General features: G+C 51.0%; 2 protein-coding genes across 3 annotated transcripts; one reads left to right on the top strand and one right to left on the bottom strand.

Annotated features, from left to right (window-relative positions):
• Positions 1-25,882: 25,882 nt before the first annotated feature.
• On the top strand, positions 25,883-33,127 carry BNIP3 (BCL2 interacting protein 3). Its single transcript, XM_082286438.1, has 6 exons — positions 25,883-25,999; positions 28,389-28,572; positions 29,536-29,620; positions 31,176-31,282; positions 31,374-31,523; positions 32,204-33,127. The coding sequence occupies exons 1-6, from the start codon at positions 25,963-25,965 to the stop codon at positions 32,253-32,255; spliced, it is 615 nt and encodes a 204-aa protein (XP_082142564.1). The 5' UTR covers positions 25,883-25,962; the 3' UTR covers positions 32,256-33,127.
• Positions 33,128-34,374: 1,247 nt separating this feature from the next.
• Positions 34,375-57,166, bottom strand: PPP2R2D (protein phosphatase 2 regulatory subunit Bdelta). Of its 2 annotated transcripts, XM_082286346.1 has the most exons (10): positions 56,635-56,753; positions 56,312-56,407; positions 46,092-46,189; positions 43,730-43,895; positions 42,564-42,676; positions 40,462-40,639; positions 39,149-39,313; positions 37,559-37,728; positions 37,388-37,479; positions 34,375-36,387 (listed from the first exon to the last, which is right to left on the bottom strand). In XM_082286346.1, exons 1-10 carry the CDS (start codon positions 56,639-56,641, stop codon positions 36,108-36,110), a joined length of 1,365 nt encoding a protein of 454 aa, XP_082142472.1. In that variant the 5' UTR covers positions 56,642-56,753; the 3' UTR covers positions 34,375-36,107. The 2 variants fall into 2 exon arrangements, with proteins under 2 accessions (XP_082142472.1, XP_082142471.1); XM_082286345.1 differs by having other exon boundaries at positions 56,312-57,166.
• Between the last annotated feature and the right edge of the window lie 9,934 nt (positions 57,167-67,100).

Genomic DNA, 67,100 nt, shown 5'->3' with positions numbered 1-67,100 from the left:
TAGTAGTTGCTGAAATGAATGTTTCACCATGCTTAAAATAAGTGAATTAATCCCTACCCAAGGTACCAATATTTGAAAGCAGAACACTGATCTTACAAATACGGAACATTTCCAACATCTGCCACAGCCCTGTGAGCACTGGTGTTCTCTATTTTTGACAAATTGTTCTGATGAATTAGTTTAAACAAACCTTTTTGAGCCTCTGGTGCACCTCAAAATATTATAATAGAAAGAAAACATAATATTGTCCATGGCTGAGTTCCCACTTCCTCATATGTCTATGTTCCATTTAGGATTGCACCAGCCTATAGATCTGAATGCAAGAAAAAGAGTTTTCCTTTGAAAAGGAATTTCATGCTAAGCCAATGCAATCACCTCCCATGCTGGAGTTGTGCTTTGGGCTTTATCCATATAAACATTTGTCACAACAGTGCATCGCTCACTCAGCTGCAACATGAGAAGAAAACCTGTTGGAAATTACATGGGAAAAGGAGTGAGCAGGTAGCTGAGATCAAGAAGCAATGGCCAAGATATGTACTGTCCTGCACACAGGGCTGTGTTGTGCATTTCCTTCACACACAGAACCATAGAATCCAATCCCGGGATCCCTGAGGTTGGAAAAGCCCCCCAGGATCACCGAGTCCAAGCTGTGCCCCATCCCCACCTTGTCCCCAGCCCAGAGCCCTGAGTGCCACCTCCAGGAATTCCTTGGACACCTCCAGGGATGGGCACTCCAAACCTCCCTGGGCAGCCCCTGCCAAGGCCTGAGCTCCCTTTCCATGGGGAAATTCCTGCTGCTGCCCACCCTGAGCCTGCCCTGGCCCAGCCTGAGGCCGTTCCCTCTCCTCCTGTCCCTGTTCCCTGGCAGCAGAGCCCGACCCCCCCGGCTGCCCCCTCCTGTCAGGGACTTGTGCAGAGCCACAAGGTCCCCCCTGAGCCTCCTTTGCTCCAGCCTGAGCCCCTTTCCAGCTCCCTCAGCCGCTCCTGGGGCTCCAGCCCCTTCCCAGCTCTGTTCCCTCCTCTGGACATTCTATGAGGTTTTTTCTCTGTTCTGTTTAGATTGAGACTAATCTGATAAAATTCTTTTTTAAAAATATACAAGCAACATGGGTAACTCAACCCAGATGTCCAGAGAGGCACATCTGACTTGTCCATGCTTTTGCTGAGGAAGTTGCTGGCTCCCCACACTGCAGAGTTAACACACCCCATTACCTACGGTCGGCTGGTGTAGAGCAAGTCACCACTTCCATAAGGGAAATAAATAACCAACCAGCGCTTCCCAGTGTGAAGCAAGCTCTGAAACCTATCTTTGATGAAATAATATCTGCTTTAAATTCAAAATAATTCTGCCCCTCACCCCCCAACCCTGACATCCAGTAGAGCTCCTGCAGATGGAAGTCTAGCCAAAGTTTTGCCATGGATTAGATCAATTCCAGCAGCAGCTGTAACAGACACATGTCAAATCCCGACTGACCTGAATTTTTCCTCAAGAGATTAATCCTTCCACCGTTGTTGGCTTTAACTCATTGATGGGTGGATCATGTCCTTTGTAAGCTCTACATTTGCAGCTTCCAGACTCCTCTACACAGACTCACCTTGTGTGTGAAGTCACCTGTTTGTGCCACACCCACGGATCGAAATTCCATTCTCTTGTTTCTCATTGTAAGTTTTGCACAGGTTTTTTCTGGGTTTTCTTTGAAGTGCAAAACATAGTTGGGTGTCAATTATGAAGCTAATTATGGTTTATAGGGAATGGCTGGAGCTGGGCCAGGGCAGGCTCAGGCTGGAGATCAGGAAAGGTTCTTCCCCCAGAGGGTGCTGGGCACTGCCCAGGCTCCCCAGGGAATGGGCACGGCCCCGAGGCTGCCAGAGCTCCAGGAGCGTTGGGACAGCGCTGCCAGGGATGCCCAGGGTGGGGCTGTTGGGGGGTGTGGGCAGGGCCAGGGGCTGGAATGGATGATCCTGTGGCTCCCTTCCAGCTCAGGACAGCCTCTGAATTGCAGTACTGGCAGACACAATTGCTGCTAAATCCCAACAGGTACCTGTTTAATTGTACAACTCTTATGGCTAATTTGCAGAACAAGCAATAATTAATTAAAAACAGGTGAGTAGGTAGGAAAGTAATTTCTCCTTTTTCTCAGATAACCCCCAGTATTTAAGGTCAAAAAATCCACTGGAGTTTCTGCAATAAACTCCAATAACGCACCTATCCAAATTATCCGTTGAACGGGAGCAACTCAGCAAAATTTGGGGAGGACTATTAGTGAGGAATATATTTTAGACTTAATTCCATGAGTTTAATAGTGTGTTACTGTGTTATCCTGCTCACAAACAAGCTGTTAGAGCAACGCCATCCCTTCTTCCAAGGAATTCATGCCTGTATAATTAACTAAATCAACTGTAACACAGATGGCATCGCACGGTCCAAAAGCACTTGATGGCAACATTTTAAGCATGTTATTAACATCCCTAAATAACTATTTAATGCTACCTCTCCAACCCTCTTCGGCACCAACACACAACACAGCTGGATTTGAGGATGGAAAAGGCAGTATTTAATTGCTACACTCTTATAAAAGATTTACAGTTCTTGGATTTATTCAATTTATAAATGAGCTTGAAAAATAGCAGACTCAACAGTGGCAACAAAACCACTGTGCTTTGGATTTCAGAATTAAGGTTAATTTCCAGACTGACTCATCATCATTAAATTCAGCTGTGAGGAACTGGACAGCAGGCAAAGACACTGATGGGAGCAGGAACCTTTCTTTAGGCTAGACAGATAGAGCAGGACTATCCAGAAATTACACTCCTATTTTACAGTGTGTTTTATTTCTCAGTAGGTGTGTGCCCAGCTCTAAATCAAGATAAAAATTGACATTTCACAGAAACAGACAAGAATTGAAGGCAAGTTGATTAATCTCCCAAATGCAAACAGTTGGGAGATGTCCATCAGGCTCTAGTGGAAAGCTGTTCCTACAGCCTGAAACACTGAGGATCAGATTATTTCAAACCACATTTTTCATTACAAAATATCCTGGTTTAAACAACCTTTTTGTGACACTTGCTGTGAGTCTCCTCCCTGATGCCAGCCCTGTTACTGAATAGCAAACGTGATGCTCCTGGGCTCAGAAACACAATAATAAACATAAATAAACAATACCCACAAATAAGCATAAATTCTGATTTAGAAGGAAAGCAGAAGTATGCCCAGACTCCCGGAGTGTTGGAGATGTGCTGTGAGGGGGTGGTACCCACCGGGGGCGGCAGTGCCAGGGACTAACACCATTCCTGTCCCACCAACATCCGCGGGGCGAGGGCAAGGGCTGGCAGGACAAACTCTCATGGGATCAGGTGCGAGCCCTCCAGCGTGGTCTCAGCTGGGAAGATGGTCCCTGGGGAAGATCAAGAGAGCTTTAGGTACATTCTGGGGGTAGGAAGATCTGCATTAGAGCAACTGAGAGACACTGTGCTGCTTTCACCAGGCCAAGCTTCTGGCATGATGTTGTTGGGGAAGGTGAAGAGAGAGACCTAATCCAGAGATGGCAAATGAGTTCAGAACACATGAACTGTTAAAATGGGATCCAGGAGCAGCCACAGCTTCTCTGGGAAACCTGTGCCAGGGTCTCACCACCCTCCCAGGGAACAAGTCCTTCCCAATTATCACACCAAACCCTGCCCTCTGGCAGTGGGAAGCCATTCCTCCTTCTCCTGTCCCTCCAGGCCCTTTTCAAAGTCCAGCTCTCTTGGAGCCCCTTTAGGCACTGGCTAAATAAATATTTCCAACTATAAAGAAAAGATCCATTATAAAAAGGATTTCATAACAAAAGCAGTCCCTGGAAGATGATTGAATAAAATCTTAAAAGTAGAATGTCCTCCCAGATGATGAACCAGAAACCCTGACCAACGTGGCAAAACAAAGCCCCTGTTTCCCAGAGGAGAGGCAGAGCTACAGGTGGGAAGGAAAAGGCTGCAGGCACATGGAAAAGCACTCAGGGAGGAGCGGGAAGCGCTGCTGTGGCATGAGCCAAACCCTGTGTGCATGGAGGTATCGAGGCATGGCCCCCCCAGGCCCCCCAGCCACGGAGGTGACCCCGTGCTGCTGCCCTCGGCCAGGGGAGCTCTGCCAGGAGGGCTCTGCACGCACCACATGCACATGGCTGAGGACTTTGCAGCTGTAATCTGATTTTTTAAAGCTGATTTGATTTGAAATGCTGCACGAACCTTTGGAGTCAATTTGCCTGGCATGCAGGTACCGCTTCCCTGCCGTTTCACTGAACGGATCAGTAGGAGGGTTTCAGGCCTCCTTGCACCATGGCAGACCCAGAGCCGAGGGGAAGAAAAGGCTGTTTCACCCTCACTTTAACATCTGAAGTCAAAGGATGCCAGGCTGAACAAGCTGCCCAGAGCAGCTGTGGCTGCCCCATCCAAGTGTCCAAGGCCAGGCTGGACAGGGCTTGGAGCAGCCTGGGACAGTGGGAGGTGTCCCTGCTGATGGCAGGGTGTGGAACTGGATGGGCTTTAAGGTCCCTTCCAACCAAACCAGGCTGGGATTCTGTGATCCATTTCTCTGGGAAAATCTTATTTTCAACACAAGAGCTTTATAACCTTTTTTAACCAAGACTAACAATAAATAGGAAAAAAGAAAAAAAGAAAGGGGGAAAAGAGGAACTTCAGCAGCTGCTTCTGCTTGTGCTCTCTACTGGGTCACTAAAATTGACTTCCTCGGAGGCCAAGTGACTCATTCCCAAGTGGCATCTCCTGGCTGATGCCTCCTCTCGGGAAAACCCCTCCCCTGCAGGAATCTCCCTGTCAAGGACTTGTGCAGATGATCAGGAAAAGCACTGGCCCTGCTTTTCTGTGAGAAATGTGCTACATAATGACCGGGGAAATATTCCCACCAACATCTCCATTTACAGGCTGGAGAAGCTCCAGAGGAGCCCTTTCCTAGCTACTGGGTTAGTGTGGCAGCTTGGTAATCTGGGATTTGAGTTCAGGGCTCTCCAGTCTTTTAGCCTTCTGCATTTCCTCCTTCAGGGAAAGCAGCTCCTCGCAGGGCCGCTCTGCGCTGATCCGCAGCCAGGAGCCCGTGTCCATCTGGCTCCCGAGCTCCCGGCTGACCACTGCTCCGGGAGCGCAGGCACCGGGCTCTGCCTGCAGCCGGGCTGCCTCAGGGCACCGGGATCGCTTTTTGCAGGGATCTGTCCCTCCAGCCGCTCTCCAGGGCCCCGAGGGTGGAACTGTGGCTCTGCAGAGCTCTGGGCGCCTGGAGGGGCAGCAGCAGGAACAGCAAGAGCTGTGGCTGCTCTGCTCGGGGCTAACCCGAGCTTGAGAGTTTTAACTGAAACGACGCAAACTCCTATGGCTCATTACATCCACAAGAGAAGCCCATGGCCAGGGAACCCCTGCCCAGCTAGCCAGTGACTGCCAGCAGGCAGAGGGGCTCAGAAACGTGGGCTGTGCTCGGGGCAGCAGAGTGACCTCAGTGCATCCTGGCACTGAAAGGTGATGGGGAGGTGAGAATGGAAGTCGGATCTCAGTTCCACAAGGACACTTCAGGGTCGGACACTCCTGTAATTAAGTGCTCAAGAGTTGTGGAATCACAGAACAGGCTGAGCTGGATGGGACCCACAGGGATCACCGAGTCCAGCTCCCAGTCAGCACAGGGCACCCCAACAATCCCACCCTGTGCCTGAGAGAAGAGTGAGCAGTGTGATGGGTAAGAAACTCCAGCCACAGATGGGAGATCAAAACAAAGGGAGGAGATTCCCAGCTGCCAGCTCCAAGGCCCAGAGCTAGGGCTGGCACTGTCTGGTGTTCTGGTGACCTGGTAAAGAGTAAAGGGCAGGACACAAAAAGCTGCCAATAACAGAGGATTATGTAGGTCAATCACGAGAGAGGACAAGGCAGGCAAAAGGAAGAAAAAATAAAACAATAACCTCAAACTAGAAAAAACAGGTAACTTAGCAACATGAAATTCAATCTGTGAAAGTACAAGATAATCTACATTTAAAAATACAATTTGACATATCCTGCACACAGAGATTTAGGAGGAAAGATCAAGTCATTACTTGATCTTGAGGACATCTGTTGTGCACACAGCAATGTAAATAAGGTATTACAGTGGCAGGAGACGTGAAATCAGAGGAAAAGCATTATGATGCTGCAGAAAGCTAAGTGATAGGCACTTGTAAATCCACTCAAATTCTCCTAAATGAAACATAATAGGTGTGACCAGGTAATAAAAGAGTCAGGATCTGTGATTTTTTGGAAGGGACATTAAACAGGAATTTATTTATTGACTGATACTGTGTATGTGAAAACGATGTTTCAGTTACTTTTTCATACTAATGCAAGAACAAGAAACCACCCTGTGGGCACTGGCAGGAAATGAAATTATTTTTCCGGTGGAAAGATGAATCTTCCACTTGGGATCACACACCACAAACCCTGGGAGCAGTTGCCCATCATTCTGCTGCTCCTGGGGTCAAACCACCACTGGCCAGGTTGAACAGGGGAGGAAAAGGCTGGAGCTGAGTCCGTGGTGCAGCCCCCAGAGCAGCCAGCCCCAAAAGCAGCCCCTCCAGCCCAGCCCAGCCATCAGCCCTGACCTGCAGCAGGCAGGGCAGGCTGGCTGCTGGGACTGACACTCCCAGGGGTCTGCACTCTGCCACTGGGGGAGAGCATGGTCCTTCTCATTTATTTATTTCTGGATTGAAATCACAGACCCTGCTTTGGTCTTGCTTTGTGCAAAGCCAGAGGAATGGGACAGACGTCCCGGTGAGACAGTCTGGGAGAGCCCTGCTGGGCGAGGAGGAGAGGGAAGGAGCCCAGAGGCTCAGGAATGGGGCAAGGGGCTGGGAGGAGAGGTCCCAGCTGTATTCCTCAGGATGAGAGCAGCAGCCTCAAGTTGCACCAGGGGAGGTTTAGGTTGGAGATCAGGGAAAATTTCTACACAGAAAGGGCTGTCCAGTCCTGCCCGGGGCAGTAGTAGAGTCACTGTCCCTGGAAGTGTTCAAATAATGCAACTGTGGCACTTAGGGACGTGGTTTAGAGGTGAACATGGTGGTGGTGTGGGTCAGTAGCTGGATTTGATGATCTTCAAGGGTTTTTTCAACCTTATCAAGCCTGTGATTCTATGATTCCATGATTCTGCTCCATCCCTCAGGGATGTCAGCTCAGGCCACAGTGACCTGCAGTGGTCAGGCAGCTGGAGGTGGGCTGATTACCCACAGATCAGCAACATCACAGCTCCTAAAGATACTGAGTTTTCTTAAACTTTCCAAAAACTTACTTAAAAGTACATGGCAAACGCGTCTAACAATCATAACAACTTCAGATTTGCTTTAAAAAACAAATCTATAATTGAAATGACTACAGATACATTGGAAACAGCAGCCCAAGAGCATTTTTTTCTGTCTAGATAATACGTATCTTGGCAGCATTTCAACAGAACCAGAATTAATTTCAAGTGTCAAATGCTACATTTTACTGGTGCTCAGGAAATGCTGCTGTGTCCCTGTCCTACCTGCAGCCTCTCTGCTGTAAGGGAACCCTCCCGTCTTTCCTTCAGCAATCCCAGCTCCCTCCTCCCTGCATAAATTCCTCTAGATTTGACACCCAGTTCTGTGCACCTGAGAAGATAAAAAAGCTTCAGAAAACAAACAACCTGAGACCGTGCATCTGAAGCACTGAAACACGGTACGGAGGTACAAACGAAGCTGTTAAACTCCAGCAGATAAAGCCCGGCGCAGAGCCCGGAGAAGCCCCAGGCCTCGGCTGCAGAGGGATTTGTAGCGGCGAGGACAGCCTGGGACCGGGGAGAGCGGCTCCGGCAGAGCATCGGCCGCGCTGCTGCGGCTGCGGGGAGCGGGAGGGACCGCGCCGGCCCCGGCGGCAGAGCCGCCCCTGGCACCGGGCAGCGGCTCTCCGACCCCTCCGGCCCCTCCGGCCCCCACTCCGTGTGCTGCCAGCCTGCGGGCAGGGCTCAGCGCCGTGCCCGGGACACGGGAGGGGCAGCGCCGCAGCCCCAGCGGGTGCCACCGCCCGCAGCGCCGCTCCGTGCCCGCGGCCGGGCCGGGGCTCCCCCGGGATGTGCCCGGCATCTGCCTCGGCACAGCCATCAGCCCCCACCCTGCGAGCCACGAACGCGGCGGCACGTTCCCGCAGCCGGAATTAAACTTACGGAGCACTTCGATGAGATTTAAAAAATCATTTCAGGCGAGAAAAGCACCTGGGCAGCATCCTGGACCGCCTCTGCTCACCTCTGCTTCAACTCCAGCGGCGCGGCGTCTCCCGGCTTGTCACGGCTCCAGCTCCGAGGGGCTGTGACTCAGCAAAGGGAGCAGCTTTTTATTTTTCAGATGGAACTTACCAAACCGTGCCAATATTACGGGGAGGATCTGCTTCCTGGATCCACCGCTCTGCCAGCCTCTCCCGAGGTATTTCCACTGAACCCTCCCCATCTGGTTACGTTACGACAACAGGAAACGGTTTCTTGGGGGAAAAAAAAATCAAATGCAAAGCCTGCATGGGAACCGGGCTGGGCGAGGAAGGAAAGAGTCCCAGCCTCTACCTACCCTGGATTGAAAAGCAAAGGTGACGTCTCGTTGCTAGCCTGGGAGTTCGGCTGCTCCGAGCCGGACATGCTGGGATGTGCGAATGCCTGTGCTGAGCTGGAGCTCGGAACGGGAGCCCCTGCCCGAGGAGCCCCTGCCCGGGGAGCCCCTGCCCGAGGAGCCTCAGCTCGGGGAGCCTCATCTCGGGGAGCCCCTGCCCGAGGAGCCCCAGCTCGGGGAGCCCCTGCCCGGGGAGCCCCTGCCCGAGGCTGGCAGGGCTGGCAGGTGCCCCCCGAGTGAGGCCGCTGCCCGGCTGGCTCGGGGAGGATCCCTCCGGCCCTTCCACAGCCAGCAGGATCCCCCTGCACCCCGCGGCTCACGGCAGGGACAGAGCTCCTCACCCCAGCCCTGGGCCACGGGCCAGACCCCACTGCTTCCCTCGGCTCTGCCCTTCCCAAAACACGGAGGAACAGCCCAGGGAATCTGTCAGTGGGGTCTCAGGTGAGTTGTGAAGGGCTGAGATCCCCCTCTGTGAGGCCGAGCCTGCCTGGGCGGGCAGAACCACAGGCTGCCTCTGGTACAGGTGTGAACTCCAACAGCTCAGCAGCCAACGCTGATCCACACTACAGAATCCCCAGCCTGTCCCAGTGTAACCCCCAGGCTCTTACACCACCCTACACGTGTGCAGGTGTCTCCAGAAGCGCTGCACCCACAGCTCCAGGCCCAGCAATCCAGGCTGGACACACGGACACTGCCCTGTCCCTGCTCACCCCTGCCCTGCCCTTGGAATTTATGACCATGAGAAAAGTGCCTGTTCCTACAGAGAGGGAAAGCTGGAAGTTACTTCCAGAATGATTCAACCAGAAGTGCTCCAGAACCCAGCCTGTGACAAATTAGCAAATACGTCCTTTAATTACAGGAAGCTTTTCCCTTCAATTTTTTAATTAGAAGCAAGAATGCAGATGCCATTTACATAAAAGGACTGTCTTGTTTACCCTCCTGTGCTGGCACCACCGAATCCCAAACACATCCTGCAAATTTCCATGGATTTAACAAAGTCCTCAAGGTTACAAAGCTTCTGACCATCATGTTTTGAGATACAGGGTGCTTCAGCAGCAGCCAAAAGTTGGTGCAGCAGATACAGAGGACATATGTATAGAAAAGATACATACAGAATTCTGACACCTCTGCAGACATAGATCTGTTTAAACAATTAAAATATTAAAAACCATCAGGTACAGTTTTCAGGTGTGAGCCAATGAACAGTATGTTCTTTAAAAAGAGAAATACAAGGTGCAGTTGAGTTTTAGAATGGTTCAATGAGTGAATGAGTAAGAAAACAGAAGAATGACATTTTCATGTCACGCAGGAGACATGAGGTGAATACTTGAATAAAAAACCAATAAAAACAGGAAAAAAAAATCAATATTAGCCTCAAGCACTAAAGAATCCTAATTTAAAAGAGCCTCTAAACCCCCAGGAGACCACGGCTGGCTGTCTTCCTGCTGCCAGAGTTACTGCTCACAGCAGCTCCAGCCACTGGCCTGGCTTCAAAGGGAAGGGAGGCACCAGCCCAGACCCCCCCAAGGAGAGAATCCACCAGACTGCCCCTAATTACACACCAGCAATGCCTCTGGCAGGGGGGAGACAGACCTGAGGAAAAGCTGTAACCTCTCCATCTCAAACTCAGCCACTTCTTTCAGCAGTCTGACTCTTGTACTTGTTACATCCTTAAAATCCCAGGTTGATTTGGGTTGCAGAGGAATCTAAAGCTCCTCTCACTCCACCCCTGCCATGGCAGGGACACCTTCCACTATCCCAGGTTGTTCCAAGCCCTGTCCAACCTGGCCTTGGACACTTCCAACCCATACCGTGGGCTGGGAACCTTCCAGTAGAGTAGGAAATAAACCGGAGGGAATGGAAATGAAATATCCTGTTTTGAGCTGAACAGAGCTTTCAGTGCTCAAAGTTTGCCCGGTCCCACCCTGCTCCCCTCCCTGCTCCCCTGCACACCCAGGGTAAGGCCTCTCCCCAGGGGCTCTCCGGCAGCCCCCAGCAGGATCCGAGAGGGCTCGCTGGGTCCCTGCACAGCGACACCATCCCTCTCCTGACTGGATTAAGGAAAAGACGACTTTCTTCACTGGCAAACGGGCTTGTAGCCAAACAGATCTTGAAAACAAATATATCCTCAGGAGCAACTTCCCCAGGCAGCGGCTCCAGAGCAGAGCTCAGCAGCCTGGCAGCCGCTGCCGTTGCCATGGAGGCCGTACCCGCTCTTCTTCTGCCTTTTCTTTTTCTTTTTTTAAAAAAAGGGCAATAACTGCTGCAGATCAGCAACTGAGATTTCCAGTGAGCTCTCACAGGCTGCAGGCACAAGGCAATATCTCACACACAGAATCTCAGAACCATTTAGGTTGGAAAAGACGTCTAAGACCATCAAGTACAACCTGTGCTTGACCCCCACCTGGTCTCCAGCCCAGAGCACTGAGTGCCATGTCCAGGTCTCCCTTGGGCACCTCCAGGGATGGGCACTCCACCACCTCACACAGATGCTGTGGCAAACTTTGCTGCCTGGAACATTTTTTTTATGATGGATTTATTTCTCAGTCATTTTAGTCAAAACATTCAGATGAAAAATTGAGATGCTGTCAGAAATGAAACTGAAATGTTTTAGAATGGCATTTAAATTTTTAGAAGCACTTATGTTTAATTAAAATCAAGAATTTTAAAGCCCTATTTTGAAACTGGAGCCCCTCTGCCATGGAGCCAGGCTGGGAGAGCTGGGGGGGCTCATCTGGAGAGGAGAAGGCTCCAGGGAGAGCTCCGAACCCCTTGCAGGGCCTAAAGGGGCTCCAGGAGAGCTGCAGAGGGACTGGGGACAAGGCATGGAGGGACAGGACACAGGGAATGGCTTCCCAGTGCCAGAGGGCAGGGCTGGATGGGAGATTGGGCAGGAATTGTTCCCTGGGAGGGTGGGCAGGCCCTGGCACAGGGTGCCCAGAGCAGCTGGGGCTGCCCCTGGATCCCTGGCAGTGCCCAAGGCCAGGCTGGACATTGGGGCTGGGAGCAGCCTGGGACAGTGGGAGGTGTCCCTGCCATGGCAGGGCTGGCACTGGATGGGCTTTGAGGTCAACTTGAGGAAAGCTCCTTACTCAGCCAGGAAGGAGGATGGGGTTTTTCTGCTGTTGCCAAAGAGAAGGGAGCTATAAATGTTGTTATTTCTCCTTTATCATCTCTGATGACTTAGCAGCAAGTGCTAAAAATAACTTTTATGCTTCATCTTCAAAGTCGATGTGTTGGAGTTTTTTAAAAAAACCAAAACAAATCCTACATCCCAGCAAGAATATTACAAATATTTCAGGATTCAAATGAAACTTTCTGAAGAGGTGCTGCAAGGCTGCCAAATGTGACATTTCACACAGAGCTTTTCTCTCTGAGCTCCCTCCCAGCCCTCTGCTCACAAGGAGACAATTGAGACAGTGACACATTTCTGAGAGCAGGCTGACTTCGAGTGCTCAGCATTCACTGCACTAAGGCATGTTAGGGAATCAGTGACCCGGACCTGTTAGGGGCTGGAAAGGAAATGACACAACATTCTGATCTCCAGGAGAAAGTTTGGCCCATGCAGGTTTTCACTTCACATTTCTGATGTTCAGTAGAGCTTTACTGTCAGCAGTGGGCAGGACACAACCCAAAAATGGGTTTGAGCCTCCGTGTGAAAACACAACAGCAATGGAATAACGACTGGTGTAATAAATGACTCCTACCAGCCCTGCTTGGCTGATGGCCTAAATTTAGATGTAACAAAACCAAACAACTTCTCAAAAAATTTTACTCCAAATGAGTCAAGCTAGCTTGGAATTCAGAACTCCAGGGAAACTGGAGGGACCTAAGCTTGCACGCATGTTACTTTAAATAGAGGAGTCTCATTAATATGAAATAAGCAGGAATGAAATGATGTTCCTACAGCTGAAAGTACAGCACTCCTCAGTAAACCTGAAACACCCCGGTCACAGCCAGCCCTACACACCCCAGTGCACTATCCAAGCACTAAAGATTATCTTGACAAGACACTCAAGGGCAAAATGCTCCCTGGTATCCCAGGGAACAATGCCTTGAGGCTACTTCTGCATTTGTTTACGCACCCAGGAGCAGGTCCTGACCCACAACATTAAATATCCATAAATATTTGTTCAAAGTTCACTTGTTATTTAATTAGTTCATGCTCAGCCCACACTATGCTGGACCCATGGCACCAATGCTCACCCGAGCCAGGAGCGTGGTCAGAATCAGCTGGGCCACGGGCTCACCTTGCAGGACCTGTGTCACACCTGCACAGCAGGTCCATGCTCACAGGACCCCAACGTGTCACTAACGGCAAGAATCAGGGAATTGGTCAGGTTGGAAAAGCTCTCTGAGACCACTGAGTCCAACTGTTCCCCCAGCACTGCCACAGTCACCACTGACCGTGTCCCCAAGTGCCACATCCACAGGGCTGCTAAATCCCCCCTGGAATGGGACTCCATCCCTGCCCTGGGCAGCTGTGCCAGGCCTGGACAGCCCTTTCCAGCAAGGAAATTTTCCCAGTGTATAACCTAAACCTCCCCTGGCCCAGCCTGAGGCCGTTCCCTCTCCTCCTGTCCCTGTTCCCTGCGAGCAGAGCCCGACCCCCCCGGCTGCCCCCTCCTGTCAGGGACTTGTGCAGAGCCACAAGGTCCCCCCTGAGCCTCCTTTGCTCCAGCCTGAGCCCCTTTCCCAGCTCCCTCAGCCGCTCCTGGGGCTCCAGCCCCTTCCCAGCTCCCTCAGTTAAAGTGATGCTGAACAGACACAAGGGGGTCACAGGGCCCTTACTTCCCACCCTGAATTACTGCGAGCATTCCTAGAAACAGGGAATTTCAAGAAGTGCCAGAGAGCTGAAGGATGCTGAGGAAGTGGAAAGCTGAGGCCCTCGCCTGAGGGCTGGCCAGGGGCAGGAGCAATTTCACCATTCCCAGGGCAGGGTTCATTAGTAACTGAATCACTCGGTGTCATTTAGTGCTGGTATACAGCAATACCTTCAAACTCTGTCCCAAAGATGCAGCTGTTGTTTTAACAACCCCTTGGATCTTCACTGCCTACCTTTCACTCCTGATTTGGGATGTATGAGTACATCCGTGCCTGTGCAGACACTCCTTCCCGGGAGCTACGTCTGCTTCGGAGCTCACTAACACTCTTTGATACCCCTGTGGTGATTGACACGGAAATAGAAGCAAAAAACGAAACATTCGTGCCTGTGTAATACTCTTCAGTCTCAAATTCAGTTGTTGGCTGGCTTATTTTTAAACAACAGCATTGATATTTTTAGCAGAGCACTTACTTCTCTTTAGTTTCACATGTTTATGCAGAACACAGAACCAACAACTTGTGCCCTTCATGTAACTGTTAGTGCTCTTACAGTAAAACATATCCAAACTTCAGCTCAGCTCTTGGAAGGAAAGAGAACCTTCACACCATAATGGCAAGGAATTTACGAGGAAAGGAGAAGAAAAGAAGCTTTACACTAAGACTTTTCCCCCAAACTTATACGAGTCCTTTACTGATTTTCACGTTGCACAACAGAGCTCCCTCCGGGTATTCCAAGGGGTTTATTCACACTGTTGGGATGTGCCACCTCTGTCAACACCAGACTGAGTCTGACCATCTCCTGCCATCCAAGGCCAGTCTGGACAGGGCTTGGAGCAACCTGGGCTAGTGGAAGGTGTCCCTGCCCATGGCAAGGGGTGGAATCAGCTGAGCTTTAAGGTCCCTTCCCTCTCAAACCAGTCTGGGATCCTGCTGGTCACTGGGCACTGCTGAAGAAACTCATTTCACACACTCCCATTTCATGTTTTCCCTTTGAACAAACAAAATAATACAAAAAACACACCCCAAAACTCCTAAAACACCAAAAACCAGCTTTGAGGGAAAAAGACCATGTTTATATTTGTCTGCTCCTGCTCTTGATGGTAACTCTGACACCAGCCTTAGTGACTCTCCCCATGCCTGTGCCCCCTGCTTTTCCTGTCTCAACATCCATACACACTTCTTATTTCCTGCAGGACAACTCCAGGAAGGCATCCCCATCTTTTCCATTCCTCTTCAAATCCATGATACATCCTATTTGCTGCATTGTTTGTTTCTGCACTATGTTTTTTTACGTGATTTGTGGTTGTAAAGCCTTATCAGGCCAAACCCATAAGTCAATCCTAGGACACACACTGATATTTCAGTAAGAGGGGAATTAAATGAAAAATTTCCAGACCAAAGAAAGCAAAAAATTACCTTTGTTTAGGAAGTGTTGCCTGGCAGAGCTCCCTCAGCCTGGAACCAGGTCAGGCTGCTGGGTGACTGACAGGTAACAAGGGGCACATGCCAGCAACAGCTCCATTAACTCCTGCTAAGCCTGAGTGTATCCTAAGGGAATAAAACCTAATGAGATTCCTTCCCAATGCAACTTTGCAAGCCAGCAAAGTCCAGAGCTTTCGCAGTGCTGGTTTTGCCCCTAAAAACTGGGATTGGCAATACGTGGAATTGGAATTTCTGCGTGTGCAAATTCAGGAATCAGCTGTGTATTCAGGAAAGGAGAGAAAACTAAACTCAAAGACAACCCTTTGTTCCAAAGGCTTGTTTTGATTTGCCTCTGACTGTCCTGCTAAATCACAGAATTCTGGAATCATTATGGCTGGAAAAGACCTCTGAGATCCCTGAGTTCAAATGCCAGCCCAGCACAGCCAAGGCTGACATTTGACCACGAACCATGTCCCCAAGTGCCACATCCACACACTTTTTGAACACTTCCTGGCCAGCCTGTGCCAGGGCTGAACAAGCCTTTCCATGAAGAAATGTTCCCCAATCTCCACCCTGAGCCTCCCCTGGCCCAGCCTGAGGCCGTTCCCTCTCCTCCTGTCCCTGTTCCCTGCCAGCAGAGCCCGACCCCCCCGGCTGCCCCCTCCTGTCAGGGACTTGTGCAGAGCCACAAGGTCCCCCCTGAGCTCCCTTTCTCCAGGCTCAGCCCCTTTCCAGCTGCTCTGTCCCCGGCGGTGCCGGCAGGGCAGGGCAGGGGGGCTGGAAGGGCTGTGGGTGACAGGAGCCCTCCCCGGCCCCCGCCCGCTCTGGGCCCCCCGAGCAGCGGCCGGAGGGGCCCCGCATGGAACTCGAGGAAAGAGCAGACACAAGGCCAAGGTGGAAGTGCCGAACTGCGGAAGGAGTCCTTCCAGAGGCAGCACGAACAATGAACAGCTTCTCGGTGTGACAAGGCTGCCTGAACCCCCGGGCCAGCCCTGCAGGGCCAGGGGAACCTCCTGCAGATGCTCCGAGCTCTTCCCACCACGGCTCTGGGAAGTACCGGGGCTGGCTTACAAACCAAAGATCCATCCCGCTTCCTTCAGCGACAGCTGGGAACATGGAGAGCTCAGGCAGGGAAAAGTTGGGATCCACCAGTACAGCAAGTTTTTAATTAGTCATGAGTAGCCGCACTAGAAACCCCCAAAGCATTTTGATTGGAGAGAAAAGGCTTTTTACCACTGCAGGCATTATCTGGGATAGAACGGATAAATCTTGACCATTAAGTCAGTGTGTTTTCCAGTTGCTTATTATACTACACATCAAGCAAATAAATTTTCCTTCAAGACCATTCCATTGTATCATAAACAAGTGTTACAAACCCAAACACAACAATACCCAGCGCTCAGAGGGGACAACCAGCACAACAGGGAACATCGACAGTGACACTGAGAACAAGCACAACAGCCCTGAGAGCAAACAAACCAGCGCTGTGACCAGCGACCACTGCCCTGATCTAATGAATGCTTGTAACAAACTCCGTTCAGCACACCCTGCTCAAATCTCATGGTATCTCAACCCTTTGTGCCTCACGCTCGGTAAAACCTGGATGGTTACAGGAATGGGATGAGCTTTAAGGATCCTCCCATGATTCCATGATCCCATCCCAGGGAGTGTGGGAAAGCTGAGGGGCCCCAGGAAGCCCAGCCCGCAGCCCCTGATGGTGTCTCCAGGCTGGCTGAGCTGGGCTGGAACCACCAACAGGAGAAACGAGAGCCAGAAACGCGAGGGAAGGGGATAGAAATGACATTTTCTGCAGCTTAAAGTGACTCTTCTTAGGAGTCCCCGTTTGCACATGACCTGCTCAAGGTCAAACGACCACAGCACCAGTGCAATAGCTCAGACCCCGGGATCTCTACTGGATTTAAGGAAAGCCAGGACTCCACATCCCGCTGCTGCACTGTGTGTTCGAGGAAACCTATTTATCCTCCAGACATTCTCCCAAGCCTTTCCCAACTCTCTCTCCTCAGGCACTGCCTCTGCTCCACAGATGAAATCCATTGAACCCTCATCTCGATTCCGCACCAGCAGTGAATAACAAATCCCTGATCACCTGTGCCCGGAAATAACTGCGGGTCTGCACAGGACTGGAGAGATTTTCAAAAATCTACCGGGATGTCATTCTCCATTAGAATCATTTCTACAGAACTCTACTCAATTCCTGAGACCTTTGGGGGTTTATTTGGGCACGGCACATTTGGCTGTAATTGGCAAAGGAAAATCAGGAATTACATTTCCAGGTTAAATGATTGGTAGAAATGGATTAGCATTTTGCCACTAATAGCAGCCATCACTCGATGCTCTGGGGATGAGGAGGCTCCCTTCTCCTTTGCATGCAGGTACATGACCCTGGCCCACTGTGGGCAAATAAAGACAGCATCCCAGGGGTGATTTCATTTGGATTTCTGAAGTATTGGCTAATATTTGTCTGCTTTTACCATAAAATATATTCCTACAAATGCTGTTATGTGTCTTAAAATTGTTCAGTCCTGTTAGAGTCTCGCTCCCAGAGTGGTTGCATGGGTTTGAATCTACATCCCAGTCAACCAGGATGTGTAAAATTTTCAGGACTTGCTTTTTAAATTATTTTTCCATTTAAGCTGAGCCTCTGTTCCTGATCATACATGAAGAGCTGCAGTACAGAAGGTGACAAGCTGAGAACACATGCTTTAAGGGAAGATGTTAAAGATCATTATTTAAAGGCCTTCACTTGTTAACATTCATTTGCTGATGCTACTTTGAATTCAAGCCATCTGCAATAAAAAGTAATATTTTAGAGATGCATTTTAGGGGAAAAAAAAAAGCGAAGCAAAGTTTTACTCTTTATGTAAACTGACAGTGCACTGGTGAAACTTCACCACGTGGGAGGTGTTGACAACTGAGCATATACCAAGGGAAGGATTTACGGGCACACAGTTCCACAAATATATCCCAGACTGGTATTTGTCAAGACAAGCCACGAGCCTTCAGCACGTTCTTCAAAGCCTTATTCAAGTGGGGTGTTATTTTCTCCATCAGGGCCCTGGTGACAAATGCACCTTCCTCTGGTCAGACCATTCTTGTGGCCTCGCACTGGTGCCATTGGCCTTTTAATCACCTCTACAAACACTAAAATTCCTACCAGTCTGATACTTGCAGGTGAGGAACAAGGGGTTATGAATCAGATAGCTGCTAAGAGCCAACACAAACCAGACAGAAAATTCACTGCAAAGTAAAGTAATCGCCAGTCCCTGAGAAACTTCCAGTTTCTGAGCGTATGTTAAGCACCCAGCAAGCCCTTAGGCAGAGAGAGGAGCCCAAGTGCAGAGAGGTGGCAGGTTAAGGATGCTGCATGTCAGCTGAGAGCCCAGGCTGACAGCTGTGAGTCTCTCCTGCCAGGAAATTATTATTTTGTACTAGACACATTTCTCTGGATGTATCACATTGTGAGAAATAACAGGCAAAAGTCAACCCAACTCCAGTGTGTTTTCTAATTTCTGTCTGCATTTTTAACAGTGTCATTAGAGGCATCCCATGAACTGAAAGGAAAAGGAATCTGGATGAGATAAATTACATTTAAAATGATTGAGGGAGCAGGCAGCTGGGAAAGAAAAATGACAGAACTTTATTTTTTTAGGTTAAATAGCACAGAATAGAATCAAAAGCCCAGACTGGTTTGGGTTGTGAGGACCTTAAAGCTCATCCCATTCTACCCCCTACCATGGAGAGGGACACCTGCCACTATGCCAGGTTGCTCCAAGCCCTGTCCAGCCTGGCCTTGGACACTTCCAGGAACGGGGAGAGTGATTTCCTGATGAGAACAGGATTGTCCTGGGAAGCAGTTCTGGGACACACAGTGCATGGAGTTCAGCAAACAGGAAATGCTGGAATCAGTTCCTCGGTGAGCACAGAGACAGATTATTTGTCACAGCGATTCATCAGGGCGTGGATTACCCCAAACACCAACATTTACAGCTGCAGAGGAGATTCAGCAGCAATCACTGACCCTGGCATTTCAACTGCATCACACGCGACAGAGACTCCATAAAATCCTGAGGAATAAACGGAGCAGGAAGGTGCAGCTGGGCCCCAGTGCCAGGCAGAGCCATCCCCTTCCTGGCACCCCAGAGCAAAGCTTTGCAAATCAGAGCCATGGTTATAAGCACATCAAGGGGAAAAGGGGGGAAAATAACCTCAAACACAGAATGCCAAACAACACATTTGAAAATGGAGCCTCCAAAGCCTTTAGGCAGCAGATGGGTCATGTGCAACAAATCTGTCTGTCTGTCTATCACACATGATGCCCGTATTTATAGATACATAACACAGGTAGGCACTGATTAATAAGCACAGGTAGGCACTAATTAAGGAGCATAGGTAGGCACTAACTAGGGAGCACACTCATTCAGGAGCACAGGTAGGCAGAAACCTCACTCACTCCCCCATGCCGCACACCGAGGGAGCGCCGGTCCCTGCCTGCAGCGCACTTCAGATAAAACCTGTAGGCTGCTCGAGCAGACAAATTTAAAGCGATTTTTACGATTCACACTGCAAAAGGCTAAAAACAAATAAACCATCCCTGCTATATATGCTTCTGTTTTCCCTCTCTGTCCTCTAACAGTGGGATCAGAGGAGGAGTGATGCATCGATTGGTCCAGGGAAGCACTGAGAGGACAGAGGAGGAAAATAAAATAAAAAATACTAAAAATCCCCCAAGCGTAGAGTAAAATGTGCTCACCACGTACTCCCGAGCGCGGATCCGAGCAGGCGGAGGAGCTAAGGACAGGTTTCCCCGGCAGGCTGCGGGGTCCGGGCGCTGCGGGGCGGCGGGCTGAGCCCAGTGCCGGCAGCCTCAGCCATTGCGGAGCCACTGCAGCTCCGGCAGCACGTCAGCACCGCTCCTGCCTCCAGAGCCCTCCCTTGCCGAGCCGCGGCGAGGATGCTGCTGGAAACCCGCTCCTCCGGCGCTCAGGGCCCGCGCTCCGCCCGGCGCCTGCGAGGATCGGCATTTCCAGCTGAAGGAGGAAGGCAAAGCTCTGCATCCAGCACAGCTGGAGCCCGCTCGGAGCTGCTGCTCGGGCAGGGCTGCATCGCTGAAACGGGCAGGGAGGGATTGAAGGGCATCTGGATTTAAAACAGCTACCAGCCTTTGCACTTGCTCCTAGCAAAGGGGATGGGATCAAGCTGTAGAATCATGGAATCACAGGCTGTTCTGGGTTGGAAGGGAGCTCAAAGCCCATCCAGTGCCAGCCCTGCCATGGCAGGGACACCTCCCACTGTCCCAGGCTGCTCCCAGCCCCAATGTCCAGCCTGGCCTTGGGCACTGCCAGGGATCCAGGGGCAGCCCCAGCTGCTCTGGGCACCCTGTGCCAGGGCCTGCCCACCCTCCCAGGGAACAATTCCCAATCCCCCATCTAACCCTGCCCTCTGGAACTGGGAAGCCATTCCCTGGGTCCTGTCCCTCCATCCCTTCTCCCCAGTCCCTCTCCAGCTCTCCTGGAGCCCCTTTAGGCCCTGCAAGGGGCTCGGAGCTCTCCCTGGATCCTTCTCCTCTCCAGGTGAGCACCCCCAGCTCTCCCAGCCCATTGACTCCAGGGCAGAGGGGCTGCTCTGGACTCACTTCAGCAGGTCCATGTTCTATGGAAATCCACACTGGAAGTGCAGGGCCAGGCAGTGGGGTTTATCTCCTATGGGAATGGCTTTCCTGGGTACCAGCATGCTCTGAAGTCACGTGGGAGTGGTGGGAAGTTGGGAAAAGGCAAGTGTTGTTCCAAAGCCCTGTAAGGTATGAAATGAGGACTAAAACCCACTGATATAAAGCAGGTCTGCAACGCCCAGTGTGCTGTGTCCCACTACTCCTCATACCTGAGGAAATACCATTGCCAATATTCACACTCGCCCACTGAAAATTCCCTTTTCTATTGAAATGAATCACAAATACACATAAAACAAATGCATTTGGGTACTAGATACTTCTAACAGCCCCACACCACAAAGTTCTCTACAAGCAAAGAGGAAATATGGCATATTTGTTTGATTTTGTGTCTTCCTAACATGAGAAACAGTGAAGACTGGGAAGAAGACTGGGAACTGTTCCCAGTGTATATCCATGAACTGCTGACAGGAATGACACAGGGATGTGAGTGCAGGGCTGGGAAGCAGAAACCTCCCCTGGAGCACAGTCTCAGTTTTAGAAAGGAGGGTCTGGGTTTTTTTTCCCCTTAAACAATAGCTAAGTATCTGGAACTTTCCATTGACAATCTTCATTTTCCCTCCATCCAAAGCTCACGACTGTGCAGGACAAGAAACATGTGACTGCCGCCCAGATTCCTTAGAAACCTGTTCCTGTGTTTGTGGATAACCAATGCTGTGTTTCTCCTGCCTCTTCCCTGCTCAGTGCTTCAGTTATCCTTTGCCAAAGGGACATGTAGAGGCACTTGGAGACAGCAGGACTGGCTGTGGCTCTGAGAGCTGTGACAACAACAGCTTTGGGATAAATAAAACTATTTTCTATTTTTAGAACTGAATTGCAACACTTTGTGGGAGTTTGTAAGCAAAACAAGTCACGTTGCAGGCAGTGTTGTAACCGACCTACAGCAAGAGCCCAGCAATGGTTTGCATCACTTGAAGAACTGGGGCTTGTTTTTCAGCTGGCAGGTGCTCAGGACAAGCATTCCTCTGGCAACTTCCATGGGCTGAGCTGTACAAAAATGGGAACGGACTTTAAAAACTTAAAGTTAGTACGTAAAGAAGAGCTGAAAGAATTTTCATGCTCTGCTTTTCTGACTCACACTGGAAGTGGTCAGAGTTTCTTCCACTGTAAGACTGAAAAGCAAACCAGCAGCACCCTAGGTTTGGTTTAAACCTGGTTTGTGCCCCCTTTCAGCTGTGCCAGCAGATGGTTCTGAGCTCACTGTGACACCGAGCAGCAGGGCAGGCAGGGATCCCCCTGTGCAGCCACCACAGAAACAGGGCACAAAGTGTGCGGGGGCTGCTGAGGAATGTGACAGACACGGCCCAGGACACGCAGCACAGCCCTGCCACGGCAGCAGCCACACCATGGACACGGCTTCTTTATTAGCTCTCCAAACAGAACAAAAGCATAGAATCAGAAAATCACAGAAGGGTTTGGGCTGGAAGAGACCTTAAAGCTCATCCCATTCCACCCCTGCTGTGGGCAGGGACACCTTCCACTGCCCCACGTCAACAGCCCGGGTAAGCAGGAGCAGCTCAGAAGGGAGCCAGAGCAGCTGGGTGGTTAATGATGAACCTTATTCCAAGAAATGCACACCATGAAATACACATACGGTTCAATTTCCAGAGGCAGCCAGGAAAGTTAATGACCAGCCTGGGTGCAATGGAGACAGGAAGTGCTCAGATTTCAGCAGGGTTTGAGACCTGTGTCTGCACAGGTGAGCAAAAATCAGGGACTCACCAAATCATTTGGGTTAGAAAAGCCCTCCCAGCCCATCGAGTCCAACCTGTGCCCCATGCCCACCTTGTCCCCAGCCCAGAGCCCTGAGTGCCACCTCCAGCCCTTCCCTGGACACCTCCAGGGATGGGGACTCCAAACCTCCTTCCAATCCCTGAGCACCATGGGGAAATTCCTGCTGCTGCCCACCCTGAGCCTGCCCTGGCCCAGCCTGAGGCCGTTCCCTCTCTCCTGTCCCTGTTCCCTGCGAGCAGAGCCCGACCCCCCCGGCTGCCCCCTCCTGCCAGGGAGTTGTAGGCACATTTTCCCAAATCGGTCCTGAAATTCCCGCTGTCTTACGCTGTGCTGCTAGGAAGAGGGTAGATTACTTTGATTTTTATTAGTAAGAAACCAAAAAAAACTTCAGTGAATACTATGAGTTTTTAAACTAATGCAAGTTTATCACCAGTTTGGGATTGCAAACAATTCTGTGCAATGCCTGAAATACCTGTCCCTCACAACTGGGCTGAGCCCTCATGTCAGGCCAACCCACAGGCTGAAAACCAAACACAAAGTTGAAGCTGTCTGAGCAGCAAGCGTGACTTCGTACCCAAATCATCGCCTTTGTTAGGCTGTGCAGGAGACGGGTCACTGTCTCTGGCTTAAAAGGAATTAATCAATACATGATTGGTCTGTGACATGCAAGTAAATAAGATTAGAGTGAGTCCCAGCTGTGCAGAGGATCGCAGTGTAACAAATCGATAACCTTGCAAAGACTTCATCCAACAACAGGAAAATTTACAATTTTTCCTAATCACAGCATAGAGTGTTTCTGTCAATTACCCCGAACTTTTTGCCATCAAATTTTACATGAAAATAAAATCATTCACCCAATGACTGATGAGAGAGAATGTGTGGCTGGATCCCTGGCAGTGCCCAAGGCCAGGCTGGACATTGGGGCTGGGAGCAGCCTGGGACAGTGGGAGGTGTCCCTGCCATGGCAGAGGTGGCACTGGATGGGCTTTGAGGTCCCTTCCAACCCAAACCCTTCTGGGATTCTGTGATTCCATGATTCTGTGATCCCCACGTCCCTCCTGGGCCAGGCAGCCCTTGTAATGTGACCACAGTGCTGAACCTCCCGTTCCTCCCACACCCAGATTAGTACTGACGGGGGACGGGAGCACATTCCTGGGAGGGAGAACTTGCTGTACCTTCCCGAGGAGCGGCCCCGTATTCCGTGCCCGGAGGAGGGGAGGCTGGTGGGCAGCAGAGAGCAGCAGAGCACTGCGGGATGAGCAGGGAGCGGGGCACAGCGGGAATGAACAATCCGACACGAGGAGCCTGCTCCTCGGACAGTCAGCCAGCTACAGTAGGTGTTTTGTTCTGCCCCGGAACGTTCTTCCCTAAGTTCCTTTGTAGAACAGAATTGGTTTTTAATGATCCAAACAACATACAATTTTCTCTGCAGATTTTCTCTGCTTGGGCACAAGGGAAGATAATTTAGATACTCCATGCTTGGAGGGGCAGATCTCTGAGAGGATCTATGCACATGATCGCTCACTGTGCCTGCCCACCTGCGAGCAGAACGTCTGAGCCCACCTGTGAGGCTGCCAGGGCCTCTGCCCCGGGAGCCTGGAGAGTTGCCCTGAGGTTATACAGGGACAAATCCTTCCCTGCCAGGGTGGGCAGGCCCTGGCACAGGGTGCCCAGAGAAGCCGTGGCTGCCCTTGGATCCCTGGAAGTGTCCAAGGCCAGGCTGGACATTGGGGCTTGGAGCAACTAACATGGTGCTTACAGCCCCTTCCAGCCCAAACAGTCTGGGATTCTATGGAAAGGAAGAATAAGGTCCCACTTACAGCTCTCTGTTACAGAATCCCAGAATAGCTGGGGTTGGAAGGGACCTCTGGAGATCACCCAGTTCAGGGCGCTGCCCAGGCAGGGTCACCTGGAGCAGGGTGACACAGGAACGTGTCCAGGAGGGTTTGGGATGTCTCTGGAGAGGGAGACTCCAGCCCCTCCCTGGGCAGCTGTTCCAGGGCTCTGCCCCTCCATGGAAAGAACTTCTTCCTATTGAAGTGAAATTTCTTGTTTTTTAGTGTCTGGCCATAAACTAAAGTCCCAGGAGGCCTAAGACTGAGGTGTGAAAAATGGTGTGTTAAGGATGACTAAAAGCTGGAGAACTGACTCTGAAAATGTCTTCATGGGCTAAACCATTCCTCGTCTTTATCCAACAATCCGTCAGCTATGCAGAGTGCAATGCCCACATCCACAACATCCTGACCTTGTCCTTCTGGGAAGGTTATAAGGCAATATTCCTCACTATTGCAGTAACTCACGGACAATTTAATGATGTATTTCACTGGGCTTTGTGACTCGGCTGCAGAAAGGCACAAGTGAAAACAATTCCAGCCAAGACAAAAAGCCTGCATACTTTAATTAAGTTGTACTTTGGCTAAAGAAAATCGGGTTTTATGCATTTGTCTTTATAAAGTCCCAGCAGTGAATCAGTATCTGCTTTCAGATGACAACACAAGTTAAGTGGTTCCTGCTGTCGAGAGCCCTGATGGCATCAAATCAATTAAAGACCAAAAGGAGAAATTTATTTATCATTTATTTTTTATTATTTATTAATTTTCTTGGGGCTATTCTGAGCAGGGCTGAGTTGGACTCGATGATACTTGTGGGCCCCTTCCCATTCTGTGAGCCTTATCTATTTTAAGGCCATGTACCATTCGCCGTCAGGGCGGCTCAGCGGCCACAAGTTGTGATTTTGCAACTCCGAAATCCCCCCCGCGTCCGAGTGCCCCGTGGGACTCTGCGGCGCCGTGCGGGGCGGACAGCGGGAGGGCGAGGGATTCCCCGCGGGGGCCGTGAGGGCTGTCCCGGGGGAGCCATCCCCGCTGTCCCGCTGTCCCCATCCCCGCTGTCCCGCTGTCCCCATCCCGTTGTCCCCATCTCCGCTGTCCCCATCCCCGCTGTCCCGCTGTCCCCATCCCCGCTGTCCCCATCCCCGCTGTCCCACTGTCCCCATCCCCGTTGTCCCCATCCCCATCCCCGCTGTCCCCATCCCCGCTGTCCCCATCCCCGCTGTCCCCGTCCCCATCCCCATCCCCGCTGTCCCCATCCCCGCTGTCCCCATCCCCGCTGTCCCCGTCCCCATCCCCATCCCCGCTGTCCCCATCCCCACTGTCCCGCTGTCCCCATCCCCGCTGTCCCCGTCCCCATCCCCGCTGTCCCCATCCCCGCTGTCCCCGTCCCCATCCCCGCTGTCCCCATCCCCGCTGTCCCCATCCCCACTGTCCCGCTGTCCCCATCCCCGCTGTCCCCATCCCCGCTGTCCCCGTCCCCATCCCCGCTGTCCCCATCCCCGCTGTCCCCGTCCCCATCCCCGCTGTCCCGATCCCCGCTGTCCCCATCCCCGCTGTCCCCATCCCCGTTGTCCCCATCCCCATCCCCGCTGTCCCGTCTCTCCCCAGGCCCGCCCCGCCATCATGGCGGCCCCGGGGGCGCTGTGGGAGCGCGCGCCCCCCGCCCCGCCCCGCCCCGCCGCGCGGGCCAATGGGAGGGCGGCGCGGCGCTGACGTCAGGGCGGGCGGCGCGGCGGGCGCGCGCGGGCGGTGTCGCGGTCAGTGCGTGCCCCGCCGCCCGCCCGCCATGTCGCGACAGAGCCCGCAGGAGGAGAACCTGCAGGGTAAGGCCAGCGGGGCTCGGGCTGGGGGCCGGGGGCGCGCCGCTGCCCGGGCGCTGCGGGTTGCGCCAGCGCGGGTCCCTTCTAGGTCGCGATATTCGATATTGTGATAGATGAGTGCGCTGCAGTGCGTGTCCATCCCCCCTTGTCCCAGGGAGGAGGGCAGGTGGATGTGCTTGTGAGGAGGGATCGGGTCCGTCGTAGGGATCAGGTGTTACATAGCACCAAATTCGCCGGGAAAGGGAAAAATCCGAGCGCAGCCGCAAATAGTGGGATTGGCACCGTGATTGTAGCGATTCATGGGGACATTCTCACTCCCTGTGGCATTCCCCGTCTTTATTTCAAGCACTGAAAGCTGTATCTTAAGGAAATGAAGCTTTCCAGTGCTGATCCAGTACTTGGTGATGGTGATCCGTGCTCGCACCTGTGTCCTGGGCTGGGATGCCGTGTAGGATCCTCTGTGCTGAGCCCGTCCCCGTCACTCACCTGTCCGGGCTGCATCGCCTCTCGTGGGCTGTCCTCTGTTTGTATTTCCAGCTGCGTGAAAACACGGGTTCTTCTATCTTTAAATGATGATCACAGCCCGTTCCATGTGCTCCAGCACAGCCTTACTCTGAGGAGTGTCCAAAAGAAGAAGGAAAAAAAGGGAATATTGTAAACTACATCTGTTGTCCTCTTGCTGCTGTAATCCCAATCCTCTCCCTGCTTTATCCTGCATTCCCAGCACTGAACCCAGTAAGATTTCAGCAGATAAAGTCTTAACTTGAGCTCTAGTGGTTGTGATCGTTCTTTGGTAACAGCTTGAGCTTCCATAAATTTCGGGGGAAAGGGTAGGGAAGGATTTGTCTGGCTCTAAACACACTCCCTGCCACATACCAGGCACTGTCATGTGGAGGGGAAAATTCCCAGACAAACCCAAACAACAACAAAGCAGCTGTGAAGGAAAAGGGTTTTTGAAGAAAAGTGTCTGTTCCAAACTCGGTGGCCTGGAATGTTTTTATCCAGCAGGTTGTGTGGTACCTTGGCTGTCCAGATGGTGGTTTCTGTATTTAGAAGGGAGATACTCGTGTTATTCATGGCCGTGAGGCAGTTTGGTTTTGTGCTGTTCCCATTTAATTTTGGAGCCCTCAGTCTCCTCCCAGGCAGGATATCTGGGATATCTTTGCTCGTCTGATGTTCCTGCTTCACACTAAATCCCTGCACTGGCTTCTCCCCACCTGCATTCCTGTGATGCTGCTCCTTCAGCCATGGATGGCTGGGAAGGGACCTTGCAGACCTGCAGCTCCAGCTGTTCCTGCTGTGGCTTCATTCCCCGAGCTGTGCCCAGCGGGCAGGAACAGCCCAAGCCACCACTACCTGCGTCTCTTCCTTTCCCTCCTTATTCCTTAGACATCCTTCCCCAGAATTCGGGGAGTTCCTGCTGTCCTCACTGCTCTGTTCCCTGTGCACTCCTGTGGCTGGGCCACACGTGTTCCACAGCAGGATTCCTCTGGCATTTGTGTAATTCAGGTGTTTTCTGTTCCCTGAGCTCATTTACAGGGGGCTGCAGTGCCAGGACCCAGGGAATGGCTTCCCAGTGCCAGAGGACAGGGCTGGATGGGAGATTGGGCAGGAATTGTTCCCTGGGAGGGTGGGCAGGCCCTGGCACAGGGTGCCCAGAGCAGCTGGGGCTGCCCCTGGATCCCTGGCAGTGCCCAAGGCCAGGCTGGACATTGGGGCTGGGAGCAGCCTGGGACAGTGGGAGGTGTCCCTGCCATGGTAGGGGTGGCACTGGATGGGCTTTGAGGTCCCTCCCTACCCAAACCATTCCATGATTCTATAGGAGAGGGAACAGCTCCAGGCCCTGCAGTGAGCTGTCCCTGCCCAGGAGGGAGTTGTTATTCCCTCCCTTAGGAAAACAAAGCCCATGTGACTGTGTTAAATATACTGCAAGGAGCAAACCCATGACAGCCCTTGTCACACTCCCGCTGTTGCTTAACAGCAACACCTACAAAAGGGACTGAAAAAAGGCTGAACAAGACAGTCCCTGGGCTCTGGAGCACAAAATAATTTCAATAAATGAATAATTGAACTTTGGCAGCAGAAGTCCTTGAGATTATTTTGACTGCCACCTGTGTTGAACAATGAATTCTGAATATATCCCAACATAAAAGATCTCTGTGTGCAGAGAGAAACACAATGTACTGAGCAGCTGCTTCCCAGCCCCGTGAGCCTTCCCAGCTCGCTCCCGGCTCCCTGCACTTTGCATTCCATGCTGTTTATGAGCTGGGAGGCAGGGCTGGCTCTGCGTCCCTGCAGCGTCATTCCAGGCAGGAGCCCCAGGGTCGTCGCTCGCATGCCCGTAGCAAAGCCCTCAGGTTCCTGGGGCTCAGCTCTCCTTTCTGCCGAGCAGGGTCCTGGGTGGAACTGCACTTCAGCAGCAATGGGAGTGGCAGTGGGAGCTCTGTGTCTGCGGGGAGCCAGGAGCAGGTGCCGGCCTCCCTCTCCATCCACAACGGGGACATGGAGAAGATCCTGCTGGACGCCCAGCACGAGTCGGGCAGGAGCAGCTCCAGGGAGAGCTCGCACTGTGACAGGTGAGCAGGAGCTCTGCCGGGCGCAGGGAGGGCCCTGCCAAGGTCACCACGGGGTCCCAAGGACAGCTGGATGCCCAGGGGCAAAGGTGGAAGCTGTGTGTTAGAGATGTACGTGTGTGTTTGCACGTGGACACGTGTGTGCACAGACGCACAGAGGGACGCTGCTCCTGCAAAGGCTGGTGTTTAAATCCACAGCAGCGCTGGGATCAGGCCTGCCCTGCAGGGAGGGAGTTACAGGGAAGCTGACTCCGGAATCCTCCTCCCATGTCACGGAGGGATTGTGCTGTGTCCCTGCCGAGGCTCCCAGCAGCTGCCCTGCCCCTGGGAGTGTGTGCAGGCAGCTCCTCCTGGGGAATGAACGCTCCAGAGCCAGCTGTGGGTCAGGCCTGGCACTGGCAGTGCTGTCCTTCTGGGCACCGCTGCCTGGGACACGAGGGGCAGGGAGAGGGGCAGACAGCTTCTGGCTGAAGAGCTGTCCTGTGCCTTGTTGAGAAACCAGAGCAGGTTTCCAGGAGTGTCACACAACAGCTCAGCCCTGGGGCAGGTGGTGAGGCAGTGCCATTAATGCATTTATTGGATTTTGATGGACTGTGAGGTCTCCAGCCTAAATCGTATTTAGAAAAACCCAACCCCCAGGACTCAAACTCCACAGCGGGACGTGGAGCTGCCTGGCCTGGCAGGATTCAAACCACACCCCACTTCCACTCCAGTTTGCTGCCTGTTGTGTCTGTGGAAGTGCCCGGGCCCCACCAGCAGTGTGGGCAGAGGGTTGGGAATCAGCTGTGGCTGGTGTGACTGTGGTGGCTGGGCTGTGGCAGCACAGCCCCGTGCAGCCCTTGGGTCGTGGCCAGGGCACTCCGGGGCAGAGCGAGCCCAGCAGCTCCCGGGGCTGGCTGCTGCTGTAGGATCTGTGTCCCGGAAAGCTTCACCCCCTTCCTTCCCTGTGCTTCTGTCTCGCTCCAGCCCTCCTCGCTCGCAGACCCCCCAGGACAGTCACAGAGCTCTGGAGGTAGAGAGCCACAGCAGTGGGGAGAAGAACAGCTTCCAGGTAAAATCCTCACCTTGCTGTGGGAGAGGGGAGCTCTGGCTCTCTGTGCTGCTGGGGAGTAGCAGGGGAAGCTGCTAAAGCAGAGACTTCCATAACTCTCAGTAGCCCTGGCAGGGCTGGGCTGGCTGTGTCTGCTCCTGACACGTGGGGATGTTTTGGTTTGGTCTTTCCAATCTGTAACTGAGATTTTTCAGAAGGATTTCCCCTCCCCCTTTGGCTGCTGACTGGGTACATTTCCTGCATCCCCCACCAATGTTTAAATGCACCTCCACCAATTTAGTAGGAATTTTAAGAGTTATTTTGACAGCAGCAAGAATTTCTAGAGTCACTTAAACATGGCAGCCAAAAATACCAAAAATACACAATTTCCAAGCCCTGCCATAGCTTTGATTCCAGGTGTTCTAACAATTAAAACCAAACCTGAATACATGCTGCTTTGGAACACTCCCTGTTCTTTCTGATTTCATTTTGTAGGTGTGTTTACCTTGCAAGGAAAGTGAATAAACACATTTGAAACGAGAGTGGGGGAAAGGACGTACATTGACCATATTTTATCAATACAGGGTTTATTGCAGGATGACAGGCTGAAATTGGAAGTCTTCAGTGTAATAAATTAGCTTTTAATATGAAAAAAATCACTTGCAAAACATTTTGAGGAAGGAAGTATTTCAAGGAAGTGAATTTTTCTGCATCTTCTCTACAACTCCTGCCAGACTCTTGAGGACCCAGCTTTAGGCTAGCTAAATATGGTACTGCAAGTTAATTATTACTGGAAATGATTATTTTTATATTGTCAGAAACACCCTTCAGCTGTTTAAAGATCATTATTTAGACTTTGAGAAGAAATAACCCCAAGTTAGAAAGCCATCAGAATTGCAGCTGCCTGGGCAGTTTTATTTCTGTCCCATGTGTCTGTGCATCAAGAGCTGTTGGAATTCTGGGAGCAGGATCTATTTTTATCCCAAGGCCTTGGCTGCATGGAATGGAGCTGAGCTGAGCCAGGAGCTCTGCCCTTACTCAGCGTTTGTGCTGTAACTGCACCAAAGCCTGGCTTGGGGGGGCTTGTTCTGTGAGCACACACCTGGCCAGGGCCACCTGCCTGCCCAGGATGGCCCAGGGACTGGAATTATTCCCTGCAGGAGCTGGACAAGGAGTCAGTGACACCTGCCAGCTCTGAGCATGGGCAGGAAATCCCTGTGCCCAGTGTCCATCAGAGCTGGGGGCTGGGGATATTTTCGGTCTGTGCATGAGGATTAAACGCTGGGCTCTGGGATTTCACTGCCAGGGCAGTCTTGTTGTAGGCACGTATGGGATATGGGATATGGGATATGGGATATGGTCTTTGCTATTCACATCCCACTCTGAAGATGGATCTCCCTGCTCCCCATCTTGATCTGGGATGTGAACACTTCCACGGAAGGGACATGGGAAAGGGTGGGAAGGTGAGAGTCAGAGCTGGCCTCGGCAGTGGTCCTGGCTGCAGAGCAGGAGCTCTGGCAGCTCTCAGCTGTCCTGGCTCCGGCTGCTGTCTGATGGTGGTGGCTCTTGGTTTCAGTCTGAGGAGGATTTCCTGGAAAGGAGGAGGGAGGTGGAGCGGCTGCTGAGGAAGAACGCGGATTGGATCTGGGATTGGTCCAGCCGGCCCGAGAACATCCCACCCAAGTGAGTGCTGGCACAGCTGCTGGGTGAGCTCCGTGCAGCTTCTCCTTCTCCAGGCCTGAACACACGCTTCCCATTTCTTCCCCAAATCCAGGGAATTCCTCTTCAAACACCCCCGGCGCACAGCCACGCTCAGCATGAGGAACACCAGCGTCATGAAGAAAGGGGGAATATTCTCTGCGGAATTCCTGAAAGTTTTCCTCCCATCCCTGCTGCTCTCTCACCTGCTGGCCATTGGACTGGGGTAAGGTTCAATTGAAAAAAAAAAAGCAGATTTTTTTACCTGCTTTCTTTGAGTCCTGATTCTGATTCCCAATTCCCTCTTTGCCCAAGAGAAGAGTAACTTTTCTCCATGAAGGAGGAGAGATGGTTATTCAGGAAGTGCTTCCTGCCTGTGGTATTGCTGGATGGTGGAAGTTTTCTGATTTTCTCACTGGTTGGGAATTTCTCAGAACAATTAAGGGCCAGGGAAATGTGGAATTCTGTCCACTGGAACTGTAGTCACACAACACTTGGGTCTGCTGGATGAGACCCTTAATCTCAAAATTAGGAGATCAGCAAAGGAAAAAGCTAATATTTAATAGATTTTAAAATTCCACTGACATAGATTTAAAAATACTTAATATTATTTTAAACTATTTAATATATTTCTAAATTCCCTCCTGGGAAGGATGGGGGACATGTGACTGAGACAATTAAACACGATGGAGGTTTCCTTTCCAGCATCAGTGTGGGGGGTATGTGCTGGCCCTGGGGCTGGGGAGCAGTGCCAGAGCAGGGGCAGAATCACTGGGACTGGGCTCCAGGGCAGTTTTGTCCCTGTTTGGTTACAGCTGGCAGTGCTGCTCCTGCTGGGAATTCCAGAGGCAGCGACCTGGTAGAGAGAAAGTGCAGCTCTGGCTGACCGTGTGCTCTGCCCCGCAGGATTTACATCGGGAGGCGCCTGACCACCACAGCTTCCAGCAGCACCTTCTAGAGGCACCCGGGGTGGAGGAGTTGGAGCAAGGCAGACTCAGCTGGAGCGCAGGAGGTGCAGAGGAGGGGGGAGCTGGTCGTGGCGCCGTCGTGTGTGTGTCCTGTCCGTGTCCTGTTTTAGTTTAGTCTAAAAATGGGAAGGGAGACGCTGGAGCTCCTGTGTCACATAGAGCCTTCTGGATCAATCCCTGCTGGATCAACCCCTAGAGCACGTGGCAGATGCTGTAATGTCCCTTAGTGCTTTGTAGTGAAGTACCTGAGAAGTAGAGCAGCTCCATGTTTAAAGCAATCCCAGCTTTCAGCAGCCCTTGTGCTGGGCCGTGTCCATCCTGCCCGCTCCTGTTCCTGTGCCTGGGGTGGGAACGTTGGCACTGCTCCTGCAGTCCCCACAGGGAGGGATTAGCCCAAACTACGAGTGGCCTTACAGATCGATCCGGGAGTTCCCAGGGGCTGTCACCGGCCCTGGGGCAGCTTTTCCTCTGGTAGTTGTTGCTTAGTTCACTTCGGTGGGAGGTGTAAAGTGTTGAGACACAGTGGGAAGAGAGATGAGCACATGGGTAAAACTCCATCCGTTTGTCCTAGTTCAGAGGTAGAATTTGGATTTATTTAGTGCCTACTAAAAGCTGCTTTTGCCAGGACATTTATTTAACCCCTAGAAGTTACTCCAAGTTCTCTGCTGTACCTACCGCAGGCTGTCGCTTCACAGGCTTTACCTGACCCCAGCCCTGGGCAGATGAACCACAGGGTGGCTTCTCCTTGGTTTTTACTGAAGCAATGCCTTTCCCTTCAGTGATTTTACCTTATTTAATGAGAAAATGAATGTTTGCCAAAATACCATGTTTTATATATTTAAATAAAAAGGTTCCTGGTGAACTCAGTTTCCTCATTCCTTTTTCTCCAGTAACAGCGGAAAGGGGTTGATGAGGCTCTTGGCCTCCACCTGCCCCTTTCCCACTGGTCACGTCACTGACACAGAACTGAGAAGTTTCCATAGAAACAGCATCAAACAAACCTCAGCAGGCCCTGGGCAGCCTGCACTCACTGCTCACACACATAGGGCTGCGATGCTTCTGAGGAGCTGAAAACCATGGAATTGTTGAGGCTGGAAAAGCTGAGCCCATCAAGCCCAACCATTCCCAGCACTGCCCAGGCCACCACTGCCCCACGTCCCCAGGTGCCACATCCACGGGGCTTTGGGATCCCTCCAGGGATGGGCACTCCACCGCTGCCCCGGGCAGCTGTGCCACGGCTGGGCAGCCCTTCCACGCAGGAATTTTTCTGGATTTCCAATCCAAACCCTGCCCCTGAGGCTGGAGCCAAAAGCAAAGGTGGGATTAGAACCCGCCAGCGCTCCAGTGCTGCTTCCATTTCCTGTGGGACTGAGAGCAGCAAATCGCTGCTGAGCAAAGTGGGCGTTGGTTGGAGATGGGATTAAACTACGCTGGCCCTTTTTCACTGCCACTGTCCCCCAGCTCCCTCCTCCCCCGCTCACGCCCCTGGGGCTGTGCTGGCTCCTGCTCAGGCACAGTGAGGGCACAGAGGTACTGAAAAGTTCCATGCTCACTCATTCCTCACTGACGTGGGTTTTAATTAGAATTTCATGGCATGATTATCATGGAGGGGCTGAGCCCACGTCCTTGACCTTCTGTGGGTGGGACTGCCCAAAGCCATGGGGCAGAAACACAATCCCAGAAGGATTTAGGTTGGGAGGGACCTTAAAGCCCATCCAGTTCCACCCCTTGCCATGGGAGGTACAGCCTTTCACTAGACCAGGGTGCTCCACTAGGCAGCAGTTTTATCAAACTTGACACTAAAATCCAGTTTTAGATAAAATGCAAAGGATAAAAATTCCATGAGAATAGCCAAAAACTAATTGAAAGTGGTACAAGCAAGCAGGGCTATAGAATAGGAGATTCCATCATATCCTTTTTACTGATATTCCACTTATATGTGCTGAAAGAACAGATCCACACCAGCCAGCCCTGCTGTGTCCTGGAGCAGGGCAGCAGCTCTGGCCACTCCAACCATCCCAACTGGAAACACACCCCCCCCCCCGGCTTGGCCCATCCAGCCACCTCCCTCCCCCACAGAAGGAAATGTCAAAACACAGGGAGCACGGCCAGGTAAACATTTAAAATTTATTAAACTTTTTGGTCAAAAGAACTGAACAATTATGTACAACCCCACGGATCGGCTCGAGCGGGCGTTGGGAATGCGGTCGGATCAACGCTTCAGCGACCCCCCAGTTCCACATCTCCAGCGTTCCAAAGTGTCACAACCAATGTACAGCATAGGACTGGCTGAACGGAACCTTTCCTGGGAGAACCTCAGGGTCTGTCCTTCCCACCTTCCGGGGACCCAGCGGCTCGGGGGGCGGTACCGGGAGGGGTGGGACGGCCACGGTTTGCTCTTGGGACTGGAACACGCCTTTGTTCCAGGGAAACGGAGTGTAACCACACTTGGGACTTGCTGGGGGAAAGCTTGGGGCTCTGGGAAGGAATTCCCAGGCTGCAGGCACATGGCAGAGTGCAGCCTCTGGCTGCTGGGGGCTGCTGGACGTGCCGGCAGCTCCAGGGCCCTTTGGCCCTGGGCTCATCCGGGGGAAGGGGATGTGATTTAGGCCTCTTTGGAGGAAAAAAAAAAAACCCAACAAAAAAAGAAACAGTACCTAAGGCTTAAAACAAGTGAGCAAGAGAGCTCCAGCAGCTGCTGTCCCGCCAGCTCAGGCTCGGCGTGGCCCTCCCTGGGCAGCCCAGCCCGGCTGTGCCACGGCACAGCCCGGAGTGGATCTGGAGCTGCAGTGGGAAATACAAGATACTACGCCAAATATTTAAAATAAAACTGTTCCCTTCGTGACAAATACTAAAAAGGTTAAAAACCATAATGCACGTCAGGTCTGTCTCTGGCTGAGGGTGAGATGCACCAGAGAAGCTGCATTTTTATCCTCAAAGCAGAGAAGGTGTCGATGTTTCGGTTCCCTCCGTGCAAGGCCGACACTTGGTTAAGGCTGTGGATGTTTCTAGGACCCTTTCCATCTCCTACTTGGCACACACAGAGCCTTTGACAACAAATCCAGTGCAACTCCAACTCTATGACAATGCCATGGAAACTCTAAATTTAGAATCTGAAATACTACACAAAAAAGTTTGTATTAGTCTGCCAAAACTCGGTGTTTTGGGGCAAACCCTGTCAGAGGTACCACCAGAACTGTTCTGCACCAGCTCAAGACATGCAATACGAAAAGAAGACTGAATACATCCCTCCAGCTCTAAGAACGCGTTTGAGAGGCTGTTATTTATTAAGTGGTTTCCACCGAAGGTGTGGTTATAGGTACAGTTGGTGAGTAAATAGCCATGGACGCCTGCCTAGACCCCACCTCAAGCCCTGCTGCCGTGCTCCGAGGGCAGACCCTGGCCCCAGGCCCGAGGAGGAATGTACAGGCATCAAGCACGAGAAATGTTCTGAAAGGCCCAAATATTACAGCAGAGAGCGCGCGAGAGAGAAATTACACTTTTATGACAACTTTTCTTCTCAGGTGTTAAATTTTTTGGTCTATAAACTGGAAAGGAAGGCTCAGACATCAATAAATACATTTGTTTTGAGTGTTGGCCTCATTGAGCACTGTCCACCAATTCTGCCTCGGAGGGTCCTCCCCAAAAGCCGCGTGGACGCTCCCACCCCACCGAAGGCAGAACCATGCCAGGAACTCAAAGCCAGGCCAGATGCTCTCCGATAGCTCAAGGGAAGTAAGTGCATCAATGTTCCTCACTGACAGGACAACAAGGCCTTCTGTTACAGATAAACAACTGAGCTGAACTATGCGAGACGAGACTCTGTCCGCAGGCAGCCATCCTTAGTTAATCTTTTCCTGGAATAAATACAAGTTATTGGTGGCAGCTACAGCGATGATGTTCTCCGAGGGGTGCCATGCTGTGTGCAGAATCTTCTTGTTGAAGTCCAGACTGTCAACGGTAATTTCGTCCTTCTTCCTCTTCCCAGTTGTGCACACTTTGCGTGGCTTTAGGATGGCACGAGGTTTGCTGCTCTCCCGGGACGCCTCCAGGGTGACGTCCCGGTGCGTGTTCCGCTCAAACGTCCGGAAGAAGTTGTTGTAAGATCCAGTCATGATTGTACTGGTTCAAGGAAAAAGGCAGATCTTGTTAGAAAGAAAATCCACCCCCTCCTCTCTCTCACACCTGTCAGACCATGCTCATGGCATTCCATGGCATTCCTCTCCTCTCCTCTGGACACCTGCTCAATTCCTCTGGGACTTCAGCACTGCTTCCACTGCACCCCTTCTCTTTCAGCAGGTGTTCCCCAGTCTCCCCTCCTGCCACTGGCACTCAGCTGCAGTTACACTTTGTTCATCTGAACGTGAGCAAAGCAGGTTTTCCTGGTGTTCCTCTACCCCTCTGTCCCATGTCAACAGAAGTCACAGACTGGTGTGGGTGGGAAGGGACCCCAAAGCCCACCCAGTGCCAGCCCTGCCATGGCAGGGACACCTCCCACTGTCCCAGCCCCAATGTCCAGCCTGGCCTTCCAGGGATCTGGGGTAGCCACAGCTAGGGATCTGGCCTTCGACTTCCAGGGATCCAGGGGTAGCCACAGCTTCTCTGTGCCAGGGCCTTCCCACCCTCCCAGGGAACAGTTCCTTCCCAATATCCCATCTATCCCAGCCCTCTGGCAGTGGGAAGCCATTCCCCCTTGTCCTGGCACTCCAGCCCCTTGTGAATAGTCTCTCTTCATGTTTCTTGTTGGCCTCTTCAGGTGCTGTGAGGCCACACTTAGGCCACCCTGGAGCTTCTCCTCTCCAGGCTGAACACTCCCAGCTCTCCCAGCCGTTCCTCCCAGCAGAGCTGCTCCATCCCTCTGACATTTGGAGCCTCCTCTGGCCTGCCTCCAGCAGCTCCAGGTCCTTCCTGTGCTGGGCCCCAGCTCTGAGCACAGGGGCAGGGATAGCCCTGGCAATCTTGTCTGTGTAAACTGCCTGTTCCAGTGGCATTTCTGGGTTTCTGCCCTCTGTGACTTGGAGCTGTTTGCACCCTCCCGTTCAGAGCACCCAGCTGGGGCCCTCTCCAGGCTGGACCCCAAGCTCCTGGTGCCGAGGCACCCCGAGCCCCCTCAGCCCCTCACCTGTCGGGGCTGTTCCAGCAGCACTCGAACTTGTCGAAGATGCAGTCGTTCTCATAGAGGGAGCACAGCTTGCTGCGCAGGTACTCGTGCACCTGGGGACAGGACACGCGTTGGACACGCACACGGGGCACAGGGACACAAGGGACAGCTCGGCACACGCCAGTGCCCTACCTGGTAGGTCTCCACGGGCCTGTTCTCCATGTTGAGGTCCCACACCTTGACAGACAGGTAGTCTCTTGTCATCATGTATCGCCCGTTGTGGCTGAATTTCACATCAGATATCGAGGATATTATTTCTGAAAAAAATGATCTGCTGCTAGGATCTTCAGGTTCCTCAAAAACTGCAGAGAGAACACACAGTTCCACGTGAAACCAACGCCAGCTCTTACAGCTTCCAATGTTTGCAGTATTGGAAAATTTTAAATCAATTCATTAGTTTCCTTTTGAAGAAAGTTGCTGTTAAGACACTTTTCAGAAATAATCTTTTTTAGCAATGTGGTGTTCTAGGTCATCAGATTGCCAGACGTCCATCTCCAACATTTAACTGGAGCACAGCACCAGCAAACCACAACTCACAGGTCTTGGGGATCAACCAGAGCAACAACAGCAGTGGGTACTGTAACCATCACACCTGATCGACACATCACACACAACAGGAGCAGATGCAAACAGCAGGACCCAAACACGAGGACACCACTGCACAATGTACTTTTCTTTAGATCTGAACCACAGCTGTACTAAACAACCTACTGACATGTGAGCAGCCACATTTGCAACACAATTTTTGTGATTTTAGAGAGCAGATCAGCAGATGTGTTGTTTAAATCCACAAGGCAACCTCTGAAATCAGAGATTCCTGACCCAGGCTACCCAGATCTTGTTCATTTTTGACAGACCCCTTATGGCAGGACGTGATTCAGTCACAAGCAGTTAAAAATAAAGTGCTTTTAAGTGATTTAATGCAACACTGAACCAGGTCAGTGGGGTGGCCTCACATTCATCACTTCCCATTGCCCAAATTTCCTTCTAGCACCAAGAAACCCCTCTGTGCACTGCAGGAAGCTGGCCTGGCAGTGTCAGTGTGGCAGGCACCGCCCAGGGCTGGGCACACTGCTAAAGCACAGCTCTGCCAGCAGGGAACATGTGGCTGTGTGCAAGGCCCGGGCAGGATCCTCATGGCTTCCACAGCACAGCTTTCCTTCCTCACCTGCTTGTGCTTTGGTGGCTCAGCAGCCTAAGGAGCAGCCAGCCTGAACCACTGGAATCTTCTAGGGCATATTCCTAAGGATTCATCCTTTCCTAGCAGCTGCACTGGTCACAGGGGACAGAATTCTGGCAGCATCTGCCCAGCTTCCAATGCACAGAGATGACAGAGCTGCCCTGAACTGGCACATGATGAGCAGATACCTTGAGAGGCACCAGGCCTGAGTGTGGCCAGCAGACGGGTCTCACTGGTGCCCAAAGCACTCGTTCCCATCACTTTGTGAGGCAAGAATGGGCCAACAGGAGCGGTCAGGTGGTGCCTCACGCTACCCTCGTGCCCAGTGCTGGTCTAGAAGAAGACAACTGAGATGCCCCCAGCACTCCCAGCACGGCCCTGTCGCTCCTCAGGGAGGGCGGGTCCCACACGCACGGAGCAGCACAGCTGGAGGGCAGGACGGAAGGAGGGACGGAGGGAGGGACGGACGGAGGGACTGAAGGAAGGAAGGACGGACGGAAGGAAGGACTGACGGATGGAGGGACGGACGGAAGGGCACTCACACTTGGAGTGCTGGTCGCACAGCGCTGACGAGCGCATGTCGCACAGGCGGATGGTGCCCTTGCTGCTGCTGTACACGAAGGTGTTGCACTGGTGCGGGTGGAACTCGGCCGCCGTGATCACCTCGGTCAGCTCCTCCATGTTGGCCGGCTTGATGTCCACGATGTCTGCCACAGCTGGTCAAGGCCTGCAACGCTGCGCACTCGAGCCCCTCCGGCAGCTCATCGGGGACACAGCTTAAAAATGCCACGGAGGAAACTGGGGCAAGAGCTTCCTTTCCACCGTGTGCAAGGTACACAAAGGGGGGGAGAGCCTGGGGAAGTCTGGAGTTGACAGGTCATGGAAACCCAGAATGGTCTGGGTTGGAAGGGACCAGATTTCTCCAAGCCCCAATGTCCAGCCTGGCCTTGGGCACTGCCAGGGATCCAGGGGCAGCCCCAGCTGCTCTGGGCACCCTGTGCCAGGGCCTGCCCACCCTGCCAGGGAACAATTCCTTCCCAATATCCCATCCAGCCCTGCCCTCTGACAGAGGGAAGCCATTCCCCCTTGGCCTGTCATTACATGCTCTTTTAAAGAGTCTCTCCAGCTCTCTACATCTCAAATCTACAGATGCTGGGCAATTTCAGACTCCCAGAGTGAAAGAATATCCCACAAGTAAGTCCAGCAAGTCTCCACAAGCCTCCTTCTCAATGCTTCCTACTGCACACCAAATAAACCTCATCTCTTTACCTAAAGCTTTGAAAAACCTGACCTAAAACTTTAGAAAATCACCTATTTTGGAGTCAGTACCACAACTTTTATTTTACTGCAAATTTATCAATGTAAAACACATTGCTAGTTCTGGAGGCACAGGTTTGCAAAAAGATCTGAAAAGTACTTCTGCAGTTAATGATATCACTTGACATGAAAAAATATTGAGATTTGGCTTCAAAAGAAGTGTCACTTGGTTAAGAGACCACAGACTTTGGAAGAAGCACCCACAGTAACAAAGGACCTACTGTTCATATCCAACAACTCTTATTTTTAAGTTGACTGAACTCCACAAATTAGGGACGCTCCCACAATTCCTCAACTTCTCCTTAGAAATCAAACTTTCTCTGATACTTCTACTGACGGTTTTCCACTGGAGGCATGCTTGCCCTCAGGAACGACTGAACATCCCAAAGCCTGCTTTCACTGCATTACACCTCCAGACTTCAAAATCCTCTTTTAATCCCTGGATTCAAACGCCCACTCTAATTAGTAACATTAAAGTGATTCTGTTAAACACAGGCAGCTGAGCTGCACCCGCTGTGCAGAGGGCACAAAAGGATACTGAAGCTCCTGTTGGTGACTTCCAGGTGCCAGAGGTTGATGCGGAGGTCGTCTGCAGACAGGTACGTGGCGTAGTCGCTGTTGACGGAGATGGAGTTGATGTGGTAGGTGTGGGCGTTGGCGAAGGTCCTGCGCGGGCTCGCCTCCACCATCAGGTCCATGGGCTTCAGCGTTGGCACCTGAACGGACACAGAGCTGGGCACAAGCTCCCTGCTGACCCACCACACACCACCCAGGCACAGAGCTGGGTTAGGAAAGACTCTCCACACTGAGTCCCTTCCCTGGGCATTCTTGAGGCCACCGCTATCCCCTCCTCCACCCCACGAATCCAGCCTGTCCAGATCCCCCGGCAGAGCTTCCTGCCCTCCAGCAGATCCACATCCCACTCACCTTCCATCCTCCGTGAACTCAGAGGCTGCCCTCGATCTCCTCATCCAGATCATCAATAAAGACCTTAAACAAAACTGGCGCCAACACTGAGCCCTGAACCCCACAGGTGGTTTAATGGCAATTAATTAATTGCACTGCACAGACTTCTGTATTGATTCGGTGACTAAACACTTCTGAAGTCCACTGAGCATGAAAAATACTGAAAGAGTGCATGGATGCTGACTCTGGACACTGCCAACAGAAAACCTCCCCTGTCAAAGCCAGCCCTTGGTGCCTCACCCAGCAGCACATGGGCTGTTTGTAATGTTTGTAATGACTTCCGAAGATTATAGAAACAAGCCCTTAGAAATGCCCCAGATCTCAGACGGGTGCTCAGGAAACTGGTGAGAACAGTCTCCAAGAAAATTCCCAAATTGTTCATGAACAGTCAGCAGGAATTCAGGCACACCTGGATGTCCTGCTCCCACAACCAGCTGAGCTCAGCAGTGCCCAGGATAACCTGTCTTCCTGGAACAGGGACTGATTCATCCCAGATCTCCCTAACTGCTCTCCCGGTTTCTATCTCCCAGTCTGTTTACATCCAACCAACAACTACAATTAATCCACTACTTTTTATCAGGCACTGTCCTATCTCACCAGAGTGCTCCCAGCCTGGCTGTGGCAGCACAAATGCACTAATGGGAAAGATCAGGAATGGGACTTGGAAATGCCACGGTCTCTGTGTAAAGTGCTGCTTCTCCTCCATGGCCACTTCCCCACGAACATGGGCATTGCGTATCTGTAACAAAACCTGCCAACAAAGCCCCAAAGCCCCAGGTACACTCTGGCTCTCCAAACCCTGAGCACTTTAACACATGGAGGTACCTCCAGGTGAGGCTTTTCCTCTTGCCAGCTCTTGTTCAGACCTGGCTCATCCACCAGCCCTTCTCCCAGGCTCCAGTGCCTGCCAGGGCTGCAGCCCAGCCCACCCTCCCTGTCCCAGAGCAGCAGCAAGTGCAGGGGACTGACTGCTCCCCTCATGCAGGACAGTGCCTTCAGGAGCCCAAGGTGCTCCTGCAGTGCTCCAGCCCATGCCTGCTCTCACCAACTCCCTGGCTGCTCCAGCAGTGGATAGCCTTTCCCAACACATTACATACACCCAAAGCTTCTGTTCAATGCTCAACTTCAGCCAAAGCAAGACAAAGCCCCAAGAAACGCCCCCAGCTGAAATCCCTGCAATGGAGGGGTGGCTCTGAGAGCAGTGAGAGCCTCAGTTCTGTTCCTGCTGATGGTGAACAACATTAAAACCTCAGGAAAAACCCCAAGCCCACGTTTCATCTCTTGGGCTCCTGCTCTGAATGATCCCAAGTTTGGAGCACTACCCCTACCACTACAGGATGATGTCCAAGACTATTCCAGTGCACATTAGGTTATCCAAATGCTTGGATTTGCCTCCAACAAACACACCTTTGCCCAGCCACAGAATACCCTGTTCCAATTTTTGAGTCATCCTCTTAGAAATACAATATTGTAATGACTGAAGTTTCCCTCAAGCTTTCCAAAGGAACTTTAATAGTTTTTATATGTAGGAAAATGAAGTGTCTCCATTATTTCTGAAAGTTTTCAATGACCCTGACCCAAACACCACTTTTGATTAGCACATTTCAGTTTGGTAGCACAAAGGTAGAGAAGAGCATGCAGAAAGATACACGAAGTCAAAGAGCAGAGACGTACCCGTAGTTCTGTTACTCGGAAAGGCTCCCTAAGTCTTCCATCTTCATCTTTTAAATTATAACCTTCGGCTCTTTTATCCCTTTCACTTATTTTCCATAGTTTAATAGTTTTATCTAAAACCAAAAATTCACATGCTTGAGAATGAACTGAATACAAAATCAAATCACTAAATATGGACTCAGCAGAGTGAACGTGAGTGACCTGTCTGGGTTTCCACTGCTTGCAGCAGAAGGACTGTTATGGAGTTCTTTACTGACAATGTGAAGTGCAGTTTGAATAAAATCCCAATTTGTGCCTGAGCAGTAAAGCCCTGTGCCTCCCACTCACCCAAATGCCACTGCCGGGGGGGAGTTTCACACACCAATTACCCAAATTCCCCACTAAACCCTGTACAATTACCTGAATTACATTAACAGACCACTGCTAGGGACCAAACCCAACAAACACATGAACTCCTTGCACTAACTGTCCTAAAGGAAACCAGGTTTGTCCCGGGTACCTGCTCAGAGCCAACCAAAGGCAGAGATCAGCATCTGCCCCACGGTTTAGGGCTCCAAAGGAATGCACTTCCCAGGTGTTACCAGGGAAGCGTTCCAAGTGCAGCCAGGGAGCGCACACTTGGATCACCCAAGAGTGAGATATCCCCGGCTAACTGGCGCCAAACCTCTCCTCCCCAAACTCCTGCAGAGCATTTAAGATGCCACAGTTTAACGGATGCTTTATTAGGACTTCTATCAGAGGAAATTATTTTAATTGCACAGACCAGCAGACAGAAATCACTCCTGCTTTTAAAATTTCATCATGATCTCCCAAAGTGATCCAAACTGTTAGGAATAAGTGTATTCCCCTGATAATAAGAGCCAGTTTTTTCCATAGAATAGTTTAGGTTGGAAAGTACCTTTAAGACACAAGTCCAACTGCTCCCACTAACCCATGTCCCCAGTTCTTCAGTTTCATTTACAGATGCTCCATGATGCACCAAAACTAAACAGACCCAATATTCACACAGCCCTCACACCCAACATTACAATCAAAACATATTCTGCATGTAATTAGAGAAGACATTAAAACAACACCAAAACATGTCAGAAAAAAACCCCAAGTGTATAACAGGTGAGACAATATTCCAATGACAAAGTTCCTTCTGCAAAAGAAAGGGCCCTTACCATTTGTAGACAGCAGGAAGTGAGCAGCATTCTGTTGTGGTAACCACCTAATTTTATTAATTTTTTCCTCAATTTCTAGACTTTTCAAGTAGTCAAACTCAGGCTCGTGACTCTGGAAGGTACTGTAAACATTGTATTCTCCCCGAGAGAGAGGACGGCTTTTAGTCTGCAAGAAAACAGAGCATTTCCTGAGGCTGATGTCACCAGGTCCCTCAGAAACGGCCCATACAAATCAATGACTAGAAATTGTCAATCAGAATGGCAGCTTTCACAACAGGTCTTGGATTTTCCATCTACACTCCGTGATACTGTACCCAGTTTAGCATCAATACAGCGCACACAGCCTTCCTCTTTAAAAATGTAGCTTTATATATAAATATCTGTGCACCCTTCAGGCTTTGCTATCCTCGTGTGGTGGGTGTGGGAGCAAGGAACAGAGAGCAAAGTCCCAAGGTTCCCCAGATCTGCATTATCAGATTTGAGGCAACTTGTTATCAGGCTTTCCAAGTCAGTCAGTGTTAGTGGTTCGTGCTGCAGAACAGCCCCAGGGGTGCCGTTTGCCCTGCAGTGTCTCACGGCTGTGGAGCTTCCATACTCTCAGTTAACTCTGAGACTTTACATGATTTTATTCCCTACATGTCATTGACTTGTAAGAATTTTGGGCAGGATCCTTTCACCTGACCCCATCCAGAAGTTCCCTGCACTTGGAGTGAGCTGCCTTGGCACTGGTGCTTCCCCTCTCTACTCACACATTTGGCTGGAGTAATTGGCTGCTTGCACGTGAAATCAAGTCATATGAGCCCAGGGCATGATTTAGAGCATTCCAGGGTGCCTTCCCAAATCCAAGTGTCTGAGGAACTGTATAACCACCCTATACTGTCACTGACCCAGTTAATCTAGCCTTAAATCCAAACTGGGTAAAAAATGTGGTTATTAGATTTTAAGGCTCCAGTATTACACACTTATTTTAGATTCTTTCCTGCAGTTTTGCACATGAAAAAAGAAATGTCCCTCATTCCCAACTCTTCCCTCAGTTTCCATGTGTTCCCAAGGAGACAGCTGAATATTCCTGTGTGAATAGTCTGACTTGGGGTTTGTTTTTCCCACCCTCCGAGGAAGTGCCGTGACAGGTGGGTTTTGCCTTAGGGAACAACTGAGAGCCAACCCATAATAGTCCGCCTCCACGTCAGGCAAGTCCGAGATCCTGAGAAGCTTGGGATGCTCCTGAGGCACTTCTGACCTTATCTCTGGGCCTTAGTTAAGTCTCTGGTCACCCTGAGTAAAAGATGAATGAGCCCGGAGCTGTCTGGGGGCAGCCGGGTAACATTTCAGCAGTGCTGGCACCTCTCTGCTCCAGAGCCTCCCAGTACCACCAGTGGGGCACCTGTGGGACAGGGGGCTGGGAACAGCAGCACGGTGAGGAGAAATGCAAAATGCTGGCCAGGTGCTCCTGAACAGAGCATCATCTGAGCCCCACAAGGAGAGCAGAGGGTTCTGCTGGAGAAATCCCACAGCACCTGAAGATCTGTAATATTCATGCACAGACAAGCTGAATTAAAATTCCATGATCAATTCTGGTATTTCTGATCCAGGAGAGTGCTCAAACCCTCAAATTCCCCTCAGCTCCTTAAAGGACAGGATAAGCAGACACTTTGGTGAGAACTGCCATGTGGAATACTGACTTTTTAAAGAACACAATCCTGGATTCCTCCCAGACATGACAATTAGTTTTCAGCACTTGGTGCATGTTTCCCATCCCCAATGCTGCTTGGGGTATCCCAGCTCAGAGATGTGGCTCAGGATGAACACATATGAACATTACAGCACTGTCACACAGCTGATGTCCATGAAGAGGAGCTGTGGAAGTGCAGGAGGGACAGTGCTCCCACACTCCTGATGGGAAATGCTCAAGTGCTTCCAGAGAAGTGGCTGTTCCCACTGGTTTTGAGTCCTCAAATAATTTTTAACTACCTTATCCTATTGTCCTTGCAACTTATTTTCTGAACTTCTTTTACATTCTCTCCCAAAGCATTGTGGTTTATCTCAGATCAGCCTGACCCAGTGGAAAAATTCAGAAGAATGTCCAAATTCTGCAAAGCGACACTGAGCACACCAGGTACATATAAAGAGCTCACCTGGATTTTGGGGACCTTTTTTTTTTTGGAAGGAGGGAGGGAAACCCTCACCAGACCAACTTACCAAGTGCAGCACAAGGCAGATGTTTAGAAATTTGGCTAACTTGGGGTTTTCTGAGAAAAATCTCCATTTAAACCATTTAAACTCAGGGCATGAACAGATGAAGTGAGACTGTGCAACACAAGAACAGTGTAGTAACAACGCTTTTGTTTTTCGAGTCACTGACCTCTTGTTCCCTTTGAAATATAACCACTCTGCCACCTTTGTCTCCTGTTGCAAGAAGATCACCAGTGTAATTAAATTCAACTGTTGAAATTATATCAGCTGTAAAGAGAACAGAAATAAACCAGCACTGTAATGTGGAAAGCAAATCAAGGAGTTCCAAGACTTGAGCACAAAAAAAGCATTACAACTTGCATTAATGCAATGACACAATTCTTCATTTACATCCCCAAATGCAGCCATGTTTCAAAGCCTAACACAATTTTACTGACAAGATAAAACACTTATTCATTCCTCAGTGCAGGCTTTGGGGGCCTTCAGTCACCAGCTTAGGAACCCAAGGTGTCTGTGCTGCCTGTGGGCAGGAAAGCTGCAGTGCCCACGGGAATAGCCCCACTCTGAGCCTCCCCCCTGGGATCCCACCCCACTGTGTGCATCCTGCCAGGCGTGGTGTTCCCGTGGAGCAGCGTGCCCTGATCCAGGTGAGGCTGAGGCACACCTGCCTTTCCCAAGCTGAGCACTCAGGGAGTTACTTCAGGAGCCCAGAACAGGCAGCTCCCCTCGGCCAAAGGGGAAAAATGGAAATAAAATTCTTCCAGCTGAGCTTCTTGAATCAGCTCCATGCAGAAGCACCAGCAAGGACAGAGGAAAGCAGAAGAGCAAAGGAAAAGCCCTCAGGACCCACAGATCAGAGCCTCAGTGCCCTTGGGGGTGTTCATCCCCCAGTGCAGCCTCAGTCCCGCTGGGCAATAAAGAACTAATTGCCACTGAACAAGCCCCAGCCAAGGGGTGCTGAGATAAGGAGCTGCAGATGTCTGTCCAGGGGCTGGGGCAGATGGTAACAAACACAACAAAGCACTCAGCAAACACTGCTCCTGCTGGGCCTGCTCACATCAAATATTGCATTTATGATGCAGATAGCAAAATTCTGAGGTTTGAAGTGTATGATATCAATTAGTTCCAGAGTGTGCAGTTGGAGACTCCCTGGAAGCTCCTTTCCTGTATTGATTTTCATGTGCTATCTTTGAAATTCCTTTCAATAACACCCCACTCTCACAAGGAAGATTATTAGAAACCCTAACCAGTTTTCTCAATAGAAATTCCTTTTTCATCTTTTACCAATGATGCCCTTAAAAGTTTTTTCCTAGTATGTAGAGATAATGATTTACCTTCTTGGATTAAAAAAATAATTATTTAGAACAACTAAATAAATGAGTAAATACCATCTTTCTACAGATTTATGCCAGCCTTCAGTATCACATTACTAACCAGCTTTTGGACACATCCAGTTTTATAGTCACCTTTCTTTAAAGGGAATTACCAGTCAATTACCAGTTATTATCAATTATACACAGGGATTTTAGAAGACATCCTGGAAAAGTAGCAAACCACGAGAAAGAAACAAACCGAGAAGGTAAGCAATCAGTGAAGTGACTTCACAGAGCAATTTTATGACATTTTCAATGCTCAGATATGAAGAAGCCCTTGAGTTATGAAAGTTTATTAGTAGCAAAACTAATATTCCACTACCACCACCATCTGCAAGCCCTTCTAGCAAGGACCCCTTTTACCCTTGGAGACTCAGTAACCATCCTAGCAGGAATAAATGCCTCTTAACATATGCAATTCTTTCCAAGTCACAAAAACTACTTTTCCATTTTGTTTCAGGAAGCAAAAAAGTTATTATTAGCGTCTCCCATCTTCTACTGGAGTATTCACACAATTATTTGCTCAAAATAATCTGTGTATCATTTCTGTTTCCAAAAAAATGCCCAAACCAGCGGCTGAGACAGCCATTATTCCCCAGCAGTGCTATCCAGACAAACACTCTTGGGTGGAATCACATCAAAACACAGACACTACCCAAATTCCATGGCTTGAAACAAAAAGTGCAGGGATAGGAGGGTAAAAAACATGCACTGAAATAGTCTGCCACCAACATTGCTTAGGGAAGAGGGAACTGGAGGGGCACAGCAGGACAAAAACAGAGAAGCTTCCTTCAAATATTTTCTAAGTAACAAACTTTGGAATATGAGCAATCACCTGTTTCAAGAGCACTGTACCTGTTTTATACATAAATGTATGAATTATAAAGTTTTCCCTATAAGCATGTTTAATTGAAGCAGATCAATCCCCCAAATCATTCCACCCACTATCCTCAGCACTCTACCATCTTCAAGCAGGTGAAATAAAAAAAAAATTACAAGACTCCAAGTAAAGCACAGAATGAATTCCAAACCATCCCTGTTCTGCTCAACACTTCACCCACCTACATTTGCTCTTCACTTCAAGTCAGCTTAAAACTTGTAGGAAAGAACAAAGCAAACCTCTGCAGATTCTTCATCACCACATTAACCCTGGGATTTCTAAGCTTTTTTTATTAGATGGAGTAACTCCTCCCTAGGTATACAAGCACCAGTCTTACTCCCCTGCCTTACTTTCAGCCTTTTCTCCATGCCAGCAGAGTAACTCCCAATGGAATGTGGGAAAGGGTGAGCAAAACCAAACCAGTGTGATATTTGCTCATGGACAGCATCCCACAGCTCTCTTCTCAGGTACTGCTTTTCTAGAATCAGGGGTTTGTCCAACTGTCCCTCCAGTTCCGTTCCTGTGGGGCTGGGACCTGCTCTGCAAGCATCCACGTAAATCCTTCTCCTGTAACCAGGGAGGGCAGCAATCCCTGGGACTTCACAGTAAGATATGAGGCTGGCATATTTCTTTCCAGACATGAAAAATTCATGTTTAGCCTCACTTCTGGAAATGAGTTCCAACTTGGTTACACTCTGCATCCAGAGGAGAAACTCCGAGTTGTTTTCACAGCTGGTAAATTAAAAGGATTAAAAGGATTGCTGGCAACTACACTGTGATTCTGTAGCATCCCCAAATTTAAGAGCATTGAGCACTCCCATGGGTAGGAAACACCACCCCAACACATCAGAGGCCACAAATATCCAGCTCTACAGTAATGTGGTGGAGCCCATTCCCTGACTCGGGACAGCCCTGTAAGCCCTGACAGATGTCAAAGTTCAGTTTGAGTGCTCTGAGCCTTTCACCATCACTGCCAAGTGTGAACCTCCCTACAAACAACTCCTGCCAGAATTCTGGGAAGCCTCCAGAGCCTTCTGGGCAAGTTCTGCTGGGAGTGAAGGGGGCTGGGGTGGCAGAGACCAGCTTTTGTTAGGATTTGGAGACGACAGCAAGCTTATACCTGCAAACTAACTTAATCCCCCCAGGATTCATCCTGGGTATTTCTGACACCGGTATCAACGCCCGGGCTCTCCACTGAGGTAATGGAGAATGCAAAGAGATCCACAACGTCTACATCAGATGCCTAAAATTAGCTCCTGTGAACTTTTCCTCTCTAAGCTGGCTGTGTACTGCTGCTCTGGTTAAAACCCAAACCTGAAAACATGGAATTATTTGATGCCTCATACAGGAGAGAAGGAATTTGCAGCTGCAGCTCATGCTCAGGACCAACACGAACAAGACATGGTCAGCACCAGCACATCTCTCATCCTCCTGAGCTGCTCAGAACCTTCTGCCACAAACCCACTCCTCAAACTTGTGGTGAACAAGGAACCAAACACTCACATCTCTCCAACAGCACCTAAAAACAAGGCTGCTCCAGCTTCCAGGGGATTTTAACTTAGAATTTTCCAAGTATGTAATGGATAGTGTACCACTTCAGCACCCAGCCTGACAATGCCTGACTTCAAACCTGGCTCCTGTCGTGCTCCCCAGAGAGGAGTCTGAATGCACAGCCCCATTTTCCATGAGCCATCCTGGGACCAAAGCAGGAACTGCAGTGAGGCCCAGGGAACTCTCTGCAGAGGCTCTGCTTTGAGAGGAAATGGCTGGATTGGCCTGCAGGCAGAAGGCTGGCACAGACTGTCAGTGGGAACTGCGCACAGAGGGAGTATTCCTGGGCCTACGATCAAGCTCAAAGGTGACACACCTTTCCCTCCAACACTGTTATCCTACAAAGCTGGAATTATCCTGTGGCTGGACAAAGCTGTGGGAGAGGTCTCCCACAGTGGATGGGAAGCAAGCAGTGTATGCAGAAGGGATCAGTGCAGGTTATGTGCTCCTCAGTCAACTCAGAAAGCAGACACTGGGATCTCCCTGGAATGCTGTGCTGAATGGTGTGACATGACATCAGAAGGAACACAACTCTCTTTGCAGCAGGCAGGGACAACAGACCATTCTGAGGGACCACAGGTGACAAACGTGGGCAGTGGACAACAGCAAGGAACCGTGGCTTCAGAGCGACTCAGGAAAGACTCCTCAAATGAAAAATATAATAGGAGCAACTAAGATCAGTGAAAAAAACAGAGAGCCCCTTTAGAGGGAAGAGATTACCAAAGAAAATGAAGCAACTTACAGACCAACACCTGCTAAAGAGCAAATCATAGAAAAAATGTTTAAAACCCAAAATCCTATTGGAGCATAACAAGTTCCAGACCCACAGGGCCTCAGAACTGCTTTGTCACTGATTGGCAGTAATTGCACTTCCCAAACATTCTCACGGATATGCAGCTGCATGGGAAGGTTCTGGGGTGGGCAGAGGGAAGCAGGGGTGTGAAGTCCGACAGTTCTCAGTTAGGATGGCTGCAGGTACCAGACCAGGCAAGCGCAGGGAGCTGCTGGCAGCACCCTGCTCCCAGCAGACCCTTCCCCACCCTCCCCGTGCTGGCAGGCAGGCAGGCAGTGCTGCAACTGCAGCCACTGCAGGATTCTGAGTCGAGCACTCACTTCCACCCCTCAGCCTTCCCCCATCCCTGTACATTCACTGACTTGTTCCTAGGTGAAGGAAGGCTGTCCTCTTCAGCTGCCAGAACAGCCAGTGGAACAGAGGGTCACTCTGCAGCAGGGAGGGACTGACTACTGATGCTGTCAGTGCTCCTAAAATGCTGTTTCTTAACAGCTGATAGAAATCACAGTCGTACTGAAACACGAGCCAAACTTTACAGCTGCCAATAACCACCTGACAGTATACATCTACATACAAGTTACTCAAAATCACCCATCTTTAAGAATATGCCTCCTTATATACTCAGTTTTTACATTTCCACTTTTAGGGTTTCTTTGAAGACTTAACGCAGGAGTGATGTGTACCAGAAATCAGGAGAATAAACCCAAGGGGTATAGTTTTGCCCAGACCAAACCCCTCCCAGCTTACACTGCTAAACACTCTGCCAATCTAACATATCCATAAAGTCTAACAATTTTTTTATGCCCTAATACTCAAATCACTTGTAAAATGGCTTGAACTGCCTTTAGGCACCTGGCAGGGTTTAACTTAGTCCAAAATAACTCTGCTTTTGGGACTAATTTAAATCCTTGAGGAGATTTAAGGGAAAGCACGCGCAGGGCACCGGCCAGCCGGGAAGCAGAAGCTGTTTGAGGTCAGTGCTGCTGCTGACAGGCCATGGCAAACTCCAAACATCTTGTTTGGAGCTCTGTGGGAAAGCCTGCCAGCTCCTGTGTGTCCTGGATGCCTGGAGCTGAGCCACTTGGCTGCTGGAGGCGCGCTCAGGCCGCTCTGCTGGGAGCGCTGAACCAGGGTGCACAGGCAGCAGCACCCGGTGCCACCCTGCTCCGGCCTGCCCAGCACCCCCAGCCAACCCCCAGGGGTGGCACAGCACCTCAGAGTTCCAGCTCATGACACACAATGAGTGCCATTCCCTCACTTAGCTGAATTTGTGTTTTCTTGTCAATGGAACCAGACTGTGACTTGATACTGAAGTCCTCTGAACTGTATCCTAAAAAAGCTGTCTTCTCTGAGTTTGGAGTGCGCGGAGCTGTCTGCACGTGTCAGTGCAAAGAAAGCAAGACCAGCATAAAGGGAGCATGGCACGAAAAGGGAGCAGCAAAGCCAGAGCTCAGTTACACAGATGTGTTCCCCTCCTGCCTGCAGAGCTTGCCCTGCCTTCCCTACAAGCCATGAGAATCACGGAGGCTGTTTCTAAGATTCGTGACATAATCCAGGATTCTTTGTGCAAATCTACTGCCTCAGTATTTTTTAACCTTTGGAAGACTAATTCCAATAAGCTTTCTCCTACTAGAAGTGTATTTAATTAATTCATGCTATTGTTAGTTTTTTCTAAGTAGCTCATTGTGATGGTTTTGGGTGTACTTCTATTAGGAGTTCATAAAAGTCTTAACATGATAAGAAAATAAAATTTTCCTTACACTTGAAGCTTTCACACCTCCCTCTCCTTTAAAAAAATATTGGGTTTTGTCATTTTTCATTAAGCTTTTCCCTCTGCACCCAGCCTGCCCTTCTGCAGGGACAAATCCAGTGGGTCCCACTGCTCACACTTGCACTAATTCCTGTATTCCCACTACTCCAATTGCTTTGTTTTGTAAATTCCCACATACAACTCTGCAACTGATACTCACTGCTTACTCAAACTCTTCACCATTCATAAACCACATCTTACCAAAGCTTCATATTTCATCAAAATATAATGATGGAATCCCAGCCTGGTTTGGATTGGAAGGGACCTTAAAGCCCATCCAGCGCCACCCCTGCCATGGGCAGGGACACCTTCCACTGTCCCAGGCTGCTCCAACCTGGCCTTGGACACTTCCAGAGATGGGGCAGCCACAGCTTCTCTGGGCAACCCTAAGGTTTCAGGGAGGGCAAAGAGGCATCTGCAGTCCTGCTCACGGCAAAGCACTGGCTTTCAAGGAAAAAACCCAGCCCAAAACTCAGCTTACAGCCCACCTTCTGCCCCACTGCAGCAGCAAGTGTCACCTCCAGGCACAACCAGTGATTTACAGTGACAGCTAACAGCACACATGGCTCTGTAGTCATCAGTTCCCTATTTTCCAGTTCTTCCAGAAAAAAGACAATATTAAAGCTTAAAGCTACCAACCAGCTCTGCAACTCCTTTCATGCAACTGAACCAGATGTCACAGAGCTGCACCTCTACTGCTGGAGTTTTTTTAAAAGCACAGAATCATGCCAAAATTTCCTTTAAGAACAGTGAGAATAGGCCAAGTGAGTTCCTGAACCACACAAGAATGTTTTAAACCACTGATCTGTAAAGGCAACTTAATACTAAGAACATTTCTAAATCACTTGTAGCTGCACTTTCAAACAGGTACAGGATTACAAGCTAATATTTTTTTATTAGATTGTGGTTGTCTTTGCTCCTTGTGTTCTGCTTCCTGGCAAAGTGGTGAGGTGTCTGACCCAGCACCTAACAGGCAGCAAAAGCAGGAGGAGAGTTGGCTGAAGTCATGATGGTAACAAGGGATCTCTCAGTTTGTCAGGGCAGTCAATCAACACCAGTCACTATCTGGAGAATTCAAAAAAAAAAAAAGTTTATTTCTTGGATCATTCACTGGAGATACAGAACTGCACCCAGAAGTGGTCATGGATTAGATGCAGATCATTTGGCCCATGGGAATTTGGGCTTATCTGTACATTATTTAATAAACAGATTTATAGTTTACTTGCTCCCCCCCAAAAAAAGCCTCCCAAAACAGGACAATTTTGAACATGCAGAACAAATTCAATACTGAAATCATGGAAGTGATAAAGTCTCTGGCAGCATTTGTATTCTCTATTTAGAAAGGTAAAAAAGCAACCCAAGAATTACAAGTTCCATGGGCAATCAGTGCAAGTTTTGGAGTCACATGGTTAACACTAACAACAAAATTACATCACAATCTTTAATTAGCTTTGTTTTTAAATGACGATTGTTGCCATCCCCAATATTAAATCTTTCAATCTCTGTTCTATCCTCCAGCCCTCTTCCTTGAATCCAACTAAACTCTCCCATTCTAGAAAAGTCATATCCAATCCTTTACAAAATCCATATTCAATAAGTGATGGATTATCCTGGTCTTTCAGAAATGGTCAGACTGAACAGTGCCCTCCTCTTTCGTGACACAGAGCCTGTCGAGAGGTCACGGATTACTCACTGAGGAAAGGCAGTGCACAGACAAGACAAAGAGGAGACAGTGATTTTTCTGTACTAATGACCCAGTTAGGAAAATCCAGCTGCCAATCTACTACAGCCACTTATCACAGTGCTTGTGTTAAAGCCAGACACCTGAGAAACAGCTATGGAATATAAAATGTATGTTAGAACGGCACTGTAAAAGAAAGGATTTACTGGCAAAGATGCCTGGCTGAGCAGTTTCAACTCCTGAATAAACCTCTAAAAAAATTCAGCAAAACACTCCGCATGGAATAGGTGGGACAGCAACTTCATGGTGTCCTCTTCCTCTAGAGAGCTGATTTTTCACTGAACAGACCAAAAATTGAAAGCAGTAGCAAATTTCCACTATTGCAAAAACTACGTGCAATTCGAAGGCTTTTTCAAGGCAACAGCTGCCCATCAAGCAGGTTTAGATGTGCAGTTTGGTAAGAGAGGATTTAAAATATGGTAACAGGTAAATATGTCCCTAACTGAAGCCCAAAATCTAGCAATATATTTGTACTCTTACTGATGAATTAAACTGGGGCAATTATTAGCAAATAAACAGTGTATTTTTTATATTTAATTCCAATTTCAAGGCAAAATGTTACAGGAGGAAAAAGGCCATAAATCAAAATAAAACAAAAAAGTCACAAAGCCTGTAAATAGTTCTGGTATTCCCATAGGAAAATGAAACTTTAGTGGTAGTTTTGCAAAACCAGGCACTGAATGATTCCTAGAACCTTCCTGCTCTGCACAAATCCACACTGCTCAGGAATTACCTGGGAAGCAAGGTGCCCCCAGGACCATATCCTTCACACATGGAGAACTGACTTTTAGTCACACAGGTGACAGACCCAAGGAAAAAGAATCATGTGAAAAACATAAAAGCTACTTATATTTTTACAAGAATTCTGAGAACTTCAGAGCAAGCTACAAAATATATAGAGGGGGGGAAAAGGAAGAAAACAACTGAGTGAGTCTAGTTTCTCTAGCAGTTTTCCAGTCTATCCCTCCCATGGCCATTATTTTAAATGGAATGCCAAACAAGTGGCATAAAAATGAAAACACTGTCAGCACAATTTCCCCATAGCAGGCAGCAAGGAAAAATATTTACTGCATCCAGTTAAAAAAAAAAAAAAAAAATCCCAAACCCAAGCTGAGCACACACGGCGCTGCAAGTCAATTCACACTTTAGAAGGGAGCGTTGCCAGCCCAGTTAGAACATAGGAAATTTAGGGGCAAAAAAAGAACTTTCTCATCAGAGTCAAGCAAAACTCCACCCTGGTTCTGCACACTACAGAAAACACTTTTCCCAGTTAAAACATTTTTCGTTTTCTACTCCGTCCAAAACACGCCGCGCTTGGAAAGTTTCAGAGAAATGTGAAGGTGTGCCCTTTTTCCCTGCTTAATATCCCTATTTATAGCTCCCAAACGTTAACAAGTGGGAATCAAATCTCTCCACAGCTGCAGGAACCCTTTAAACTGCACTTTTCATGCAGCACAAATGACAGAGCTGCACTCTCTGTGCGTCAGAGCGAAACTTGACAAGCCTGACAGACTCCACTGGTGTTTCTTTTTTTCCTCTCCCTGTATTGTATCACTGTTGTTACCCTTTATCCCAAGCCCAGAACTGGAGACAGTTACCCAGTTCTGGGCTCCTCAGGACAAGAAAGTCAAGCAGCTACTGGAGAGGGTCCAGCAGAGGCCACAGAGGTGATTTTGGGACTGGAGCATCTCTGAGATGAGGAGAGACTGTGGGAGCTGGGCCTGGTCAGTCTGCAGAAGGGAAGCTGAGAGGGGATCCCATCAATCCATACAAATATCCTCAAGGGCTGCCAGAGGATGGTGCCAGACTCTGTTCAGCGGTGCCAGAGACAGGACAAGGAGCAACGGCCAGAAACTAAACCACAGCAAGTTCCAGCCCCACATGAGAAAAAACTTCTTTCCATGGAGGGGCAGAGCCCTGGAACAGCTGCCCAGGGAGGGGCTGGAGTCTCCCTCTCCAGAGACATCCCAAACCCTCCTGGACACGTTCCTGTGTCACCCTGCTCCAGGTGACCCTGCCTGGGCAGCGCCCTGAACTGGGTGATCTCCAGAGGTCCCTTCCAACCCCAGCTATTCTGGGATTCGCGCTAAAGACCTGAAGAAAAGCGCCGCGACTGGTCTGTGATGCTCTACGGGTGGGAGCTCGCTTAGTCATGGCACACACCCCCCGGCACGGCCAGGGATGCTGCGGAGCTGCCCCTCGGCCGCCCGGGAGGGCTCAGCGTGTCGGGGCTCCCCTCACCTTCCGCCACGTCCTCGTCGATCGCCCCCTTCACCTGCAAGAAGCTCCACTGCACCTCGTTGCTGCCGCCGCCGTCGCCTCCAGCTCTCGCCACTCCTGCAGAGGGAGAAAGGGCGGTGAGAGAGGGAGTGAGAGAGGAGACCCCGCGCCGACCTCCGGCTCGGACCCCTCGGGGACGCCGCGCTCCCGCATCACCCTCCGGTGCCGCCCGGCGCGGCCCGGCCTGCGGCCGGCTCCCGCGGCCACACGGAGCCGGCCCGCGGCCCATCCCGGCGCGAACGCGGAGCCGAGCGCGGAGCCGAGGGCGGAGCGCGGACACCGACCTGCCATAGCGGGGGGAGCCGCGGGAGCGGGGCCGGGAGCGGGGCCGGGAGCGGGACGGAGCCGCCCGGAGCCGCGGGAGGGTTCGCGGTTTCAAAATGGCGCCCATTGCCGGGCGGCCCGGCCGTGACGTCACCGCCGGCTCCCCTCAGGGAGGGCGGGCCGGGCAGCGAGCGGGGCGGTGATCGCGGCACCATCCCGGCACCATCCCGGCACCATCCCGGCACCTTCCCGGCGCTGTCCTGGCGGGATGCGGGGCGTGCAGGGCAGCGGCAGCGGGACGATGAGCATGAGAAGGAGGAAGAAGTGGTGGTCTTGGTGGTGCGGCTGCGGAGGCGCTCCCCAGGCGGCAGCAGGGGCTCCACACGCGCCGCTCCAAACGCGGCTTTACGTGAAGGGACGGGGCGGGACCGCCACAGCGGGGAGATAACGCTGTGCCTCCCGATTTATTTTTTATTTTTGCCCGCTCCCTGAAGGGTTAATTGTGATGAGGAAAAAAAAAAATAAATAAAGAAGAACGTGCTTCTGACTCGTTTGCGCCCTCAGCGAGCGCCAGAGCCGGGTGAGGGGAGGGAGGGTAGCGGGGGCTCAGGGGGGTCAGCGCTGCTCTGGGGCAGATTTATCACAGAGTCACTGAGATTGGAAAAGACCTTCAGGATCACCGAGTCCCAGCTGTGCCCCATGCCCACCTTGTCCCCAGCCCAGAGCTCTGAGTGCCATCTCCGGGCCTTCCTGGGACACCTCCAGGGCTGGGCACTCCAGGCCTCCCTGGGCAGCCCCTGCCGAGGCCCGAGCACCCTGTCAGTGAAGGCGCTCTCTGAGATCCGCTCTGACTCTCGTGCCTCAGCCCGAGGCCGAGCCGGGTCCCCTCGCTGCAGGAGGCGGATCTGGGATCCAGCCCCGAGCCGGGACGGTGCGCGGGGGCTGTGCCTGGCCGGGTGTGGAGCACGGGGCAGGGACGGCATCAGGGCACACGGCCGGGGGCGATCCCTCAGGAACCGCGCTCCTGGCACCTGCACCTGGGGTGCAGCTGTTTAACCCCGGGCGCAGGCACTGCCTCTTTCCCGAACCTCCTGCCTCAGAAACTGAGTATTCCTGGTGCTGCGTTGAGGTTGGCCTCTTACACCGACTGCTTCTTTTCCAAGCACGGATACTGGAAGCTGTGAAGATGCAGTTTCTGCCCCTAAGTCTGAAAGAGCAGAAAGAAATCAAAATGAATTCTCTGTTTGCCCCAAAATCCCCGTGTTGATGTATTCCTGATCTCTAAGTCCCTCAGAAAGTGGTACAGCTTAATGAACTTTAAAGCCCAACTGCTTCTAGGGAAGGCCTAAGTGCTAGGAAAGGTAACAGGTCTGCATTGTCCTGTCTCAATCTGAAGTGGTGTCCTGAATCCTCTTGGTTGTAAAAAATGCAAGGAAAGTGGCTGATGAACAGACATGGTAATTGTGATCTTGAACACAGATGAGTGAAGAGCATCCTCTTCCTGAGTAAAAGTCTTGTTAGGGACAAGTAAAGCTCTCTGCTGGGAGTCTTTATGTTACAGAATGGAATTTTATGTGGAGGTTCCTCGGGACTTTCCTGTGGAAGGACTGAAGTCTGTGTCACTTGCCTGAGTTTAGGATGGTTCCTCTCAGAGACATTTCTGCTCTGGGCTTGCAGCCTTTTCTTGATAATTTAGATACAGAAATGTGTTTGACTCAAGCTTTCCTTATTTAATCTCTTGGTATGACATCTGTGCCCATTTATGAATTCATTACTTGATTTGTGTTTATTCCTTATGCTGTGTGTTGTGTATCAAGTGTTTAAATTAAATAATTTTTTACTTAGTCTCTTGGCTGTCTCCTCTGTAGCTATAGGAGGGTCATCTTTAAGGGCAAAGAATGTCTTTAAACCCTGCCCTCTGGCAGTGGGAAGTCCTTCCCCCTTGTCCTGGCACTCCAGGCTCTTGTAAATCGTCTTTCTCCATGTTTCTTGTTGGCCCGTTCAGGCCCTGTGAGGCCACACTGAGGTCACCCCAAAGCTTCTCCTCTCCAGGCTGAGCACCCCCAGCTCTCCCAGCCTTCCCTCCCAGCAGAGCTGCTCCATCCCTCTGCTCATTTGGTGCCTGGCTCCAGCAGCTCCAGGTCCTTGCTGTGCTGGGCCAGGCTGGGGCAGCTCTGCAGGTGGGGGCTCACCTGGGCACAGGGGCAGAATTCCCCCTTTCCTGCTGCCCACGCTGGGGGACGGGGGCGGTTCTGGGGTGGGAGTGCTGAGAAAGCTTTCCCTGGAGTGTTAGGAAAGCTTTCCCTGCTCAGCGCTGGGAGCGTGGGGGGGCCCAGGGAGAGGGTGTTGCACAAGCCGGGGAACGGGGGTGGGTCTGGTGCTTTTGTAGAATTCCCAGAACTAAGGCACAGGGTGTCAGCAGCGGCTGTTCCCCGTTCAGTGGGTCACTGCTGTGCACTCACAAGAAGGTGACGTTCTGCCCTTGCCGCACTGAGCAAGAAAAGCTCCTGAGAGCAGAGTTTCCAAATGTGCTCTGGAAATAGGATCGTGCCGGGCCAGCTGCTCCATGCCCCCCACGTATGCTGTGGGAGGTGCTGCCAGAGCCACAGCTGTTGTTCCTCAGCCTGTTTTCCATCCTCTGGTTAGGACTAACAGAGCCCTGAGCTCTGCCAGGGGGCTCTCGCTGCTACTGCTCTGAAAACAGAGGGTGCTGGAAGGGTAATTTTAAAAAACACAGGGCAAGCCATGGAAAGAGTGTTTATCCTAAAGGGAAGTATGGCTAGTGGGCACACGGAGTCAGATTTCATTAATAGATAAACACCACATGCATATCACATGCTAATTGACATTAAAACTGATTATTCTTAGGTGAGAAGCATGACAGATTTTTTTCCCATGGAAGTTTTGTCAGTGTTCCAAACTTTGGCGCAAACCTGTGGTTTGGCAGTTGGTGGGTTGCCTTATTAGCTCTGTGTTTAGTAATTTAACCTGTGTTTTTTGCTCTGTATTTTCCCCTGTGGTATATAAAGATACCCCGGACTTCAGTCCTTAGTGGGGTCAGTCCTTGTTAAACTCTGGTGGTTCCTGCCCAGGTACCTGCTCCCACACCTGAGCACAGACCCCACTTTCTTTGAAATATCGGTGTTGTATTGGATTTGTGTGGCATTCGGACTCTTTTCCTGCTCCGAAGAGCCCTTGCATCCAAGCCCCTCAGGAAAATCCCTTTGTCATGTCCAGGCAAATGTCCTAAACCTTGTGGTTCAGCTTTTCCCTCCCTGCTCTCCCCAGGTACCAGTGCTGCGGTCACCTTCCTCGCTGTCACCAGCCTGTCCCATGCAGAGCTCCTGTGACGTGCAGAGCATCCCTCTGCCCGCCTGGCACCAGCTGATCCGTGGCTCTGGAGAGCGGAGCTCTTCCAGGAAGGAGCAGCACAGCATTTTCCTGGCGCACTGCATGTGTCCTGGATGGCTCCGGGTGAGGGGACGGATGAGGCCACGCGCTGTGCTCTCTATTTCTGGCTGCAGAGGCACAGTGTGCCCTGTGAGTCACAGTTCGTGTCCTGCTCACCCTCGGGTACCGTTTCCAGGTGTTCCACAGGACTGTCAGAGAGGCTGGAGTGTGAGGAGAAGGGAGGGATCACAGAGCCCTTCGCAGCCTCTGATAGCCCTGAAGAACCCTGGCAAAGTCAGCTTTAGACATCTGAAAGCAGTGATGGGTTTTTTCCCCCAAAATAGAAACAAAAGAGTCTCTTTGATAGCTGAATCACCTCCTGACTGAAGAAAGTGTCTGTTCCACTGTGTTCTTCGTGCCGTGATCCAGTAATTGCTCTCTGGCTTTATAAGGAAAGATCCAGAGCTAACCCAACACTTCAGGCAGCTTCTCCGCACTCTGGGAGCACTTGTACAGAAATCACTTTGGAGTCGTGTCAGAAGTGTTGCTGCCTGCAGAGGGTCTTGGGAATGGGTGCTTGGTGCCCCTGGCTGAGGAGCCACAGTGGCACTGGTGTGGATTTGGAAGTGGCTTTGCCTGTTACTGAGGCCCAAGCCAGGGACCACATCTCGTTTGGTGCCTAACTCGCTATAGAGCAGTAGTTGGGAGTAGCTGAGGGTAACTTTGGAGATCACCTCCTGGTTATTTGCCTGAGAGCTGGGAATTCCATCCTGTTTCCAGTCAGATTTATGGCAGTCAACCTTTCAGGTTATTATTGCCTTTGACAAGAGTGGTTGGTTGCTCTGTCCTGCCCAGCCCAGTCCCTGCCACTTTGCTTCAGGGCTGGCTCATGGTGTTGCAGAGGTCCTGTGCACTTCTTTCCCAAGGGGAATCGCTGTGGGAAGGAACCAGGTGTGCCACTGTAGTCTCAGGTTAAAACAGGAGCCAAATGTTTGTCATCTTGTTACTGTAATGAAAACCAAATAAATCTCTGCCTTGCCACATGCTGCATTGTCTGATGTTGGTCTCTCCCAGTGCCTCCCAGCTTCCCCCACCACAGTGTCTCTTCCCTAGACAGGCGTTGTTCTGGGGACAGTTGGTGTTGCTTCTCTGTGCCGTGCTTTCCATCCAGAGAGGGCCCTTTGTGCTGTTTTCACACCTCTGCAGCAATGACCTATGAACATCATCCCAAAATATTCATTTTCAAGTCACCTTTGAAGGGAGCTTGTATTATAAATAAATGGCATTGCTCATCCCTCTGCTTCTGTCAGATTAAAGTGAAATTATCTTGATCTCAGGAGTCAGAGAAGGCACCTGTCAGGCACAGCAGTGGGTGAGTCATATCTGTGACAGCAAGATTTCTCTCAGTGACACTTCCTTAAATGTCAGAATCTCATCCCCATTCCGCTGTAGCTGCTCCGCTCTCCAACTTCAATTAAAACTTCGGAATAATTCCAAACATTTATGGGTTTGTCCAGCCTCACCCAGATTTTAATTGCTACCTGTGCGTTTTCCTCTGGAGAAGAAAAGTTACGAACGTGTCCCAGTGGAGCCGTGAGTCACTGCCTCGGCAAGGTGTGGCTGCAGGTCCTGTGCTCCTGGGCTCTCAGTCCTTCCCCACTGGCGAACTGTGGCACAGCCAGCATGGATAGCACTCATTCCTCAAGTATTTCTTCCTGCATGAAACTAATGTGGATGCTTAAGGCAGGATGGAAAGAAAAACACTTCACTTTGAAAAGGAAATGTTTAAATTCCACTGTGAGCACTCCTGTTAGGGAAACACCCATTTATTTCATAGAATCACAGAATATCCTGAGCTGGAAGGGACCCACAGGGATCATCCAGTCCCACCTCTGGCCCTGCCCAGCCCCCCCAACAGCCCCACCCTGGGCATCCCTGGCAGCGCTGTCCCAACGCTCCTGGAGCTCTGGCAGCCTCGGGGCCGTGCCCATTCCCTGGGGAGCCTGGGCAGTGCCCAGCACCCTCTGGGGGAAGAGCCTTTCCCTGATATCCAACCTAAACCTTCCCTGGCACAGCTCCAGCCACTCCCTGGGTGCTGTCCCTGGCCCAGGGAGCAGAGATTGGAGCTGCCCTCGGGAGGAGCTGCAGACCCTGATGAGTCTCCCCTCAGTTTGGGTCAGCTGCAAGGAGAAGCCCTCAAACCATTTGTGTGGGATGCACATCAACATAGGAAATGGCATTTTTCCTTGATGCAGCTTCTCTAGTTTTAGATAGTGAAGGCTTGAATGAAGACTCCTTTATCCCTCTTACCTTGCTGATGAAAGGGTGTGATTTCAAGACGGTCAGAGGATCAAAGGGCCACATGGGCCAAATTCAGGAGTTAAAAATTAACAGGATTAGCAAACCCTTCTACGTTCCTTGTTGGCTGCTGCAGGAAATGCACATCCCAGCAGCAGTGCCATAGTAAACCCTTGGGGTGCTCTGCTTGCCAGGCTTTGGCTTGGAAAAGTGTTCAGTAAAACCCTTTAAAAGTGAAGGGGTTTTTAAGGGAGATGGGACTGAATAGGCCAAGGGGCAATGGCCTTAGGCTGAAGGAAGGCAGGTTTACATGGGATGTTGGGGAGAAATTGTTCCCTGGCAGGGTGGGCAGGCCCTGGCACAGGGTGCCCAGAGCAGCTGGGGCTGCCCCTGGATCCCTGGCAGTGCCCAAGGCCAGGCTGGACATTGGGGCTGGGAGCAGCCTGGCACAGTGGGAGGTGTCCCTGTCATGGCAGGGGTGGCACTGGGTGGGCTTTGGGGTCCTTTCTAACCCAAACCATTCCATGATTCTGTGATTCCATAAATGAAATGTTGAATCTTTTCACAGCCAGGGGAGTGGGCTGCCTACCCTCTGTGCAACAGGGTGATGGTAAGTTTGGTTGGCTTCCAGACCCATCATCCTCTTAAACTGATTTTTTTTTCAGTTACTCAGTTATTTTTTCCTTTATTCATTTTATTCAGAATAACAGAGGAGTATTTTAGCTGTAGTGAAGTACTGGAGAAAATTCAGTGCTGAAGCAAGTAGCACTGACATATGGTGGAGCTAAATTGGGTTGGAAGTCTCAGGAAGAATCCTTGAGGAGTTGGTGGATGCTGGTAACAGAATATGTTACTATGGGCTCCATAGAGTGAAATTTTAAAAACTCTTCTGTCTCCTGACTGTCTGCCCTGTGCGCCTTGTAGCGATAATGGTGTGTGAAGGGGAGCGAGTTCCAAACCAGTGGCAGCAGGTTTGGGTAATTTTATTGCCGCAGGATGGTTGTGGAGACAAGGCCCTTCTCTCTGTGACTCCCGGAGCTGTGGCACTGAGGGTGCTTTGTTCTCCAGCCAGGGGACAGCCCCGTGTCTCACAGGGAGCTGCTGTCTCTGGGCACGAGCTGTGCCCCGTGGCTGAGGCCATTGGGGCTCCCCTGATGCTGGGGTGTGGGGATGGCTGTGCACGCTCCTGTAGCCCCCACCAGCCCCTCTTATCCCAAATACTGGTGCCAGTCAGGCAGCAATTCCCTAGGAGCACCACCCACATGTGGCAGGTCTTCCAGAATGTGAGACATGGTTCTATAAAAAAGAGAACAGGAATGTTGTTGCTTATGATAGTTACAATTGGAGCTGTGAAACATGGGAGGAAGTAGACTTGGGAGCCTTTAGCTTTGTCCTGGGCTCTAAGTGCTCTGCTCCTGGGGTGTCCTGGTGCCTGAGTGTCCCTGGGGTGTGGTGGTGTGCTCAGGCACATGCGAAGGCAGGGATGGGAGGAGGAGCGCTGGTTACCCTGGCCTGGGAGAGCACAGCTCATCACAGCCCTGAGCTGCACAGCAGGAGCCCCAAAATGTTCCTGTGCCAGAACACGCAGTGCCACAGACATCCTCAGCAAAGCTGAGAGCTGTCCCTGTGCTGCTGTCAGGACATGGGCACTGCTGTTACTGGTTACACGTCCTGCCTGAACTGGTCAGCTGAGGAAGCGTCCCTTGGCCTGAGTCCTGCAGTGCTGACGGAGCCGTGTCCTCGGGGAACGGCACGAGCTGTGAAACACAGGCTGGCACTGGGACCGCAGCCAGGGCAAACAGCACCCGGAGAACACAACACAGACGCTGGCAACTGTTTGTTTCAGTGATTTGAGCTGCCCTGTTTGCCTACCACGAGCTTATGAAGTGTTTGCAGCCACTTCCCAACTGAGGATTGCTGCTGGAAGCAGAATATCCTACTCATAAAGAATGCAAGTTTTGTTAACAGTGCAACTTGTCTCACCCATTGAACTCTTTTAAGTCATAATTCCGAAGTGAAGCCTTTTCCATTGATTCATTTCCATTTCAATGTCATAAAAGTTACCGACTAAGGCACACCCATAAGAAACACCCATAAGAAGCACCTCTTAGGGTGGCTGTTGCGCTGTACTACAAGCTCTGGCTGGTTACCTGGGCAGGCACAGTCAGGGAGCTTGGCTGTGGCTGGAGTCGCTGGGCTCCAGTTCCTTTCCCTTTGCTGGTTTGCTTTGCTGTCACCCAGTTGCACTCCAGATGGGGGGTGCATTTTAGCTGTACCTTCAACTCATTCCAGTGTTGCAGCACACATCATTTTGAGCTCATTTTGAGCTTTACTGATTTTTGCTCAGTGTTTCCAAGGTTTAGCCTTTCCTCTTTATCTTCACACCAATATTTTTGTCAGAATTCTCTTGTGTCTGTCCTACTGGAACTTCCCCTTGGTGGTGAGCAGGGCAAGAAAACACCCCAGGTTCAGGTTCTGAGGGGATGTGGGGCTGAAGGGGCTGGGGAGGGCTGGTTTGGTGTTGTGAGTGAGGTGCCATCAGTGTGAGGGGGTGAGCTGTGCACATGTCAAAGCCCCTGTCCTGCTGCTGGCTCTGGCTCAGGTGAGCCCACAGACAAAGGTGTGCAGGTGCCTTCACGGGCTCTCTGCACTCAGCACACCAAAACCAGGCACTGTACTCCTTATTTTACAAATTTTGGTATTCAAACCTTTTGTCTGAGGCATGTTATACATATGACTTCTTGAATCATCCCAAGAAAACCCCAAATCCCTCTGGAGAGCTCCAGCACAGCCACAGGGAGCGGGGAGCCCTGGGTTCCCCAGACCTGAGAGTGATGAACAGCCAGTGAAATCATGTCAGCTACAAGGTCCTGGAGAACGCCTTCCCATGGAGAGCTGGAAAGCCCTGCCCTGAGCCATGCTGCTGACATGGTGTCTGTCAACCCAGTTTAATTGGAGTTGTTGTTTGCTTTCACTCCATCCTGTACAAACCTCTCCATTACTTGCATGCACAAGTACCACATCCCTATCCCAAATTCAGTGTTGGGTTTCAGGCACTCTGATATAAACTGAAAGAGAAGATGTTTTCCCCTCTAATCAAAGCAAGGTTGTTCTCTCCAGGGATTCCAAAGACGTGGGAAGAAGTGGGGAGAGTTGAGCTTACTAATGAGCCCTACACCAAAGTCTTTTTTATGGCAGAGGATTTTTTTATAGGAAGTTGGCCTGCTTAAAGTCAGAGGAAGGGAACTTATTTTGAAGAAGGAAGCCATGTAATGCATTTGAGAATAGGTGCTGAGCTGGGGAAGAAGGTGTGGACACCTTGCAGAAACAGCTACACCAACGAGAGGGTTTTCTCCAGAAACCCTGGAGTGCCACTTCTGCCTGTGAAATCAGAGGGGAATTACTGTTCCTGCTGGAGAGGAGAGATGCTGGGGTTGGAAAAGCTGCTGTCTCCCACCCTGGCTGCTGAGAGCTCCTTGTGTCTGAGGAACTGGGTGAGTTTCTGAAGCCTTCCCCTCTGGGCACTGGCTGAGCAGCTCCTGTGGAGGGGCTGCAGCTCCTGCCCTCATTCCTCTCCAGCCTGTGGCATTTTGCTGAGTGCCAGCAGAATTCTACTGGGATGTAGAGCTGGGGAGCAGAATATCTGCCAGTTCTTCAGCAGTGGGAGAGTCCGGGATATGTATGGCTGAGACACGGGGGAAATTCCAGGTACACCAGGATGTCCAGGACTGGGCAAATACCTGGAATGCTGGGGCGAACTCTGAGAGGGCTGGGCTGCCAGGTGGGGAGGAGCTGTGTCACTGCAGATCTGCTGCTGCTGTGAGTGAGGGCTGGGGTGGTCTGGAGCTGCTGCTCAGCGGGCTGACCTTCCCCTGCACCTTTCCCACCGTGCTGCTGGCACTTGTTTCACCCCAGCTCTCGGGTTCTGCTCGTGGAGATTAATGCTTGTCCTTGCCTGGAGAATTTGGGCTGTGGTAGCGATACTCAAACTGCTGTGTAAACTGACAGGAACACGGATGGATGCTGCAGCCTGACGCCGTTGTGCAATCAGACAGAAAATGAAGCTGGCAGCTGGGAATGAGGCTGCAATGCCACCAGATCCCTCCTCATTGGGGCTGTTGTTTGGGCAGCTCTTATCATGTTAATGCTGCTTAGGCCACATGAATTATGGGCAGCACACTCTAAAATCTTATCTCCCACTGCACAGGGACAAGAACATTGTTGGGGCAATGATGCATCACCACTGTGGTGGCTTCACGAGCAGAGGCCAGCAGGGTGAGGGTCAACAAGGCCAAGTGCCAGGTCCTGCCCGTGGGTGACACCATGAATGCTCCAGGCTGGGGCAGAGGGGCTGGACAGCTGGGCAAGGCCCTGGGGGCTGGACACAAGCCCCAGGGCAGGCACAGCCAGCCCTGTGCCAGCCCCAGTGAGGGACCCCTGGGATCCTGCAGCAGCTCTGCACCCATCCCACCAGGAGAGCCCTGGAGGGGCTGGAGCGTGTCCAGGGCAGGGAACGGAGCTGGGAAGGGGCTGGAGAGTTCCTGAGGGAGCTGGAAAGGGGCTCAGGCTGGAGCAAAGGAGGCTCAGGGGGGACCTTGTGGCTCTGCACAAGTCCCTGACAGGAGGGGGCAGCCGGGGGGGTCGGGCTCTGCTGGCAGGGAACAGGGACAGGAGGAGAGGGAACGGCCTCAGGCTGGGCCAGGGCAGGCTCAGGGTGGATATTGGGGAAAATTTCCTATCCAAAAGGGTCTTTTGGCCCTGGCCCAGCTGCCCAAGGCAGGGGTGGAGTGCCCATCCC

This window comes from Coloeus monedula (genome assembly GCF_965178545.1).
Source record: "Coloeus monedula genome assembly, chromosome: 8".
NCBI lineage: Eukaryota > Metazoa > Chordata > Aves > Passeriformes > Corvidae > Coloeus > Coloeus monedula.
The sequence above is the reverse complement of the archived record's forward strand: the minus strand, read 5'-3'. Positions and strand labels throughout refer to the sequence as shown.

Bases quoted from the DNA above. Each gene is read 5' to 3' on its own strand.
- BNIP3 (XM_082286438.1), top strand. From the start codon at position 25,963: ATGTCGCGACAGAGCCCGCAGGAGGAGAACCTGCAGG. The intron at 29,621-31,175 runs GTAAAATCCTCA...TCTTGGTTTCAG, and splicing joins GGGAGAAGAACAGCTTCCAG to TCTGAGGAGGATTTCCTGGA. The intron at 31,524-32,203 runs GTAAGGTTCAAT...TCTGCCCCGCAG, and splicing joins CTGCTGGCCATTGGACTGGG to GATTTACATCGGGAGGCGCC.
- PPP2R2D (XM_082286345.1), bottom strand. From the start codon at position 56,741: ATGGGCGCCATTTTGAAACCGCGAACCCTCCCGCGGCTCCGGGCGGCT. The intron at 42,677-43,729 runs GTAAGGGCCCTT...TTTTGGTTTTAG, and splicing joins CTTCCTGCTGTCTACAAATG to ATAAAACTATTAAACTATGG. The intron at 37,729-39,148 runs GTGAGTGCCCTT...TTCTCTCTGCAG, and splicing joins GTGCGACCAGCACTCCAAGT to TTTTTGAGGAACCTGAAGAT.